This window comes from Nicotiana tabacum, chromosome 9 (assembly GCF_000715075.1).
Source record: "Nicotiana tabacum cultivar K326 chromosome 9, ASM71507v2, whole genome shotgun sequence".
Lineage (NCBI taxonomy): Eukaryota > Viridiplantae > Streptophyta > Magnoliopsida > Solanales > Solanaceae > Nicotiana > Nicotiana tabacum.
The window spans coordinates 15,353,049-15,425,137 of NC_134088.1; the positions used below are offsets into that span (position 1 = coordinate 15,353,049).

Genomic DNA, 72,089 nt, shown 5'->3' on the forward strand with positions numbered 1-72,089 from the left:
GCAATCAGGCGCCCACCTGGAAAACAAGGGAATACACTCAAGTTTCAGTAGTCAGGAGTTCACCTGGAGAAAGGGAAAACATTTCAGATTACAATTCAAGGTGGCAACAAGGGGATTCCACCGGGAGAATGCAAGTCAACAAGGCAACAAGAACCACAAGAACAAGTTTAAAGATATAGATAGGATTTTGTAATGCATAGATCATAGTCTAGTCTAGTTTTTTTTTTTTTTTTATCATGGTGTAATAAGGGGATTCAATAAGCAGTAGCAGCAGCAACAACAATAGTGAAATCACAACTTCATGGTAGTCTCAGCTACCAAACGTTCCCGAACTACACTGACCTGATTCTTTTATAGCCAAGGATATGTAGGCAACCTCGGAAGCAGGGTGCGGTCAAATCTTTCAAAACTGCTTCCCACGGAGTATTCAAACGGGCAAAAATCGCAAAGAGGGGCAGCTGTGAGCACGTGATTTTTGCCCTATATGAATTACTTCCACAAATTCAAAACAAAATAACTTCTTTCCATTTATTTGCAATGTTTGTGGATTTTGTGGCATTTTTTGATAATTGTTTGCATTTATCTGTGCATTTTAATTAATGAAAATACAAAATATGTTGCATTTGTATTTAGGATTTGAATTTGCATTTTTAAGATTAATTAGCACATTAGTTGTTTATAAAAATGGAAAAATTAAAACAATAATATATTGTGATAATTATTATTTGGGTTTAATTAGTGTTTTGATGGGGTAATTAGTTTTTAGGATTTGATTTGATTTTTGATTTAATTTTGAAAAAAAAAAAGAATTGTTGGAAAAAAAATTGATTTGAAAATTGGAAAATAAAAGAGTATATAGACATATTTGGGCCAAATTTAAGTAGACTACCCAGGCCCAAGTCGTCCCTCCCCCCCATACCCGTCCAAATTGGCCCAGACCCGCCCAATACCCGATCCGTCTCCCCAGTGAACCAAAACGACACCGTTTGGTTGTCTTCTGATCTGGACCGTCAAGGTTCTTCTAAATCCAACGGTTGGGGAGTGGGGTGGGTTTAATACATATATGTCTGAACCCTCACCCACCCCCTCATCTCTCGTCTCTCAGAACCCCCCCCCCCCCCCTTCTCTATCCTCATCGTCTTCAACCTCCAACCCTAGAGACGCCGCCCCAAATTCCAGTCGCATTCACCGGCGGCGACCACTCCAATCATCCCCATCTTAACACCCTAGAACCCCCTCACCTTCCTCTTTCCAAATTTTGACATAGTCCCCTCGAATCTCAGTAGTTCGTCTCGAATCTTAAATCGAAAACCAGACCAAAAAACCTAAATTTTCGCAAATCACCCCGAATTAACACCCCAGAACCCCCATAGTCCTCTCTTTCCCAATCTCAAACTCTTGACTCTCTAATCACCTTTAAGCTCTTCGAATGTTGAATCCGGGTTCTCCTAAAAGTTCGAAATCGTTTTGTTAAGCCTGTTCATATGCATGACCTTGGGGTCCGTTTTCTCCGCGAGTTTTGAAGTCTGGACTTGGTGAAACAAATATCGTTCTTTCGTTCTTGACAAAGAACGATGGATCAGTATTAGTTTGATCATGTCCCTGGTCTCCACTATTTTTTCAGTTCATGTTGGTAAGTTTCCTTCACTTGTTCTAGTTATTCTCATTGTTTTGCCATCTAGTCCTATTCTCTTTCTTTTGCCCCTCTCCAATCAGCTTTCTCCTGATGAAATTAGGTGAAGTTCAAGCTCTGAATTCAGGTTTTCTTTTTCTTTCATTAGTTATTTGATATTCATAATGTGTCGTGCTAGTTTTCTCTTCGATTGTGTGTATTTTGCTCATTCTGCCATGTTTATTTTTATTTAAGATGTGTTAAGCTTTTGATTGTCGTTTCAATTTTCATGTTCAATTTTAAATCTCTTTCCCTTTGTTCTGTTTTCATTCTTGAAATCTCTTTTGTTGGGTTTGAAATTCTTTTTTTTTGGGCTTCAACAGACTGGATTTGATTGTTGATTGAACCAAAGACTAGAGAGAATGGGGTTCAGTCTAATGGGTCAGCCCAGGGTCAGTTTGACCCATACCTATCTGGGCTACTTGTAAATAACAGAGGTATGGGGGTAGTTTTGGGTATTTGCTTATGGGAATCTTTGTATAACTGATTAGGAAGCTTCTTAGAAGCTGGCTTTGGGATTGTTTAGAAACTTTGAAAACTAAATAGGGATATCTAGGCAAAAATGAAAACATGAAAAGGACTAAAATGAAAATCTTATTCCCCATTGCGGCCCTATTTTCTTTCCTATAAAGGAACCTTTTCTTGCCTTAGAAGGCAGACTTGAAGAGAGACAAAAATTCTGGAAAAATTGAAACGGCTAACTCTAAAAACAATACTGAATTCTCTGCATTTCTGGTTGGAAATTGTTCAAAATTTGGTTTGTTTGCTGGATTTCTGAACTTTCCCATTAGCTAGAACCATTGAAAACAATAAATTCTTGCATTCAAGTGAAAAATGGTCTGAGTTTCTGTGATTTCAAAGCTTATTTTGGGAGCTGTTTGGTTTTGAGTCTACTGTTCCATTGAAGCTGATTCTGTTGCGATTTTCCCCTCTATTTGAGTCTGTTACTGCTACTGCTTCTGTTCTGATCTCAACTAAGTTTTCCATTCTTTTGTTTTGCCGTTTGTTACCAGGTACATATTCTTGATCTTAAACATGTAAGGACTGGCTCATGTGGTGTTTTGAAGAAAAGGAAGATTGATGATTTTTTATCAGATGTTTCCTTCTTTCTTTTCTCGCTCAGCTTGTTGGTTCAATTTTATTGTCTTAGCATGTCTAAAGTAAGGTTGTGATGTGAATGTTGAGACCTACGTTGAAATTATAATTGGACTGTTATTCAGTACTTGCTGATTTCCATTTGTTTTAATTCCCTAGGCTTTATTATTGTTAGAAGAGTTAATCGATTTTAAGTTCCCGGATGTGTTTGTAAGTTCAGATTACATAAATATTTCATAAATTACAAAATTAGTATAGTTAAGGTTGAGCATGTGTTTAAAATTTATGTATGTTCCAGTTACTAGGAATGAGGAAACTTATCATGTTAAAGTGTAATTAGCATTTTGTTGTTGGTATGAACTCGAACTCGAGTCTGATTCCTTGATTTTGGCCTTGGCGATATTTGGGCTCTTAAGTCCGGGCTTTAAGGTCTTTGGTAAAAGAAAGTATAATGTCATGGCTACTTGGGCTTGTCCCTTAAGCCTTGAAGTTTGTTGGTTAATGCTGGATTTTCTCATTGTGGGTCTAACTAAAAATGTATGTCACATAAGTTGGAAGCTTAGTTAGTAATTAAAACTCAGAATTTAATGCTAATGTAATTCCATAGTTTCATATGGTTTTTGGTTCATTGTTACTTAATTGATTTTGCATAAGCTTTAATTTTGAGAATTGGGCCTAAAAGCTAGCCCAGTTATGGCATTCAAAAACCAGAATCGGTTTGCGTACTATCTGCTCTGGAACGTCCTTGTCGTCGCCAAATTGGGCCCAAGCTTGAAGGCTTTGTAATCATGCTGCCTACTTCTTGGCTATTTGAGCCCATAACATTTCGTCAAGTTCAGCTCTTTAGCTAATTGTTATATGAGTTTGAATGGTCAATTAAGATCCATTTACATCTTCTCTTAATTAGTTAGTCTTCTTAAAAAGAATTGAGGTGAACTGTATCAGATAACACAAATGACTTATGACCCTCCAAAATTTAGTTTGAGCTCCCTTAAAAATAAATTGTGGTGTGCCATGCTGAACATAACCTCAAATTGCATGGCTTTCACTTAATTAATCTCGTTCATCCTTAGAATTCGAGGCGTGCCACTTAGATGAATTTCCATGGCCCTCGCAAAATTACAAACGTGTAGTTGCTTTAGGTGCGTCATTTTAATAATTTACCTTCCTAAACTCGAGTGCGCATTTATGTAACCCAAATCCAAATCTCAACGTTAGATAAAATGTGTTACGGACTGCGGGTGCATTTATGTGACGTGGTTCAAGACATATTTTAAATGACGTTGCAATCTTCCTTTAGAAATGAATAGAAGCGGTTAAAAAGTTAAAATTGCACATAGGATTAAACATGTTTAAAATCAGATAATTAGGCCAATAATAACAATTGAGCGACCGTGCTAGAACCACGGAACTCGGGAATACCTAACACCTTCTCACAGGTTAATAGAATTCCTTACCCGGATTTCTGGTTCGCGGACTATTAAACAGAGTTAAATTTCCTCTATTCGGGATTTAAACAGGTGACTTGGGACACCACAAATCTCCCAAGTGGCGACTCTGATTCTTAAAATAAATAAATCTTGTTTCGATTGTACTTTAATTGGAAAAACTCTCTTATACACCCTTTTACTCGGGTATAGGTAAAAAGGAGGTGTGACAATAAGCATAAAAAGAAGAAATAACACAACAGAAAATAAGAAAGAGCATGACAAACCTTTATTTTTCGAATTGTGCTGACTTATTATGTAGAGAAGATGATGAATAAGAGGAATTGAGCTTATTTTTCTGGAGAGCTGGGAAGGAAAAATTAAGCCTCCTGAAAGATTTGTGAGGCGGGGGAAGGAATTGGGCCCTTCCAAAAGTTATTGTGCCCTGCAAAAAAAGGGAGGGAGAAAAAGAGAGGGAATTTTTCCCACTTTCAGTTCTAAAAATTTAGAGTCAAATTTCTTAGTATTAAATCCTAAAAAGATGATGTCCAACATTGTCTTTTAAATATTTCTTTTTTACTATTTAAATTAAATACAAGAAAATTTAGGCAATGAAGCTAACTTATTACTAATAAAATATACTTAAACATTATTGAGATATATACTACACACAACAAAAAAAACACATCTAAACAAAATAATAAATTAAAATATAGATAAAAATCATAAAATATCATAATATTAAATTATTTAATAAAAAATCTAAAAATCCACAAATTGTATTGACTTGTAGCATTTTAAAAAAAAAACCCACAATCTGATATAATTTATGAAGGTTATAAAAAACCTTTATAATAATACCGTCACAAAAAGATAATATAGTGGGGGTTAAATTAAATGCCACAAAAATGATCTTATAGTGAGGGTTCTTATAACTCCCACAAATAAACCTACGCAGTTTAGCTTATTTTTTGTAGTGTGAGATCTATTGATGAGCCCTTCTCCTTTGAGTATGGATGCAACCATAAATACGTGGCTAACATCTTATTAACTTGAATTTTCTTATCAATGTGAATATTAATATTATATTTTATAAGATAATTCTTCTATTGACAAAAAGAAAGAAAGAACAAAAGAAACTAATATAATATTAATACTATATTTTGCAAGATAACTATATTATAAGAAGAAAAAAAATTAAGGCCCCTTATTAAAATATAGTTTTAGGCCACGACTTTTATTGAGACGCCTTTGCAATTCATAAAATATTATTTTTGGAATTTGAAAAGAAATTCTTAATATTTTTCACAGTTTCTATTAAATATGGGAGTTCGTTAAATAATTGATGGATGACAAAAAATATTCACTTTTTTTTATACATTTTCCCGGTAAAATAAACAAACGGACCCAGGGGTAGGGTTTTGCAGCGTGTTTCAATTGGGCAAGTAAAACTAGGGTTGTATTGCGGGTCGGGCCCAGTCCGGGACCGCCCTAGGCCCGTGAGACCACAGGCCTAATGGGCCAAACGGTCCGGTTCAAACGAGCCGGTCTCAAACGATCTTTAAGGCCCACTGTGGGTCGGTCCTACACAAATAGACCGCGAGCGCGGGACCATTTAGCCCGAAACCAGCAGGCGGGCCTGGACCGGTTCAACCGGGCCTAACGGGCCCAAAGGTAATTTTTTAAAAAAAAAATTAAAAAGGCCAACGGTTAGAAATTAAAAAAGTAGTCGTTGGCCCTTAATTTCAACCGTTGGGAAGTTTAAAAAACAACCATTTGGCCCCTAAACTTTGTTTTAACCCCAAACTTTTTATAATTACACTTTTTCCCTATTTTCAACCATAAATACCCCCTCATTCTTTCATTTTTACTCACAAATTCATCAATCTCTCTCTAATTTTCTTCTATAATTGCTTACTTTATTATTGCAATTTCGTGAAAAATTGTGAAGTTGGTGAATTGAAGTATTCAAGTCTTCAACGATATTCAGTTTTCAAGAAGTTGTTCGTCAATTCGGTAAACTCGTTCCAACTCTTAAGTTTTAATATTATAGTTTTGTTTATTTTATTTAGTATAATTATAATTAATATGGACTTTCTTTGAAAAAAATATTTGGTGGTAAGGGTAAGGAAAAATCTAAAATTGGTGAATCTAGTCACCAAGCTACTACTCTTCCCTCGGCTCCCCGACTCATACCTGTTATCCGTCCTCCTCCACCTGTTATTCTTGATAGTGATAACCCTTGTTTTCAATTTTTCGATAGTCAATTTTGCCATGATGTTGCACCAGGTCAATAATTAAATGAAGAAGTTATGAATGTTCTTTATACTAATCAAACTATCTTTGAAAATGTAGAGGAAAATGATGATTTAGATGAAACACAACCGGATTTAGATGATACACCTACTAGTACTGTTAATAACCCAACTGATGCCCGCCTGACCCTCCTGTAGTAACCCCTACTTTTAATAGACAACTTTCTAAATTGCTCGAAACATCTCTTGTTTGGCACTTTTTTACTCAACTAAGAGAACAAAATAAGGCTAAGTGTAAAACTTGTGGGTCTTTGATGGCTCATAAATTTACTGGAGACCATAGCGGTACGGGTAGTTTGACTAGACACATAAAGACACATCCTAGAGATAAAGCTAGATATTTACAAATGAAAGTTGCGCAAAGAGGGGACAAGTGTAGATAGTACGGTTAACCCTAGTACAGGGTCAAATCTAGTTCAACCGGGAATTAACACTGTTATCGGTGGCATTTTATATTATTATCCAAATAAAGATCGTGAAGAATTGGCAAAAATGGTTATTGTTATGTGTTTACCCTATAGTTTTCCTTCTAACCCTCATTTTATGCATTATATTAGAAGATTTTTTAATCCTACTTATAAAGAATGGCCTCGCGCAACCATAAAAAGCGATATTTATAAATATAAACATGAATATGAATAATATTTGTGCTATTTATTTACTCATATAGATTGTCGCATTGCTACTACTGATATTGGTTGAAGTGGTAATGACTGTGATTATCTAACTGTTACAAGTCATTTGATAAATAAGGACTGAGTAATGCAAAAGCACATTATTGTTTATAGAATAATTAATTCACGCCACACAGGTAAGTTTATTGCTAACACAGTTGCAGATATTTGTAGATATTTTTGCATTAGAGATAAAATTATGTCGGTTTCAATGGATAATCCTTCTAGTAACACTAACGCTATAGGCTTGCTTACAACTACACTAAATCCTGCATTTAGTAATATTCTTCATGTTAGATGTATTTGTCATATTTACCATTTAATCGCCGGTGATGGTATGAAAGTTTTAATGTAGAAATTGAAAAGGTTAAAATGGTTCTTAATTGGCTTTTTTATTCAAACCGTAGAAGAGACTTAGAGACTATTTTAAAAAATGTGATGAATTTGGCCTTAAAGAAAGAAAGGTTCCTAAAGCTTGTCCGACTAGATGGAATTACATGTATGAAAGTTTAGTTGTTGCATATGAATATAAGAACTCAATAAGCGCAACGTATAATGCTCGTGTAGGTGATGGTGATGATGCTGATGATGAGCACCTTACAAATCAAGATTGGACTAATGTTAAAATGCTTGTAGAATTTTTAGAACAATTTGATGTTGCTACAAATGAATTATCTAGCCAATATTATCCTACTATTTCTAACTGTTTAGTTTATATTGCAGCACTTGCAGATTTGTTTACACAATTTTCAGAGGGTGGGGTAATTTATCAACCTGCTATTGATTATATGAAAGCTAAGTTTAAAAAATATTTTTTTCCTTTCCTCCCTATTTTTGGTGTTGCTGCAATGTTAAATCCTACAATGAAATTAGGAGGTCCTCACTTTTGGTATTCAAAAATTTATAACGCTTTATTACTTTCAGCTGAGAAATTTGCTACACTTGGAGATGCAAAAGCCTCCATTAAAATAAATGCTCAAACAATTTATAATGCTTATCAACTTGCCTTAGATCATGCTAAGCCAAATGTTTCAACTCCTACTTTGTCTAGTTCGCAATCATCTAAAAGAACTGCGGGCCTAAAAGCCCTTAATTCTTGGACGGAGTTCAGGAGTTCTCAAGGTGATAATATTGGTGATAGTTTACAGCTAAATGAGCTTCAAGTTTATTTGTCACAGGGACTTGAATCAGAGAATCCTGACGGCTCCTTCGATGTTTTGGAATGGTGGAAGGACAAACAAAAAACCCATCCCATTCTTTCAAGGATGGCTCGAGATATTTTAAGTGTTCAAGCTTCAACAGTGGTATCGGAGAGCGCTTTCAGTCAAGCGAGACTTCAAATCGGTGATCATAGAGCGTCTATGAGGGAGAGCTAGGAAAAATCAATACTCTTCAGAGATTGGATCCGTTCGGAAAGAAGAAATTTTGGACTTGCAGAATCACAACCGGAGATAGACGAAGCTTATGAAGAAATGCTAACGGAACTTGCGCAAGATGCTGCTTTGCCCGGAAGTGGTGATGAACAAGCTTCTTTTCCACCACCACCAACAGAAATTCTTCCGGACCTTGAAGAAATTATGAGATTTGTTAGAGATAATACATAGACTAATATGTAACTTGTATTTTGGCATATCTTCCTTAGTTTTTTTCCTTTTAATGGTAGTATTAGTATCTTGTTGTGCTCATTCCATTGGGAGGAGGAAGACTAAGAAAGATATTGTCATTTTTTGTTAATGTCGTAATAATAAAAATATATAAGACATTCCCTTGAATATTTCTTTGCAATTTATTTTGTGTTTAAATTTGATATAGTATATATATTATATATCTAATACATATAAACTATATATATATATCTAATACATATAAACTACATATATATCTAATATATACTATATATATCTAATATATGTACAATTCTTCATGAATATATATATATAGCTATATATAAGCAATTTATATTAGTATATACATATATAGTTTACAAGAAATTGCTTTGGATAAAAAAAATTAAAATAAAATAGCCCGGAACGAAAAAGTCCGTTTAGGCCCGTGAGCCCCGCCCATTTAGTCCGGGACCATGTGGGCTTAGGACCACAGTGGGCCGGTTCCACCTATGGGACTAACGCCCGGCCCGTTTAGGGCCGGGCCCGGACCACAATACAGCCTTGTAAAAAGGTGGAAGAAGGATATCAAAAATCAAAATCGGAGAAGAAATGAGAGGGGGGAGGAAGAATTTGAAGAGAGCTGTTGAAGAATTTTTCACTCTTCAACAGGGCCAAAATATTATGCAGGTTGTGGATCTTCGAGGTTCCAACCTTATTCAAGTATGAAAAATCCTACTAATTTCTTCCTTTTTTTTTGCGTAGTAGTTTTGGTATTTGTATGAATTGATAACGAATTTTTAGTTTTTCTTTTTTAATTTTGAAGGTGATGGATGCGAAAGGTGAAACATCAATAGCAATATTTCCAGCTAAATTCCAGAAAAGCATGTGGATTAAAAGAGGTTTGCTTTGGTATTTCCTATCCTAATTTTGTTTGGGGATTTATTATGATTGTTGATTTCATGGCTTTATTTTTGGCATTGAAAGAATAATGTGAGTGTTTTCCTTTGCGTTTTGTATCTTTTTTACTCAATGAATAGGCAATTTTGTTGTGGTTGATGAGAGAGGAAGAGAGGAAGCTGTTGAGTCAGGTAGAAAAGTGGGATGTGTTGTTACGCAGGTACTCTATTACGAACAAGTCCGTGTGCTTCAAAAGTCACCTGTATGGTGAGACTCTATAATTCAAGCACCTATTTTTTCGCCCCTTTTTTAGTTTAATGAAAGAGGGAATATATTATTCCTTATAAATCTGTTCTTGACTGGGAAAGGAAAAGAGGGTCTTTCTGCTCGATGAGCCTATCGATGGAAATGGATAAAGTACCTCTAGCTTGTGAATTTGTAGCTCATATATTTGCTTAGGTTACGGAGATTGAAGATTGATCTCTGATGTCTGGAAACATGAAGATAATCTCCTTATTATGATTGAAGGAGTATTCTTGTTTCTTTCTTCCATGACATTGACTTAGTGTGTAGGCTGTTTAGAGGTCTTCACCATCTTGAATTTTTCTTCTTTTACGTCCACACTAGTAGTAGATTTTGACCTTTTTCAAGTTAGTCTCTTGGATGTTCGGTTACAATTTACAATATATGTTAATGAGCTTACAAGATTAAGCCTCTCAGTTACTACTCTGCTGAGTGTGTGTTTTACTGGGCATTTCGCATAGTTGGACATTTATATTTGAGTCTGTATGCTCCCCAGGTAATATATGCAAAATAGCTGCTAAATATTTGTGGACGCCGCCCCTAATAGGAACTGTTTCATCATACTGCCTCCCGACACCTCTCCAACCAGAAGATAAACCCTCTCTGTCTAAAAAAACTCTTGCTCCAATCCTCTACATATGCTGTCTGATTGTTGGTGGGAGGCTGTCACTGGATATCACATCCCTCTACCTGAATTGTTTCCATTCAGAAATTTTCTTATGATCTGGGTACCCTCTGTGCAGGCCAGAGATCTTCAAATCTACAGCAGTAGAGAGTTCAAAACAAGATACGCAATCAGATAATACCTAGATAGATGAGAATGAAGACTCAAGCGATGATGATGGACTCCCTCCATTAGAAGCCAATACTAACAGATTAAATCCATTTCAACAGGAGTCCGAGACAAAATCTGATTCAGATACTGATTCCTGATCCATGCTTTCGGACATTCATGGCACCATGAATGATACCTTCATTTTTGCAGATGAAGTTGGTTGTAAAGACATTGCTGTCTTTGAATGCTACTGATTGTAAATCTGCTTGCTATTGAATCAATGTCTCTGGTAAACTAGTTAATATGTCAAAGCCATGTCTGAGTGAGTAAACTGATGATATTCCACATTCAAATTTTCTAAAATCTATCTACTGGTATGATTTTACTAATGCTATGTTTGATGGGATATTTTTTCTATATTGAAAAAATATGCATAGCGTACTTAGTTTGGAATTAACTCGTGATTTAAGGCAAATGAGCACATAGCAAGGTCAATTAGCTTTTATGCCTTGTGTTGATAGTAATTTTGTGATGCGAGGGTTTCTAACATGTAGCAATTGCTACTTCAGATTGTAGAAACTTTCTACTATATTTAAGCGATTCACAAAAGTTGGTGAGGAGTATCATAGGCCAACACCCTAACGAACCAACTCTTTATTTTGTCTTATTTTCTTCATGACTGGTGCTTTACGTGCTTTTAGCCTGGAATCCTGGATCTTCCAAGTACTTTAATTAAAATAAATGAAATATTATGCCTTAAATGTAAGTAGCAGATTAGTACTATTTTCTTCCATAAATTAGGGCTTTAAGCAGTTCTTTTTAAATTTTTTGAGTAATTACAAGCTGGCTTTTGAGGATTTGGTATTATATGAAGGACTTATTCAACAAATTTTGTTTTAATTTGAAAAAGTTAGGGCTTACGCCTCACTACAAAAACGTGCTTCAAACGCCCAGGCGTATGCCTCGAACGCCCGGGCGTACGCCTCTTGAGGCTTTCGCCCCACACCATTGCCTCGGGACGTTTTTGGTGCTCCTCGCCCCGAAAATGCCTTTTAAAACACTGATGGTAAGCGTCATAGCTAGACCAAGAAACATTGGTTATTATGGGAATCATCGTTGATGATGTCCATCTCATTGAAGAAGTATTAGGCATGTGCCTAATAAAAGTTTCTTTGGTTTGGTAATCAACCTTGTTGACTTGGTTTGGTTAGGTAGCCAACCTTGTTGAATTAGTTTGGTTTGCTAGCCAACCTTGTTGAATTTCTTTGGTTTGGTAGCCAACTTTGTTGAATTGTGAAAAGTGTGTGTAAATTATCAAATATTGTAGGCTTTAGAGGGTGAAACTTTGGCTATAAAAGGAGAGCTTCAACTCTCATTTCTTCACACCAACAAAGAGAGAAAGAAAGAGTGAGGTTTCACAGACAAGGTATAAGAAAATAGTCTGTGAAGAAAATAGAGAGTGTGAGCGATATTGTAGTGAGGTGAAATATCAAAAGAGGGTTATTTCTTTTGAGTATTGTAGTAGTCTTTGTAGTATTTTACTCGGGCCTACAAAGTGTAAATTCCTTACTATAGTGATATCAGTTGCTCCTCTCGGGGTCGTGGTTTTTTCCCTTATTCAGAAGGGTTTTCCACGTAAAAATCTTGGTGTCATTGTTCCTCTTTTATTCTTGTTAATTACCGTATCTTGGTGCTACATTATTATTCCGCTTTATTACCGTGAATATTATTTCTGAAGGGGGTTTATTCCCAACAACTGGTCTCAGAGCACAGGTTCTGCTCGTTCACTGAAATACTATTCACTATCGGTACTACTATACTCGGTGGAAAATAAATGTACGGAGTAAAGTACGAGGTAGAAAAATTCAACGGAGATAACAGTTTCTCAACATGACAAAGAAGAATGAGAGATCTGCTCATCCAACAAGGATTACACAAGGTTCTAGATGTTGATTCCAAAAAGCCTGATACCATGAAAGCTGAGGATTGGGCTGACTTGGATGAAAGAGTTGCTAGTGCAATCAGGTTGCACTTATCAGATGATGTGGTAAATAACATCATTGATGAAGACACTGCACGTGGAATTTGGACAAGGTTGGAAAGCCTATACATGTCCAAAACGCTGACAAATAAATTGTACCTGAAGAAGCAGTTATACGCCCTACACATGAGTGAAGGTATGAATTTTTTGTCACATTTAAATGTGTTTAACGGACTAATGACACAGCTTGCCAACCTCGGAGTGAAAATCGAGGAAGAAGATAAAACCATCTTGCTATTGAACTCGTTGCCATCTTCATACGATAATTTGGCAACAACCATCCTACACGGTAAGACTACTATTGAGTTGAAAGATGTCACATCGGCTCTTCTACTCAATGAGAAGATGAGAAAGAAGCCTGAAAATCAAGGACAGGCTCTTATCACAGAAGGTAGAGGCAGGAGTTATCAAAGGAGTCCGAACAACTATGGTAGATTCGGAGCTCGTGGGAAGTCAAAGAACCGATCCAAATCAAGAGTCAGAAATTGCTACAACTGTAATCAACCAGGTCACTTCAAAAGAGATTGCCCAAATCCAAGGAAGGGCAAAGGTGAAACCAGTGGCCAGAAGAATGACGACAACACAACCGCCGTGGTGCAAAACAATGATAATGTTGTCCTCTTTATAAATGAGGAAGAGGAATACATGCACCTGTCAGGTCCAGAGTCGGAATGGGTGGTTGACACAGCGGCATCTCACCATGCCACACCGGTAAGAGATCTTTTTTGTAGATATGTAGCAGGTTATTTTGGCATAGTGAAAATGGGTAACACAAGTTACTCAAAGATTGCGGGGATTGGTGACATTTGTATCAAGACAAATGTCGGATGCACATTAGTTCTAAAGGATGTGCGGCATGTACCTGATTTGCGGATGAACTTGATCTCAGGAATTGCTTTAGACCGAGATGGATACGAGAACTATTTTGCAAATCAAAAGTGGAGACTCACTAAGGGATCATTGGTGATTGCAAAGGGAGTTGCTCGTGGCATGTTGTACTGGACAAATGCAGAAATATGCCAAGGTGAATTGAACACGGCACAAGATGAGATTTCTGTAGATTTGTGGCACAAAAAATGGGTCATATGAGCGAGAAAGGATTGCAGATTCTTGACAAGAAATGACTCATTTCTTATGCCAAAGGTACAATGGTAAAACATTGTGACTACTGTTTATTTGGTAAGCAGCATAGAGTCTCATTTCAGACATCGTCTGAAAGAAAATTGAATATGCTTGATTTTGTATATTCTGATGTTTGCGACCCAATGGAAATTGAATCAATGGGCGATAACAAATATTTTGTTACTTTTATTGATGATGCTTCACGAAAATTATGGGTTTATATTTTGAAAACCAAAGATCAGGTGTTTCAAGTTTTCCAGAAGTTTCATGCTCTAGTAGAAAAGGAGACGGGTCGAAAGCTAAAGCGCCTCCGAAGTGACAATTGAGGTGAGTACACTTCAAGGGAATTTTAAGAGTATTGTTCAAGTCATGGGATCAGACATGAAAAGACAGTTCCTGGAACCCCACAGCACAATGGCGTAGCCGAGAGGATGAACCGCACCATTGTGGAGAAGGTGAGAAGCATGCTCAGAATGGCTAAACTGCCTAAGTCATTCTGGGGTGAAGCAGTTCAGACAGCCTGTTACCTGATCAATAGGAGTCCATCAGTTCTGTTGGCGTTTGAAATCCCAGAGAGAGTTTGGACCAACAAGGAGGTGTCCTACTCGCATCTGAAGGTGTTCGGTTGCAGAGCTTTTGCACATGTACCAAAAGAGCAGAGAACAAAGCTGGATGATAAATCTGTTCCCTGCATATTTATCGGATATGGAGATGAAGAGTTCGGGTACAGACTGTGGGATCCTGTAAAGAAGAAGGTCATCAGAAGCAGAGATGTAGTCTTCCGAGAAAGTGAAGTTGGAACTGCTGCTGATATGTCAGAAAAGGCGAAGAATGGTATAATTCCTAACTTTGTTACTATTCCTTCTACTTCTAACAATCCCATAAGTGCAGAAAGTATGACCGACGAGGTTGCCGAGAAGGTGGAGCAACCTGGTGAGGTTATTGAGCAGGGGAGCAACTTGATGAAGGTGTCGAGGAAGTGGAGCACCCCACTCAGGGAGAAGAACAACCTCAACCTCTGAGGAGATCAGAGAGGCCAAAGGTAGAGTCATGCAGGTACCCTTCCATAGAGTATGTCCTCATCAGTGATGAGGGGGAGCCAGAAAGTCTTAAGGAGGTGTTGTCCCATCCAGAAAAGAACCAGTGGATGAAAGTTATGCAAGAAGAGATGGAATCTCTACAAAAAAATGGCACATACAAGCTGGTTGAACTTCCAAAGGGTAAAAGACCACTCAAATGCAAATGGGTCTTTAAACTCAAGAAAGATGGAAATGGCAAGCTGGTCATATACAAAGCTCGATTGGTGGTTAAAGGCTTCGAACAAAAGAAAGGTATTGATTTTGATGAAATTTTCTCACCTGTTGTCAAAATGACTTCTATTCGAACAATTTTGAGCTTAGCAGCTAGCCTAGATCTTGAAGTGGAGCAGTTGGATGTGAAAACTGCATTTCTTCATGGAGATTTGGAAGAGGAGATTTATATGGAGCAGCCAGAAGGATTTGAAGTAGCTGGAAAGAAACACATGGTGTGTAAATTGAATAAGAGTCTTTATGGATTGAAGCAGGCACCAAGGCAGTGGTACATGAAGTTTGACTCATTCATGAAAAGTCAAACATACCTAAAGACCTATTCTGATCCATGTGTATACTTCAAAAGATTTTCTGAGAATAACTTTATTATATTGTTGTTGTATGTGGATGACATGTTAATTGTAGGAAAAGACAAGAGGTTGATAGCAAAGTTGAAAGGAGATCTATCCAAGTCATTTGATATGAAGGACTTGGGCCCAGCACAACAAATTCTAGGGATAAAGATAGTTCGAGAGAGAACAAGTAGAAAGTTGTGGCTATCTCAGGAGAAGTACATTGAACGTGTACTAGAACGCTTCAACATGAAGAATGCTAAGCCAGTCAGCACACCTCTTGCTGGTCATCTAAAGTTGAGTAAGAAGATGTGTCCTACAACAGTGGAGGAAAAGGGAACATGGCTAAAGTTCCTTATTCTTCAGCAGTCGGAAGCTTGATGTATGCAATGGTATGTACTAGACCTGATATTGCTCACGCAGTTGGTGTTGTCAGCAGGTTTCTTGAAAATCCTGGAAAGGAACATTGGGAAGCAGTCAAGTGGATACTCAGGTACCTGAGAGGTACCACGGGAGATTGTTTGTGCTTTGGAGGATTTGATCCAATCTTGAAGGGCTATACAGATGCTGATATGGCAGGTGACATTGACAACAGAAAATCTACTACTGGATATTTGTATACATTTTCAGGGGGAGCTATATCATGGCAGTCTAAGTTGTAGAAGTGTGTTGCACTTTCAACAACTGAAGCAGAGTACATTGCCGCTACAGAAACTGGCAAGGAGATAGTATGGCTCAAACGGTTCCTTCAAGAGCTTGGATTGCATCAGAAGGAGTATGTCGTCTATTGTGATAGTCAAAGTGCAATAGACCTTAGCAAGAAATCTATGTACCATGCAAGGACCAAACACATTGATGTGAGATATTATTGGATTCGAGAAATGGTAGATAATGAATCTCTAAAAGTCTTGAAGATTTCTACAAGTGAGAATCCCGCAGATATGCTGACCAAGGTAGTACCAAGGAACAAGTTCGAGCTATGCAAAGAACTTGTCGGCATGCACTCAAACTAGAAGACAGTGCTACCTCCTCTGGATGAATAAGACTGGAGGGGGAGATTGATGATGTTCATCTCATTGAAGAAGTATTAGGCATGTGCCTAATAAAAGTTTCTTTGGTTTGGTAATCAACCTTGTTGACTTGGTTTGGTTAGGTAGCCAACCTTGTTGAATTAGTTTGGTTTGGTAGTCAACCTTGTTGAATTTCTTTGGTTTAGTAGCCAACTTTGTTGAATTGTGAAAAATGTGTGTAAATTGTCAAATATTGTAGGCTTTAGAGGGTGAAGCTTTGGCTATAAAAGGAGAGCTTCAACTCTCATTTCTTCACACCAACAAAGAGAGAAAGAAAGAGTGAGGTTTCACAGACAAGGTATAAGAAAATAGTCTGTGAAGAAAATAGAGAGTGAGCGATATTGTAGTGAGGTGAAATATCAAAAGAGGGTTATTTCTTTTGAGTATTGTAGTAGTCTTTGTAGTATTTTACTCGGGCCTACAAAGTGTAAATTTCTTACTATAGTGATATCAGTTGCTCCTCTCGGGGTCGTGGTTTTTTCCCTTATTCAGAAGAGTTTTCCACGTAAAAATCTTGGTGTCATTATTACTCTTTTATTCTTGTTAATTACCGTATCTCGGTGCTACATTATTATTCCGCTTTATTACCCTGAATATTATTTCTGAAGGGGGTTTATTCCCAACAATCGTCCCAATGTTTTGTGTATTTTTGCTCGTTATTAACAGGCTCAGGATTAGTTCAGGAGGCATTTAGAAGCCATGGGACTAACGAAGCAGGCCACTGCTCCAAAAGTCTACCCTCAATGTAGTACTAAGCGTGTTCTAACAATGGAGAGGCAATATGGAGTTCCTTTGACGGACTTAAGATTCTATTAAGCTATGTTGCACAGACTCTCCCAAATGTAGCCGCACCCGTGTCGGATCCTTAAAAAATGCACTACTTTTGGAGGATCCGACACATATCCGGCCACATTTTCGGAGAATCCGAGCAACAAAGCAATTAAGTTACTGGTTTCTAGTCCTGAGACCAGTCTTATTACTGCCCTAAATGTTTGGTAAAGACCATCGTGAGAATCATTGAAAAGAAAGAAAGTGCAAGAGAATAGTTGTCAGATCAAGGCTAGAAGGAAAAGGCACTAGAAATAGAACTTATGACCTAGCAGATATTCTGCTTAGTTAAGTGGATAATTGTTTAAATTGTCATGTAGCAAGACATCCATTTTTGCACAAAGTTCTTACTATATTACTAGTTATTTACGTTATGTTTTATATCTCTATAAATGAAATGCAGTCTTAGGAGCACCGACTTTTGCTGCAAATAGTTTTTCAACTTGTACAGCAAATCAATTTCTGACTCATTTGCTGATTGAGAAACTGCTGACTGGTTGTTGTGTCTTCTTTTTCTTAATTAAGGATTCAGAAAACTTGCGTTGTTTCTCTTTTCTGATCAAACTTTAATAGGTTATTTAGCTCTAGTTTTCCAATGAGAATGTTATTAGCACCTAGTTTGATTTATTAACCACTTGATATTATGCTGACTCTACATTAAGTTTTCCTATGGTCGGGTTGTGGGGATGCTAATTTAAGTTAAATATCGAATGGAAAAGGAACTTCCCTATTAATGGAAATATTAAAAAATTAAGGATTTTCGAGGCGAAATGGCTTCCTGGCCACTTAAACTTGTAGGACTTTTGAAAGCCGATACACAAACTTTCGTCTTTCTCATTTAAACACTCAAACTCGTGAAACCTATAACTAATAAACACCTTTGACCATTGACTATGCTTATGTAGGCGTAACTTATCTTACGTGGATATAGTGCGACAAGTCACATTCAAATGACGCGTATATCTGTTATTATTCATTAAAAAGATTGTAAAATAAAAAAAACAGAAACTATAAGGAAAATCAAAAAAGAAGAAGAAAATGGTGGTTGGGTTTATTGACTCGGCCTTATTCCGCCGGTTCCTCCAAAAAAGAGAAATCAACCATGCAACTAGACTGCCGGAATTTTTATCAATTCCTATGGGAGATAAATTGAGAGAAAAATTGAGGTCTATGAATGTTACTGGAGAAAGGATTAGATTTGAAGGCCTAGCTCCACCGGCTCCGACGACGGAGACGGCGAATTTTCCAGGGGAGACGATGGGGAGAATTACAGTGAATGATGCTAGGAAAATTTTGAGGTTTTCTCAGTTGGAGAAAGTGAGATTGAGACTTAGATATGCCGATGAACTCCATTTCGTACTCTAAATTTGTTGAGATCTGTAGTGAAGTTTGTAGCAACAAAGAACACAGGGTTTGGAGTTTGCAAAGATGTTGGACGATTCAGGCAGCGTCATCATTTTTGGTGACGTCGTTTTGCTCCGTCCCCATCAGGTAAAAGTTGCACAGCTATGGTGAAGAATAAATAAGGGAAATAGAAGAAAAAGTAGAAATTAATAAATTTATTCTAGCACATCTATGGGGTTTGTTTCCCTTGACGTGTAACAATCCCATTGGTCATTTGTTGACTGGATGGACACGTCTGTGAATGTGTAATACACGTGCATAGGGTCAAGGGTCAAATGTGTTTATTAGTTAAGGGTTTCATGAGTTTGAGTGTTCAAATGGGAAAGTCCAAAGTTTGTGTATCGGCTTTCGAAAGCCTTACAAGTTTAAGTGGTCAGCAAGCCATTTCGCCAATTTTCAATGCAGGAATTGTTGGTCGTATATCTCCAAAGACATTGGCTGCTATGGAAGTATTTCTGCAATCTATAGCAATTGAAGATCATGAGTCGATGGCATCTGATCTAATTAACATGGGTGCTACTGGAAAGGATGTGGATTCAAAGGCTTTTGCGAGCGACTTGGAGAAAATATTTTTATCAATTCAGGTAAAACATAATCTCCAGTATAAATTCTGTAGATTCTGATGAAAGTTTTAGATACTGCTGTTTGACTTGTCTGCTCTTAAGGTTCCTGTGTATACTTGTCCTCGGGTTCGGATAGGATGAATGTCTTGTTATAGAACTCTCTTTGTTAGAAATCCTAGACAAGTAAAAAGATAAGAGAGAGGAAGCTCTTCTGGGAAATAGAAGTTATTAGATTGGACTGAGTTTAATTTTCTGACCCTTATTGTTATTTCTACACAGGATTTGGATATAGAAATCATTGTTGCTGCTACAAATGCAACCGCTGTCGCTGCCAACGTAGTATTTGATGAGAGGCAGATGAATGCTCTGTTCGGGGACGTGGTAAAACAGTTTTAGCTCTGATATTAAACTATACATATTCTTTTCTATAGATGTGGCGTTGTGCTTCAAAATTATGACGTAACCAAAGTCACTATTCTGTTTGGTCTTAAGTTCACATGATTTATAAAAATCATGGAACTCCCTTATGTCTAGAACTATCAATACCCTCCTATTTTTTCTTCTTTCTCTGGTACTCAAGAATGTCCTTATACTAAGTTGATCGGATGTGAAATGAAAAGTTTATCATTTCTCCCTCACCAAATGTCAAATTAATGCAGCAAAAAAGAGTTTCATTTCTTATTCTGGAAACTTTTTTGCTGTTATTTCTCTCCTAGTCCTTGTAAAGCTTATTTTCTGATCCTTTCTCTTCAATATTTGCAGGTTAGAGTTAGTGAATCTTACGGATTGAAATTTCCTCGTGAGTTTGCACTTCTGTTGAAGCAACTTCTCTATTTTGATCGATACACCATATTGTTAGCTCCAAATATGAATATGTACCAAGATCAAAGGGTCAAGCTTGTCTCTGATAAAGACAAAGGAACATATACCAATGATAATTGTAAGTCGCACCAAGAAATTGTTGCACGTCCTGAGATTTTCTACTATACTGTATATAATACCAAACTTAGACACCAACTTTACACAATAGAGGACAAAATAACTGTATCGGTCATATTTTCTGATGTATGATGTTGGTTGATGTGGATCCCATATTTGTGAGAAGAGAAGGAAGTTTATTTACTGCCAATCTATCTTCATAGGATTGTGTAAACTACTGGTTGACATATACCCTCTATTTGGGTATGGCAGAAGATTGGCCTCCTAGGTTTTGGAACACAACTTGGCCTTCAGGTCATTAACTTGTTCCTCGAAGGCAGACTCACGCTCAGCGGCAGTTAAGTACAACATTTTGAAGTTCGACCCACTTGGCTTTAGCCTCTCTAAGGTCTTGGTGCAGCTGAACAACTTCTTGACTGGGGGCTAACTTATCTTGTTCGCTCTATTGTAATCGTGCCTCGAGCTCGCTTATTTTTTCAGATTTTGCCTCCCGCTTGGAAGCAAGTCTTTGCTCATCAAGGATCAACCTTTGCAGTCCTTCGGAAGCAAGGAAATTGGCCAATAAAAGAGAATATTAAAGTTAGGATTTCCGTTGCAACATGAAAGTAGAAAAAAGGATAGGAGGAAATTAGTATGGTACCTGTGTCGCGCTATGCATGGCATTGTTTATCAGATATTCCCCAAGAAAGGGAGCGCATTTTCTTCCGATCTTTATCCGAACCCTGCGGCTTCAAATAGTTCACAAATTTTGCCGGTTTGGATAAAAGATGACACCCTTTCGAAATCAAAAGAGTGGAACTCCTCCTCCCTCGAAGATCCGGGGAAGGGGTTGAATAATCATGCCCCAATTTCCTGTTGTCGGGGACCGAGAAGGAAAAGCATCTCTTTCTCGGTTACATGTTGCCGGTGGGGGAGATGCTGGTGTCAATGGGTGTGAAGTTGTTGGTGTAGAGGGAAGAGAATATTGAGTTAATCTTTGAAGAAATAGTTTTTCTGAAAACTTTGCACATAAAATGGTTTTATGTACGTGAGCACGAAGTGGGACTTCTAAAGCTGACGTTTTTGGTGCTCCTCGCCCCGAAAATACCTTTTAAAACACTGATGGTAAGCGTCATAGCTGATGTGAGGCCATTAATTATGCTCACTAAAGCTCAACCTATCTGTGGGGCCATCGAGTGGTACAATCAAGATCAACCCATCTGTGGCGCATTAGTGGGGGCTTTGATTATCCTAACTCGAGCTCAATCCATCTGTGGGGAAATAGAGTAGTACAATCAAACTCAACCTATCTATGCGTGTTAGCAACAGCAAGCATGGGGTCGCTAGCCTTGTTCACCGTGGCATTCATGCTTGGGGAGGTTGGCTACTTCTCCTTTTTTGAATCTGAATCTGAATACACTAGGCTAACTCACGCACACAGAACCTTGCATTTTGATAGAAAACTAATTACAAGTCAGAGTTATATGCATTTTTTTCTTCTTTCAGACGAACTAGTTACATCAATACCAAATGGCGAAACACGAAACATAATATATAGTTCAGAACTCATTATGATATAACTCCATCAAATTTTCAAAACCATAATAACTCTTCACTAACCCTAATTTGTCAATTTAAATGAAGCTAGAAATTCTTATATCCCAATTTGAAATCTACTCACAATCATCAAATTACACTTGGGTTTTGGCTCAATTAGTTCTCAAAGAATGCACAATTTTAAGCATATTTATATTTAAGAAATGTGGATCATGGAGAGGACTTACATACGTATAATGAATGTAAAGGCTAGTTCAACCATTAAAACTCATACGGTATAACTTCATCAAATTTTTAAAACCATAATAACCCTTCGCTAACCCTAACTTTTGACAATTTCAATGAAGCTAGAAATTCTAATGATCCCAATTTTTTCGCATGATTTTAAGCATATTATATTTAAGAAATGTGGATCAAACTAAGTAGTGATTCATCTTAATTATCTATCTATCTATATCTATATTATTATAAAAGTACAAATAATTTAGGCTAAATGTTGAACGACTAAAAAATATCCTTAAAACATTGATCGACTTTTATAACCTTAAATATTTGTATAATTTAAGAATATAATTGTAAATAACCTAAGGCTAAAATTCTTTTCCTATTTAAATTGCACATACGTCGAGCAACAAGAAAAAAGTGTTAAGGTGTCATACTCCAATCCAAATTAATTTTGGAATCATGTTCCCGCACCAAGCCGCTGCTACCCTCCTCTCCGATATTTTACAACCAAAAGAAAACACCAAGAAAAAATCGCAATGTCATAGTTTATTTCAAATCCTAATTATCAGTTAATCATCATTGCATAAATTTAAATATTTTTTAAAGGGTTAAAGAGTTGATCAATATCTCAATATAATTATACTTGATTTTTAATCATATGAATCACTCATATATAAGAAGCTAAATTAAAAAAATAATCCTCCTACCATTATAATAAGATAGAGATACACACATAAATACATTAAAGTTGTGCTCTTAGTACCTAAATAAGAGAAGATGAGAGGAATAGTATGAGCAACTAGATCGTTGTTATATAATCATTTAAAATGAGACAAAAAAATTTATGAGACCCCACCTTTGATGAGTATAATAATTTCTTTTCCTTTATAATTTATGTGGAACTTTTGTGGACCAATAAGCTATCACACGTGCCTTTCTCATCAGAGCTTGATTTCTCAAGCCAAAAAATGACTGATATTTTTAAAACTATATTTAGTAAATATTTTCAATACGTTTTATATTTATAATAGCAATAAATAAATTATATGATCGATCAAATCCCTAATGTTAGATTATTTGTCATCACATATTTTTCAAATGGGCAAGAAGAATAAAGGAATATATACCAAGACATCATGTTTAAAGGGGTATTAAGTGGATACGATCTAATAACATTTCTTGAACCTCATAAAATAAATTTAACGCAATTAAAAATAGTATTACATAATATTGATGTTTGTGATAATTGTCTAAGGATAACATGCAAAGCACGTTCATAGAGACTAGTTATTATAAAAGTATGAATAAAATATTGGAATACAAAAATAACCTTTTATTATTAAGCATAATAACTCACAGTAGAAGGACATAATCGAAATTCTAAATATTAGCCTTGTAATCCTATTAGTTTTAGGACATAATACTACATATTATGAATCCTACATGATTACCTTTAGCTGATTTATATTAAGATTCATTCTCTTTAGACTTTACACATAATGCAAAAATCTCTCCTCTTTTCCCTTCCTCTCGCGCTACAAAGAGAGTTGTTCAATGTAAACTTTTCCATTGGAGCATTACTTAATTAGCTCTAGACCCTGAAGCTACTTTCTTTTTCTGAAGTAAATGCCAGGTATGCGTTTTAGCGGAAAATAATTTTCTGAGTAGTGATCAACATACCAATTACAATCAATCCTGGATCATTTAGGCCTTGACACTGTGTACAAACACTGAGATGCATGTAAAAAGTCTATTTTGAAAGAAAAAATCTAAAGAACAAGATAACTTCATCAACCATTAGTTTGTAATGCCATGAATGGGCGAAAAAGGATAAATTATAAAGCATGAATAAAATGACGGATTACAAAAATAACCTTTTAATATTAAGCATACTAACGCACAGTAAAAGGACATAATCGGAATTCTAGACATTAGCCTTGTAATCCTATTAGTTTAGGACATAATACTACACGTTAGGAATCCTACATGATTACCTTTAGTAATCCTATTAGTATAATTATTTTCGAGCATATAGATATATAATACTACATGTTAGCATGTAAACCTAATACCCTTAGGAACATGTTAGATTTTCTATTAGTATAATTACTTTCGGGATATGGGTATATTTTTAGACATGTAATTCTATTGTTTTTAGGATATATTTCTCAAAAAATTCCTATTACTAATTTAGTATAAAAACTTATTATACTGTCCAAATCCATTTAGACTATATTTATTATAAAAGCACGAATATAATATTGATAGACTAACATAGCCCTAAAATATTAAACAGAAGAACTTATAAGAAAAGGACATAACTGTAATAACTAATTTTTTTGGACTACAATAACTTCTATGCTAATATTTTTAATATTTAAGATTTTAAAATTAATACAATCTTGTCTATTAAATTCTTATTAAAAATATGCAGGAAGGTTTAATAAAATCAATTTCATAAGAATCTTCCATATTGACTTTACCACTCTATAATATTCAATACAAAAAAAAAGTAATACTAAACGGACTGCATAAAACATTAAAATTGAGAAAAAAATCCCCACGATAATATATTAATTATATTATATTTAAAATGCGTTTCTACTCAAATAATTTTTTTTATTATTAGTTTTTCGTGTAATATAGGAAAATATACCCAATTATTAAAGAAAACTAAGAAAAATTTTAAGAACGCAAATGTGGTAGAAAAGAAAGAAAAAAGTTGATAAAAGCCACTACCACTAATGATTCTACAAACATAAAGATCTAAAAATGGAATATCATATTGATCTTTTTACTCTTTGAAAATAAATTTTTTGGTGGATAAATTTATGATTATGGTTAAATATTCAAACATGAGATAGAACTAATATTAAGAATCTTTTTCAACAGAAAATAAATTATATTTTGTATTAAAATCAAATAATCAATCTTTCAATTAATTATTTAGCAAGAGAAACTAATTAAATTATTTTTTAAATTCAAAATTATTTTTCAAGTTAAACAAAATCTTATGGTACATTAATTTATTTCATAAAGAGAGTGTTAGAGATTAAAAAAAATAGATCACAGAGTAAAAAAGATTACTATAATATTAAGAAGGTCATACAAGTGTTTGAAGAAGCACAAATAAAGCTAAATCCTGGACAAGAATAAGCTTTTAAGATTATATTATAAAAAGTTGACTCTGGTATAGAGAATTATCCTTTGTAGATGCCTCCAGCGGAATCGAAATAATATTTATATGTTATGCATTACTTGCAAATGTCAGATCAAGAGACATGATATTGTTAGCAATAAGAACAAGTGGTGTACCAGTAATGATTTTATTATGAGGTCGTACAATTCACTTTAGATTTGATATACCTTTTGAAATAATTGAAATAACTATCACAAATATATCAAAGCAGAGCAATAGTGCTAAATTTAAAAGGAAACCAGCTAAGCATCAAACAATCGAAATAATCGCCCAGAGTTTTAGAGATATATTGGATATCGATGAACTGTTTGGTGGAAAAGTAATAGTTTGGGAGGTGATTTCTGTCAAGCACGATCAGTAGTTCTAAAATTAACCAAAACAGAAACTGTAAAAGCTAACTTGCCAAAGTTATGCTTATGATGTCAAATGAAAAATATTCAAATGACAAGAAATATAAAAGTAAGAACAGATCCAACATTCAGTAACTTCTTGCTTCGTGTCGGAAACGAAGAAGAGCATCCAATAAAGATGATTTGGTTCTGATACAAAAAAAACACCGTTTATAAAGAAGTGTTCGATAAGATATCATTACATTAGATATATTTAAACTACAATACATAATTATCTACTTAACAGAACTGATCATTTGTGTTAGTTCTGTTGATGTCCTTTTATTTTGAATTCACGTATTATGCTAATGTAAGAATATTTTTCGGCATTTAGATGATTGTTGTAGTATTATATATATATATATAATTTCTCTCATAAATTAAATTTTATTATTCATTCATAAATAAATATTTAAACCATCATATGCTATTATTAACGTGCAATGCACATTTATAGATACTAGTGGACTTAAAAAAATGAAGGGTCGAAATCAAAAAAAGTTGTAAGTAAAAACTTTTTATTCATTTACTTTTGTTGACAACCGGTGTGGGAATACCAAAATTATTTTGGTCCCACATCGGTTGTTTTGTACGCCTCACTCCTGTTGCTAGTAAAAAAACATGATAAAAATCAAAAAGAGAATAAAGGAATTGTAGAAACAAACAAAAAAAGATAGAGAAAAAAGTAATATTGATGACGGATAATTTGGGAAATATAAAATTTAGGATAAGGATATTTTTATCTAAAAAATTAATTTCTACTTTTATTTTTTTGGAAGAAGCTAAAATTCGCTAAATAATTAAAAAAAAAAACTGCTTCTTGCTACGGCTCAAAAAGCATTTCTCTATCTTGACCAAATAACTCAAATTACTAAAAGAAGTGCTTTTTTTAATCAAAAAAAAAAAGTTTTAACCTCATAGGTCAAAGAGACTCTAAACCAATGGGGAAAATTTGATAGGTTGTTGCAAGTCTCGAACAAACAACACATTTTAACAATCGCCAAAAAGAAAAATCAATGACTTAGAAGTAAGAATACCTTTGTTGCTTTTTTTTTTTTTTGACACCAACACTTTTTTAACCAAACTTGAGTTGAACATCTCAATCGAATTACTTACAACTTCCAAAAATAGATTTCTTAATTTTCCTTTCCTAAGTACATTAATTGTGTAAAAAAGGAAGGAAAAAAAATGAACCATTTTATCTCTAACAATAGATGTAGACATGCAGTACTCGGAAACTGAAAGAAACCCATATCTCTTGTTTTCATTTCTCTTAAATATGTACAAAAATTGAGAACAAGCGGCTCCAGATACAACATTCCAACTTCTTATGTGCCAAGTAATAAGATTGATGAGAATAAGTCATTGCCAACATAGTAAAAACAAGTATTTTTTCCCTACATATATATGCCTATAGGAATAATTACTACTACTACATGTTATTTTGTTTATTTACACAGCAAACCAGTTGTCCATCTATATCCGTGATACCCATTACTGATCAGGGCGGTATCGTGCTAGATTCCTAAGGGCTTTGGCTTGAAGCTTCTTGATTTCACATGCGGTCACACCACAAAATTCCAGGTACAGAGAGCGTAAATTCTTAAGAGGCTTCAGGTACTGCAAGCCATCGTTCGTGATACTAGAGTTTGAGACGTTTAAAGAGACCAACGATGTCAATCCTGCATTTCCAAACGAGATGTTAGCCAACGAAGTAGGAAAAACTGTGATTCAAATCCAGAATACAAAAGACAAACACCGCGTTGTCTCTTCTTCTCTAGCTCAGTGTTTGCCGATAGAGTTACCCAATACACGCATGTACCAGATCGACTAGTCGACATGCACACAAACCAATGCTACAACAACAACTACCCAGTATAATCCCACAAGTGGGGTGTGGAGAGTACAGTACATACGCAGCCTTACTCCTACCTTGTGCAGGTAGAAATGGTGTTCCTGATAGACCCTCGGCTCCATGCAAGTATGCAAATCACAACAGTATAGAAAAGTAATGCAATAGTGCAAAAGTCTGAAAAGCAGTAACAGCAAGAAAGTAGAACAACCAAAACACAAGTGACATCAGGTAGCAATAGAATTTTAAGAAACCAACCATGCACTCCTATGTTTCCACTCTAGTGTATCGTACAAGTACTCTATTCCTTTCTTAAGCCCTCCAATAGAGAGGGCACGTGTGGAGGCACGGACCACCGCTAAGTTCACTATTAATCTAATTTTTCAGGAAGAGTTCACCATTGTGGTCAGGGGCGGAGCTAGCATAGGTCTTGCGGGTTCGACCGAACCCAGTAACTTTTATCCAAACCATGTATTTGCCTTAAGATATCCATTGAATATGTATAAATTGTTAATTTAGAACCCAATAACATAAACGTGCTAGAATCCCGAACCCATAAGGGTTAAATACTGGCTTCGCCTCTGATTGTGGTAGCATGGTACAATAGTATGTCAAGAGAAAGTTAACATATTAAGAATTCTATCTTCTTTATTAATTGTATATGAAGTGTTAAATTGTCATTGTTAGCTCCGAATAAATAATCCACAGTAGCAGTTTTGACAAACATTTTGAACTGCTGGAAGTGTTCATGGACCGTATGAAATAGATATTCACAAAAGTACCTGATAGATATTCCAAGGCTGTATTTGTTAGCTTCAGGTTTTGTGACAAGTTCAGAAACATCAGAGAAGACAGATCCTTCATGTTCTTGACGCCAGCATCCGTCAATCGCCCGCCACACAGGTCAAGAGAACGGAGATTCTTGAAATCTGATGACACATGCACACACTTTGAGAATTTGGAAATAAAAGAAAATTTGCAAACACCATTGCGCCCGAATACTAATGCAGCAGAGCTATCAAGATTGTTTTGCTTCACACGTTAATAATGTAAGTAAGCTCATGTTGTAAATAGTAAGTAAAATCAAAAAGCAATTAATAGCTGAATCACTTTTCATCAGATCAACCAAAAGAAGAATTAACAACTTACATGACAGATACTTTGTCCCCGAATCCGTGATCTGGGCACCAAAAAGATCGAGGTGAGTCAATCCAGTTAAACCTGCTTCGATACAACAGAAGAAGTTACACGTTAAAGCTTATAGCCCACACCTGAAAAGAATGACGCGAATTGCTCCTACATAGTATAGAACGATTGATACTTCGATAAGGCGAGAGATATCTCAAAAGCAAACCAATAAATGCACTAGAAGAAGAGACGAAATTAAGCAGGTCAAGTTTCAACAACAATGAAAGTTGCCCCTTAAAGGGGAAAACAATCAAAGAAAAATATAACGCCGAACTGAAGGAATAACACAAAAACCAACGTGAATGGTAATTGTAAGGCTTTATATTTTTGTCATTACTACGAAGCGTCAACATAACTAATCACTGCACTAAATGTTGGCTCTGTTTATGACGAAGATGATTTACAATTGTTAAGACTATAAAGGATGGTCTATTGTGATAATTTGTAAGGCAACTGCATACTTGTCGGTCTGATGGCTTCTTAACATGCACATCTAAAAACGTCTCTTAAGAAAACAGAACAAATAAAAACTGTTCTTTACGTCAAAGAAGTCGTTACCGGAACACGTTCTGGTGCTTCAGTTCTCTACATACAGATGCCAATCATTATTCTCCTTCTTAGTCTTAGTATGTCAACCTTCTATACTAGCAAATTTATCTAATAAGTTCATCAAACACACACGCACGCGCGCACACACGTCTCTAATAAGTAAGAACATAACATCGTAAATATTATAATATTAAAAAAGCAAGGACAAAGTAACACAAATAGATAGACATGCACGAAGTCTATGCCGAACAGGAAGAGGAAAAACCACGGGTTCAAAGATATATTAATGAAGATGGACCAAACATCTTAAGATAATATCAGCGTGAGTAGATTTCTGGAAACCGCAGTTCAGATAAAGCAACTAGAAATTTTAAGGCTTACCGGTGAGAACTGCTAGGCCCGAGTCAGTAATCTGACGAGTATCAAGGTTAAGCGACCTAAGAGATGTCAATCCAGATAACATTTTCAAACTGTTGTCAGTTACCGATGTGAATGAGAGATTGAGATCCTCCAACTTTGTCAACCCTAAAACATATGAATCACTCAAATCAGTACATCATAATTTGTACAGGATATTAAATAAGTGGGCATCAAATTAAAGGCTGCATTGTTTTTCCAAGTCAAAAAGGTGAAGTAGTGTATATCAAAAGCCATTAGCTAATGTGGTGCCAAAAGCTCTATAATATAGTAGAAAAGTTGTTTCTAAGTAGAGATAAACAGTCCGACCAGAGAGTTGCAGAATTCCATCGCTTCCAACTTCAGTATCAGACAGCTCCAAAGATTTCAAGTTTGCGAGTCCTGAAAAAGACAGAGGCTTACACCTATAAGATAAAGAGAATTCTCTTCTCTCCGGGTCGAGGAACGTAACAGAAAGGGAAATGGGCGACACTACAGCATAATGCTGCAAAGACAAGACGGGAGGGGAAATAAACTATGGTTACATATACCAGCTAAATGAGCAAGACCGTCATTGCTAATCCTACAAGAATCCAAGTAGAGGCCTTCCAATTTTGTCAGCCCTGCAATGTAGGTAAACACTAAATGAAATAAATAACCAGAAATTATTCTAGAAAGATTAAACGGATAGAAGTAACCGAACCACCTGAACCGAAAACTCAAAATTTTCACTCTGAGGGGTCAGGTAAAAGAACATCAGTTCTCCCTATTCTGAAAGCATCTCAAAACTCCAAACAATGCAACCATTCCATGAGACAAATATACACTCTAAATATACCAGCAGTTCGTTTAACAACGACGACAACAACAACAAACCCAGTGTAATCCCACAAGTGGGGTCTGAAGAGGGTAGTATGTGCGCAGACCTTACCTTTACCAGGGGTTCATTTAACTCAAAAACAATAAAGTTTCAGCGTGAGCATTAAGTAAAGAGGATGGTCATATTATTGCCAAATATTCAAGCTTTGATCCCATATTGGAATAGTCAACACTCAACATGATCAGTTGGATAACAGCAAAACTATCCTTTATTATACTATAGCATGAAAGCAAAGAGGTAGAGATTAAACTAATTAGAGAGAAAAAGCTGAAATGTCATGTACCCTCAAAAGAAGGGAACCAAAGAAGAGATTACTTACCTTTTAAATGTTCCAAACATTTATCCGTGATATTGTTAAATCCCAGATTCAACTCTTTCAAATTGCTGAGTGCTGCAGATGTAAAACAGTTGGTTAAAGATGCAGAATGGTTTTGCTTTAGTCAGTTCTATATGGAAAATAACAAATTTCTTCCACTCACTGGAAAACTTCTCGCATCCAACATCTGTTAGATGACATCTATTAAGATTTAGCGATTGCAGTGAAGTGATAGCTGCATTACGATAGAAGGAACTATCAGAAACTATGAAGAAAAACTCCAAGAATAAATACTATAATTATCACCCTCGCAAAGTATTTATAGACTATAGTTACTGGTATGCCAGAAACTTCTATGAATGCAATTACTAACCAATCTACATACAAAATTCTCTTGAATTACACAACCTTACAACCAAATATCACGCACCATTCATCACAGGAAATTGGTATTTACCAAAAATATTGGACTACGAGATTCAAGCAAAACCTAAATTAGAAAGTCTAAATGGACAAGCAAAGAATGTATCCTTATAAAATTATTGGCGAAGGCATTCTTTGATTTGAAGTTTGATTAGAATGTCAAATGTACAGAGTTAGTCCAGCAAGCCTTTGTCTGAGCTTTTCCACCTTTGGTTAATTGCCATTCTGTGCCTATATAACGGTAGCAATCCCTCGGACGAAATAAAACATCTACCTGTTTAGGAGTCAATTCTAGGTACACATTTAAGTATTCTGGTCAGGGTCTGTTTTGTCCTAACCAAAGAGTGTTCTCCTATAAGAAGGAATACAGCTGCAGATCCGGATCATACATTTTCATAAACGGCTTCGAAATCATATACAAGCACTAGGCAAATCCCCTTCTTTTTTCCCTTCCATCTCTAATAAGTATATGCGACAATGACTCTTCTATATTGGCAACTTTGTATCTGTCTTGATAGAAGATAAACACTAGTATATGTTTTGCTCATTAAACAAGTCCAAGAAAATGAGTTTATTTGAGAAATCACTTGAATTCAAGCTTGTTTTTCCACTATCCGACTTGTTTACTTTATCTTCAATAAGTTTTCTGAGAAAATTTTCAATCCGCGCATTCACTATCCTGCCTATTTACTTCATCACTAAACTAAGCCTAATAAATGAACGCTGAAACAAGCACAATGAAAACAGACCTGTGAGGTAATCCAAACATAGAGCACTAACATCAGACCCTTCCAAATTTAGCACGACGAGTTTGTACAAATCTGTAAAACCAGTAGGAATGTAATAATATCAGAAACAGATTAGATCTTAATCACAGAAAAAAAAAAAGACTCTATGAAAAGCAGCCAAAGAACTAGGTGGAAAATCCATGAAAGGGATTACAAAGCCAGACTCCTTTCACAGTTCCGGCATTCATTACCTAAAGAAGACCACACAAATGGCAAAACCAAATCTACAATTTATCCAAACCAATTATGCGGCAATGAGGAATAGACGCCTATATCGAGGTGCCTAGATCTCCTTTAGGTTGCCGTTTATGCTTATAACACTCAACCATCCCTTTTTTACTAACCTTAGGAAAGAAAAAAGACAGATTTATTACTTCTATAAACATGCAAAGGGATCCAGTCAAATTAGAATAGAATTAGTACATCAATTTTAAAGAATCAAATTGTGATCGAATGTCTATGGTTGTGCCAATACTGCTACAGATCTCTAACTGCAACTGCTAATATAACATAGATAGCCACAAAATAAGGTGTAGTACTAGTTGGTCTTTACATACTTAGGCATTTGCAGTTTATCAGAGTCCAAAAGGCTAAAACTGCGCAATAAAAGAATTAATAAATAAAGATATCATCTAACAAATGAAAACACATCTTCACATGTTTTGACACAAATATCCGGTGTAGTAAAACTGGCGCAACTAGAAAATGTGGAATAAGCTTGAGACTGGTTTTCATTCAAAACACAAGAAAAGCATCATATGACCAACAAATACCATCATAGGACATTGCGAAAGCTTATAACAATACAAATGCAAGTGATACCTCTCAAATAAGACACTCCACCATTTGTTATGTTGTCACATGAAATCTGAAGTTCCTTCAAACTCACAAGCCCTGAAGTACATTACGTGAAAACAGGCAAAGAGTTAAGTAGCAAACTCTACAAAACAAGCTCGGTAACATTTATGAAGATTTTAAAGCACATTCATCAAGAATACCTGCAAGAGACTTCAAGTCTGAATCTATGATACATTTGCATCCTCTTATACTGAGAGATTCAAGATTTTTTAAACCTGAAAGTTAAAAGACGCAACTATCTTGACATGAAGACCAATTGAAAGCATACATAGTCAAAGAAAACAAGTACATTATTAATTCGTAAATAATGTCTTCTAAAAAAGTTCAGTAGCCCTCTTATATGACCAGTGACAGATCCTCTTTTCCACCAACTCCTCCTTCGAACAAAGAAAATACCAGTATTGGCTACCTCCAGTTTTAAACCATTTACTCTAGCACACAATTATTCTGGCTACACTAATCAACGGTTACTTCTCAGCGTGCATGAAATATATTTTAAAGAAAGGTAGATTTTGTGATATAAAACATGGGATACGTGTTTTAGCTGCTCTATCAAGTTATCCGTGTTTTTGATAGTAAGTTTGAAATGATAACTGCATGTCTGCTTCAAACTTCCAGGTGTGAAATTAAAGTCGATTTAAGAAGAGTAAGAAAAGAAGACCATGAGAAAGCATGATGCAAGAAACGTTTAATTACTAAAAAAGAGAGGCAATAAATATGTGTCGCGAAGCTTGAAGAGAAAAGGTAACGTTGCTTGCGTTCTTGCTCAACTTGTAATTCTAATGAGCTGAAGGTCATTATTCTCCTATCCAATTCTTCCATTCTCATCCGACCTCTCTTTTTGTCCTTTAAATCATTGCTAATTCTAGTCTTTAGAAGAAAATGGAACATTTGACGGTATCCTTATGATATAAGTATAACCCTCTCATCCCGTCCAAGAATTTCTGTGTTGTAGATAGGACCTTCGCATCACAAGCTCGATTATTCAAGTACATCAACTGGTTGGAGCTACATGGATAAATGGTGGCACACAACCAAATAAAAAAGAACATATGCTATGCATTCTTATCTAAGGACTGGAAAGATAACAATGGCCAAACCTTAAAAGGTGATACAATGCTATAGAGAAATAATGGAAAACGACCGACCTTCAAGATGAACAAAACCTCCATGAATTAGAGGACATCTCTCAATATCCAACTTGGCCAGTTTCATTAAGCCGGATAGACTTTTCATTGCTTCAGCAGTAAGCGCAAAGCATTTTCTAAATCCCAAATATTTCAAATTTGAAAAACCTGAAAGCAAAAATATAAGGGATTGTCATCACCAGAAATTCTAGTAGACAGAGTGGGGAGGATAGAGCGATTGATTGATAGAAGCAGCAGTTAACAAGTAACTACCCCATGTCGATGACAAATAACACTAGAAAGCAAATAGTGATTTCAATTACAAATCCTTCTACATTAATTCTGAGGTCGGCAAAGCTATAACGGACACAAACACAACAATACTAGATACAGAAGGAATAAAAACAATTCTATCCCCTTCACAAAAGGCAATCCTTATATGTCGAATAGCAAAGAACATCATAGATAAGTATGTGATATATCATCAGAGAGAGTAGCAATAAATACCAGTGATGTGCTTTATGCCACCGTCGGAAATTTTGTCACAGTAATCCAAACCTAAAGCTTGGAGGTTTGAGCAATTCCTTAGGAGGCTTAAACCAATATCTGTAACCTCAGTACCAGAGATATATGCGGACAGTAACGATGATCCTTGTGAAGAGATGACATCCATCCAATTATCTTTTACTCGTGTATATTCTCCCATGCACATATCCTATCAACAAAAAATAAACCATTGAACGAAAATAAGCATTGAACAATCCTAGACTAAACCAAAAATTTAACATTTCAAGCTTTCAGTACAAGCCGGGACTTTACGTGCAGAGCGCAATCTCTGAAAGCCTCAATACAGTTATCGGAAAGACTACATGAGTCCACTAGATGGTTAAAAATCAACTGGCTTACGTCACTCGGGAGCATTGAAAATGAATGGTATTTGTCAATGTCCTGTTAATACAAACAACATAAGATTTCATCAACACAAGTACTCAACCATAAAATCCCTCAAAGGGACATGTAACCGAGAGAATGAATAAATCACCTCACATATTTTATGAATGCACAATTCCATGAGGGACGGACAACTGCTTCGTCGAAATTGACAACATCCAGCAGGAAGAAAAAGGTAAGGCTCTATCCATTTTGAGCTCCCAAATTTGAAGTATCTACTAGAGAAACCTCTTCTAGTTGCATTCTCATCAGCATAATGGTCACTTTTACATGAACAAACACTCCCCATAATCAAGGAATTCCCTTGAGAAGAGATGCTCGTTATCATTAAAATTTTCCTAAAGATGGTACTATGACCAGAAGCGGATGCAACCTTACAGCACCGGGTTCATCTGACCTGGTATTTTCGATGCGGTATATAAATTTATGTGTAAGAATTCACTACAAGTTGTAAGTATGAACTAATAACTTTAAAAATATAATAGGTTCAACACTAAAAACCTTAGATTTTGAACTTGTAAAGTTTAAATTTTGGATCCGCCAGTAACTATGACTCGGTTAAGCAAAGAGTAATCCCATATTTCTGGAAGCAATTTTGCATAAGCATTCAAGAGCAGTCCTGGGAAACATGGACATAAAACATCAAAATTCCACATATTGATACTTTAATATAAGGATGAAATTAACATTGTGAAGGAATGCTATTGAAAAAACAAAACTATCAATACAAACTGGCATGCCAATAAGGCAGAAAAAGTTCTATCATTTCAAGACAATGAAAAAAGAAACAAGCATAACAGAAAATCTAGGGAGAAAACCAAAGAGAGAATGAATAATAACTCAAAAGAGAAGAGTACATGTACATAAATATTTATAGGTAACTAAAGGCAATAAAATAATTAAAATATATCATTAATATAGATCCTAAACTTAGGAGGGAAGTAAATATCTTATAAAATATTCCTAAATGAAAATGAAAATAAATATTTCTACCACTAATGTTGATTCTAAAATTCTAAGTTAGAAGGAACACAATTACTATGAAATATCTCTAAACATATTTTAACACTTATCAACCTAAAGAGAATTTCAAAAACACAACCAAAACTAATCCATTATTAGCCATATATAAAAGAAGAGGAAACAATAATCATTCCCCTTAGATTAATTAACAACTATACAATAAGAACATGTAAAATATATATATATATATATCTTCTCCTCAATTATTTGCACAAGTTTTCAAGATTTTCTGAACTTCTCCTAACAAATACACTATGCAGAAAACAACCTTAAAATTCCACAAAATATGTTTTTCCTTTGTTTCTACTACTAAAAAAGCAGCATGATACACAAAACACCTTGCATTCACGCAGGGTCCGTGAAGAACCTCACTCTAGGAGTGAGATGTAGCCAGCCTACCCAAATGCAAGTATTAGTAATTGTTTCTACGGCTCGAACCCAAGTAGAGTATTTGCTTAATTCTACGGCTCAAACCCAAGTATTAATAGTTGCTTCTAAGGCTCGAGGCTCAAAGCCATGTATTAATAGTTGCTTCTACGGCGCGAACCCGTTACTTATTTGTTTCTGCTACTCAAGAACACAAAATACATGTAAAGTTTGAAACTTGAAAGCAAAATAAATGAAGGGCGGAAAAGAAGGAAACTTAAAGAAACATCATAATATAAAAAATGAATAAGAAACATAAATGCATGCGAAGAGAAACAAAATACACACTCAAACAGTTACATTAGCAAATTTTCAGTGTGTATTTTCAACTAAATTTTCATACCTCAAAGAGCAAAATTTTAAGTACTCCAAAAATAAGATAGAGCAAATTTCATATGATTTTGAGAGAGGATAAATACAAAGATGAGAATTTGATGGGAACAATGAGAGTAAAAAGAGGCAGAAAGGAGCCAAGGAAGGTGGCAAGAATAGGGGAACTATGTGTGTATGTGCCACCTGTCCATATTTTTTGTTTGAAAATGTGGCATTTTGATGAGTCATTTATATGACGTTGATTAATACTAGATTAGGAGATAAGAAATAACCTTTTTTATTTTGTGTGATAAAAAAATGATGTCATGTCGTTATTATTCCTAGTACTGTGTTGTTTGTGCCTTTTTCATTTTCATATATTTGTTATTGTGGTGTCGTATGATTTATCACCGTATCGTTATAATAACATATCGTTATACTCAAAGATTAACTTTTATATATATAAATACTTTAAATTACTTTTATACATGGTAATATTTGAGTTATTGTATCTGCTGGCTTATTTTGTAGGTTATAATTTAGGTTTTCACATAGGAGACCTGAAATTGATTCTTTTCATCAGCAACTTCATCAGTTAGAGTTCGTGGCATCGAACTTATCTAGCGCGGTTTATATCTCATGTATGATTTACAAGCTATTGCTAGTGAGAAGGTAACCTAGTGCACACCCAAAAGCGTAGCGACCGCAAATTTCCCAAGAAATTTTCCAAAAAATATATATATTAATACATCGTAATTAAGTCAAATTAAAGTAAGAATATGTATTAATTAATTATAATTTAATGGTAAGCGCAATAGTGAAGGCATATGATGTATACATTATATGATTTAAACATCAAATGTTAATAAATTTTAAGTTACGTCTAATAATGTCATTGTCAGTGGATAAAGTTAAACTTGTATGTTCAAATTAAAGAAATATTGGTTTAAAAGGGGAGGAGATGGATACGTCGATATAATAACAACAATAACAAATTCAGTGTAATCTTGCAAAGTAGAGTTTTGGACGCAGATCTTACCTCTTTTTTGTGAAGATAAAATGACTGTTTCCGATAAATCCTTGGCTCGATAAGTAGATAATACAATTTTAAATTAAGTTTTACAGAAAAGATCACAACTCTACTTGACATCACTTGGGTGCAAGAATTATATCTCATCAAAAGTTATCATCTTTGTTGGAGTATATCTTTTTGGCGTATAACTTTGTGGACCCACCTTATCTCAAAAGAATTTTTGAAAAAGATTGAACTATTTTATTATTCAGTAGAAAAAGGAGGGCGCCATAGGATTTGTAACAGGGCTAAATAAAAGTTGATGATTGACATCAGTAACAGAATAAAGATTATTATCATTAAGTAACTTAATTAGCAGAAGGTTGAAGAACTTATCATGGATTTGGATTCTATTTCATGATCTCTTTTGGATAAAGTTCTTTTATTTGGATATATCATTAGATAAATGACTTTTGTACAAGGTAAAATTTATGCGCATTCGATATTTATATAAATTATAATAATTTATTATAGTTAGGTAATAAATTGAAATAAGAATATGCATTAATAATTATTTATGTTTTAGTAATTATAACGTATGTGAATTATATGTCATGTATTCAGTGAGTTGGTGTAAACATTTGGTCCGAATCAAAAGAGATTTTTCATTTACCATATCAAAATATTGACTACTGTGAATAACGAATTATGCTTATGCATCATTTTGGCATCTATGATGCTTATAAAAAAAATATAAAAAAAAATTAAAAAAATTGATGCTTATAAAAGAAAAAAGTCATTAATTGACAATTGAGATTAAGTTCACACTCAGATACGGTTATTTGGGTGGTGTTTAAGTGGATTCACCTCCAACTAAAAGTTGTATTCTTCTTTTACTATTTTTTCCAATTTGGTATTATATAAAAATATAGAGTTGGAATAATTAGATCCTATTTTAGCATCTAATATCGCTTTGAAAATAATTTCTATTGGTTGTAGTATGGATTATGGACTAAGCATTAGCTCCATTATGGAACTTATTCTTCGAATAATTCATGTCCTGTCCTCCTTTTTGCATAGTAATCTCCTTGTCACTTCATATTTCTACATAGTAATTCTATCTATTGTAACAAATCTGTGGGCAAAATTCTCCTTTTTGTAAAAAATTATTGGGGGAACAAATTCCCCGTGGAATATCCATTTTACTTTGCGTGAACAAATTTCACGTTCAAAACATTTTTTTCATACACACAACTCTTTAAATTACCTCCATATAATTGGCATATACTACTTGAACATTCCATCGTTAATACTGTATGGGGTCGATTGACTGGGAAACAAATTATCTAATAATTAGTTATCTCTAAATTAGCTATCCTAGAATCATTATTCCACCCTCCCATAGAGATAAAAATAACACTATAATCCTGGGAATTGGGATAACTAATCCCGAAATTATAGATACCGCGATTTTATCCCAACAAAACGTGGGATATACTCATCTCAAATTTAATTCCGAAATTAATTATCCCATATCTCTCGTACCAAAAGAGCCCTAAATGTTACTCCTTCCATTTAGAAAATAATGACATTATTACTATTCGAGAAGTCAATAGTATCGTAAATTTTTCACAATGAAAAAAATAAGATCTAACTATATAAATCCTCATTGTCCATATCACTTGGTGTAAACTCATCCTCATATTGAAAAGGAAAAAAAAAAAAATCATCTTTCGTTCAAGAATTTGTTTTTCGCAAACCAACATTTCAATATTAATTACTAAGAGCTGCAAATTCAGTAGCATTTATGCTTCTGCAAAAGAATTACAACTTTGTACAAAGTACTATCAACTGAAGAGGTTGCATAGCATAATGGAGGATTTACTAGACAGAAGTGAGTTACTTGCACCAAGATGAAAGAGGAAAAAATAGTAAACCAATTGAATAACTCAAGCTGTAAATCACTGTGCTTATAAACAATCAAAAAAAGGTCAAAAAGGAGGGGATTCTAAACCCATGAGCTGTGGCACTAGTTATGAAGATATTGCAGTGCGCGCAGCATTTCTTCCTAAGCCAACACCCAAACCAACCGGTACCGAATCAGTTTTGCTCTTCACATTATGAGAACAATGAGCAGAATGAACATGACCCTGGTGTGAGTTCTGGTTATTGTTCATATTGATAACATGATGACCATTTCCATTTATCTGATTAGAATGGCTGCCACCATTTTGCAGACTTGAACTGCGAGGAATTTGCATCATTCCAATCCCCTCGGACTCAACCGATTCCTCAATGTACTCGACATCTTCGTTGTAACCATTTATCAAGAAATCTGAACAGTTCTTCTTACAACCATGATCATATGGATTCCGGAATCGACCACCTGGTCCTCTAAGGTAACTGTAACGCATCATATTGGCCATTTCATTTGTTGTAATGTTGTGTGAAATCTGTTGCATAAGGAAAAAAGAAAGGTCAAGATACATTTAACATGTTTTTACCTTAGCAGGAGAGCAAGAAAGAGTTTTCAACGCACAAACAAGTTTAACAGTTTACATTCGTGCTGTCACGTGTTGCTGACACTCAAAATAAAGCAGACAGACAAACTTATCAGGCTTCCCAGAGACGTCACTCTAAATGATGTGAAGGAACCAGCAACAGTCGGATTGAGGAAATAAAATCAGAAAGGTTGAAAATAAGATGACAATGAGCATCCCTGGTGAAACTATAAGCATGTTCTTGACGTCCGCAATAAGATATTCAAATGAACTTTTTGATCATGCAATGATCATTCATATACATAAATTCTCTCTCTTCCGGAACACGTATCTGGTAAAAAAACAAATTGAAAATCACAGGATGTGTGCTAGTGGCCCTATATTCCAGAACAGCTGACACAAAGTGTGTAAATCTGTGGCAGAACCCAGGAAATGAATGTGTGTTTCGTCTTGTATGTTCCCACAATAATAATTATATCTTTGCCGGCATATGATACATGTTTGAAACATATAATTTCACGGAGTACGGTAGTAGGATGAGGAGCTTATGATAATTAACAGGAAAACAAAGAAGCATACCTGCGAAGCTTGTACCCCAGTTAAGACTGCCACACCAACGAAGAGGAAAAAGTCCGCAAACAAGAATGCTAAAGCACCAATATGGTGAGTTCCAGCATGATTTAACCAAGCCCCAAAAGAAGACGGAGCTGCTGGATCAGTCAAGACTCCTGATATCTCAAAAGGCATGTATTTAGCAGATTACAAACTGAAGAAAGGAACAAATATTTCCTGATGAACAAATATTTTTTGAGGTACAGGAAAGAGTCTTACTTGTAAGAGTAACTGCACCAGTCAATACCATTGCCAATACTTCGAGAACAAGAAAGGTGAAGAAGTCCCACTTGTTTTTCTGGAAAAAAATGTGGAAAGTAATTCTTCAGAAGACAAAAATAAGAGGTAGTAGGCAAACATAAAAGCCAAAGACATACTGAAGTATCAGAGAAACCGTGAATCAAGGCATATAGCATACTATAACCATCACCCAGTGAGGTAACCGCTATATTATACATATACCTAAGCATCACAATTCAGTTGTGATTTATCTCAAATGTACAGGTTGACCAGAGAAAAGGACACAAAAGAAGCCGGAATCTATTACCTTGCCTATGCAATTAGACACCCAAGGACAATGATGGTCAAACTGTTCCACACAGCGATCACAGGTTGAACAGTGCTTTGCACGAAGAGGACGAACAATCTAGCAAAAGGAAAACAATAATGTACATAAGCCCCCGCACAGATGAGACTCTAAAAATAAAAGTATGAACAATAAGATACAGACATACCTTGCAAGTGGAACAAAGCTGAGACCAATTCCCAGCAAGCAAAGCAGGATGATTTATCTCCATTTTCAGCAGAGGTTCCTGAGATGTGACAAGGAAATGATACATAACTCGTGAAATATAGTGTGTGAAAAAAAGGAAAATTGCAATAAAAACAATAATAGGAAGGCCTTGGAACAAGATTATGTAAGCCTCCTAAATAAAAAACACTTGAGTATTATTTTGGAAGGCCTCTTTTCACTATTAATTCTGATTTTCTTCCAATTTTTCGGGGGTAGGACTGCAGGGTTGGAACTTACATCATCTTTGGTATTTTGTGAATCATGTTGACTCCTGCTGATGTAACCTGGATCTTTTCTGTGACCAAAAAATCAAGATGGATTCAAATTCAACAAGTACAAGTAAGTTAAACACATTGCAAATTTTGACATCAGCAATGATAGTGGTTCTAAGAAATCCACCTAAAGAAGGCAAAACGAAAGAAAAGCATTTTTTGAAAACCTCATGTACATTCTTATCTTCATATATAACGGAAGAGCATGAATATTACCTGCTGCACCGATAAAACATAACTAGTCCAACTGTAGCAAGGAGGACTCCTGACCATGCAAATAGGGCGCCAGCAGCAGTTAATCTTGGCAGCGTTGAAGCTGAATCAAAGAGAAAATTACAGGACATTCAATCTTTACCATAGTAAAACCAATGAGACAAAGTTGATTGCAAACAAGAGGATCAGATGAAGTACCCGTGATTACTGCATGAATGTAAGTGGTAAGTAGAAGAAATATTGTACAACAAAGAACAGGAGCAAGTCCAAGCTTAGAAAGTTTGCCAAGTCGGGTACTTCCATCACAGCGTTTGTCATACAACCGCCTCGCGTTTCCCTGCAAAAACCATTTAGTATTCTACAAGAACGGAATAATACACAAAATGCTGCATTTCAGAAAAAGATAAAGACACATTGTGATGTAACAAACGCTGATTTCACTGGACTTTGAAGTTGGATACCAACTCATAAACAACCTACTATAAAGTTAAAGACATCGAAATTAAGCAACACCTACAAGGAAAAAAGCAACTTGTCTATGATTCTTGTCAGAAGCAAGCTGAGCAGGTGTAAGGCCTGTGTTATCTGTCACTGTCAGGTCTTCCTTCTTCCCAGCCTGCACCAACACCGTACATGCTTCTAGGTTACCCCTAATAGCAGCCCAATGAAGTGGCGTACAACCTATAGTAGAATGAAATGTAAGAAAACCTCTGAGTTCAAGCAATAGATAAAAACAAAAGAGTAGAAGGAAAAGATTTGGTTTACCCTCTTTATCCTGCCGCCCACGATATGCATCAAGAAAGAGTAAAAGACGTATACAGTCAGCAAAACCCTTGTATGCAGCCCTAAATTTCCAGGAAAAGAATTAACAAGTAAATAAGTAAGTTATCAAATAAGCCAAAATAAAAGAGTGCAAGTGTAAACCCACTACTCAGTTCATGAATAAAATAACCAAAAAGATGACCAGCTAAGTAACAGACAATATTTACCAAAAGGAACAGAGGAGGCTGGTTCGAAAGAAGCATCAAAAGCAAGTATCACCAAAAATATTTCCATCTCTCAATGAATAAGTGACTAAACCCAAAGAAACTTTTCCTATCTAATGGTAATGTGTATATCATTAATTTACAGAAAAAACAGATTAGGAAAGTGAACTTCCAATCCATGTATACCATAAAAAAACATGTAGTATGAAAGGATAAAGATTGTTAAAGAAAGCAATAAAAGAGAATCTCTGTCCAAATTCAATTGCTGACTATTTCATGCTCGTACGTTTAGCTACTCTCCTCTCTATATTCAGTTTTCCACAAAAAAATTGATTATGAAATCCATATTAAATATGGAAAAGGTCCAAAAATATCCTTAAACTATTCGAAATAGCTCAAAAATATCTTCTGTTTGTTTTTTGTGCCAAAAATATCCCTGCCGTCTATGTTTTGGCCCAAAAATGCTCCTAAACTATTAGTTTTGCCATTGAAGCTGACATGGCAGTCCAACTAGGTTAGAATTGCTTACATGGTCGTCCACCTAAGCAATCCATATGTAAAAATTATTTTTTCAGAAATTTTTAATAAAATACAAAATCAACATTTATTCTGAAAAAAGTAAAAAAAAATCGAAAAAAAATATTTATTTCGGAATTTTTTAATTAAAATACAAAATCAACACTTATTCCGACAAAAGTAAAAAAATTACGAAAAAATTATTCTTGATTGGGGTTTAAGATTTGATTAAAAAACTCCATTGTTCTCTTTTGTGAATTTATGATTATAGATATCGAGAATTCATATAACCGACCCCAACTTGTTTAGGATTAAGAAACCGACATCTTTGTTGTTGTACAAATAAAGTTTTAATTTTTTTTCTTGTAAACGTTGTGTGTTAATTTTTTTTTTTTGGAGCTAAAGAATGGGGTTGAAATTATACAAGGATAATGTTCCAAGACATAACTACGTTATTGCTGGATTCAAAAGCATTCAAAGACATAACTCCGAAATTCATAAAAGAGAACAATGGAGTTTTTTTAATCAAATCATAAACCCCAATCAAGAATAATCTTTTCGTAAATTTTTTACTTTTTTCGGAATATGTGTTGATTTTGTATTTTAAATTAAAAAGTTCCGAAATAAATATTTTTTTCGAAATTTTTGACTTTTTTCAGAATAAATGTTGATTTTATATTTTATTAAGAAATTCTGGAAAAATAAAATTTTCGAAAAAATAATTTTCACATATTGATTGCTTAGGTGGACGACCATGTAAGCAATTCTAACCGAGTTGGACTGCCATGTCAGTTTTAATGTCAAAACTAACTGTTGAGCGACATTTTTGGGCCAAAACATAGACGGCAGGGATATTTTTGGCACCAAAAACAAACGAGGGATATTTTTGAGCTATTTCGAATAGTTCAAGGATATTTTTGGACCTTTTCCGTATTAAATATTCCTTCGTATATTCCAATACCAGAGCAAGGGTTGGGATTTCTTACTTTTTCTACATTATCAGAGTTTCTCTTTATTCTTTCACTAAGCATCACAGTTTCATATGCCAGATCAAGGGTTGAGATTTCTTACTTTTTCTACATTAGAGTTTCTCCTTATTCTTTAACTAAGCATCACATTGTCAGATTTTATACGAATTTCTCCTGAAAGTTATCTCTAAAAACAAAATGACATCAAGAACCAAAGAAAGGCCATTGCATGCTTCTAACACCTCAAGATTGTTATTCAGGAAAAAAGTATACAAATGTTGTTCGCAGAACTACCAGTGTAAAGGGCTTCTTCCATCACTATCAGGTACATCAGGATCAGCATTCCACTTTGTAACAATGTAATATAAAAAAGCTGTCTGGCCATATTGTGCGGCAACATGCGTCGCCTGCAGTTGAATTCATTGCATGAGTAATAGGCAAATTTAGATACTAAGATCTTAGTCAATTTGTAGTTATTAAATAAGTACAAGAGCTGTGGGAGGACGACGAGGAATTATAGTCGAAAAAGAATATCAAGAAAAACAGGGTGCCCTTTCAAACACTTCGACAGTAAGATTATCTACTGATGAAGTGCTTCAGAAAAAAAGAGAAAGAAAAAAGGGAATGAGGTGAAATGGTGTAAAAATGTTGCAGTTGATATAACTTGTAAGATGCGGTCCATCTATGTTCATCTTTGAAGCCTGAACCTATCCATGTAAGAAGTGATAGAAGTCCTTAATGAGATTACAAAAATATCATTAATAATTCCTATGTTCCACAACTTTGTCCTACTTTCTTTTTAGGCTGTACCTGATTGTTGTTAACTCTCCTTAAACGGAAAGCTCAAACACATTACTCCCAGGACATTGGTTCAGCAGTGACAATGCAGCACATGATGTGTTGGTTAGGCACAGTTCACGGGTTCCAACCCTGTCGTGGACAAAGCCTGTTATTTAAGTTGGAAAATGGTGGAAGACGGGGCAATCTCCCTGAAGTTTCAAACATGTGCGCCAACTGGAGTCTTGCGACTCTTGCCAGAAGCCCAATGAGAATTTCTTCGAGAAAAATCCCACAAAAGTCTTCAAGGCCCCAATTCTGTCCCTAACTTGGGAATGCTTCACCAAGGTACTAAGTTGAATGTCTCAACGAAAACATCCATCGAAGCTTTCTTGATCAAACAAAAATAACAACCTAAGTCTTTTTTTAAAAAAGTAAAAAAGGTGAATCTCAAGGTCCATGAGCTCTATAAGGTGGCACTAAACAGCAAAGCAATAAATTATTTGTTAAGAAACCTTAGGGACAAATATGTTGGTGATTAAAGACATAAACAAAATCTTAATATAAGAAAACTAGTTTTTCTAATGAGTAATACAAGAAAGTATATCTCAATAGAGACTTAAAACTTATATCTTTACACATAAATTTAAAATTTAGTATGCCTTCTTATCTTGATTAAAAAAGTTTTTGCTTCATTATCTTTCACTTAATGGCAGGCTTCACAAGAAGAGAGCTCAAGTTATCAGCTGCCTTACTTTGGTGTCAGAGCCTCAAACAATGTGGAATAGCCTCTGGACAGTTTAGTGACAATAGTCCAGTTTTATGCAAAACTTTGCAATGGTTCAAAAACTTGAACTTGCAAGCACTCTAGTTCTAATATCTATAACTTACCTATCATGGGAGATTGAGTACCCTTAATGAGATTCAGAATGAGAGATTGTACAAAGATGTTAGAGTAAAAATGCAGCGTAGTATTTACGAAAACTTGATCTTTGGGTTGGCATTTTTTAATTCCATCTGGAGAATGATTAGTGCTCAAATCACACAAGGCATAACTCTTGGGAAGCTAATGTGTTTGCTGGATAATTAATAAGCTTGCTGCAGTAGCCACGGTCTACTTATTTTGAATGACGGCAACAACACAAAAATTAGCCAACAGCTTCAATATATATATATATATATATATGTGCCCAAAAAATCATTCTATCACGCCACTGGATCTACAAATAGAAAGAACTGGGAGTACTATACTTCTTGCAGCAGGACTTTTCCTGACTTATCAGGACTCTGTTTCTGCTGCAGAATAACCTTTATGTTTGATAGTGGTTTGTGTGGCTATTATCTGATTCTTTCTACTGTGAAACTTGTAAGATATCTTTGATGAATAGAACTTCCTCTATTCGTCAAGATTCCAGCAAAATTACTGCGACTCTGACCTTTTTTTTGACAAGTAAACGCATTCTGATGTTATCAAACCATGTTTCTTCAAGCTTGCACAATCCCTAAATATTGCAAACTGTTTACATTGGAGCTTCCACGATAACCATTCTTTACTCTGCTTATCTTCTTCCAACTACCTTGCCAGCTTCCAATTCTTGTTTCCATTGTTATATTTGTGACGTTCTCAACCTTTGATGACTACCCTCATTGCCATGTCAACTTTTTTTGCACTCTGATTTGATACACGAATTGCGCATAGGTCTAAGTCGCCATAACTTATATGTTTAACCTAGTTAACGATCCACATTAAATGCCACTTTATAAGAGCTCGTAAAACACCTTCCCCAATAAAATGTAGGAGAAAAGGGGATCATAGTCAACCCTGTTCACTTAGAGAGACAGTCGTTACACCAAAGCCAATGCCAGGAAAGCTCTAGTACATATCATGGATTGGGTGGTCTCACTGTGTCCAAGGCTTGATCCAACACCATAATATCAGGTGCACAGATGTACAGGTCTAACCGCCTAACTACTTTCTTTTATAAGTAGTTAGCTGGTTAGACCGTACACCTGATATTATGGCATTGGATCAAGCATTGGTTTAACTGGCTAAACACTAAAGTCTCAAGTCCAGGGAGAACAATATAGTTGACCCAAAGTTCACACACTGCCTTCTTTTTCTAAGAGATGAACTCCTCCTTCAAAACCAATGTGGAATAAGTAGGGTGTCCGTATATCCAGTCTTCCAGCAGGGACATTTAGATTTACCGGAAAGAATTATGCAACTGGCCCTAGCAATTTTACGCAGAGTGGAACCACTTTGGAGTTTAGGGACAATTTCTATATGTATTCTCCGTGATCCATATAGGGCATGGGCCCAAATAGTTATCATTTTTTATTCAGGCAAGATTCCACTTTCCTTGCATCCTTGTCACCACATCTAAATCCTAAATTTATGTTGTCTAGCAAAACCCAGATTACATACGCAGCAACATGAGGATGAGCTCAGCTCATGATGCCCTAGATGGAGTATCAAGAATTAAATGGAGATTGGATGGATTCGACCTCAGAGATTTCAGCAGCAAAAGAAACATAAAACTGGTACAAGTAAAGCAATGATTACTGAGAACATACAAGCAAAAGCATACCTGATAGCCATACATATCAGCTGCATTTACACGAGCACCCTCTTGGAGTAAGAGCTCGGCAACCTGCACAGCACCTCGAACAGAACTCCAGTGCAATGCTGTTTGCCCCGTATGATCTGCCGCATTTACATCTCCTCCATGCTGCCAATTGCAACACCACCACTAGCCATCAGTTCCCAACCAACCAAAACACACACACATATACAGCATAGCAATCATCATACAGTCGACAGTTCCTTGTTATAGCACAATAAATAGACACTAACTAGTCAATACTCCTGCTCACCACCTCTTTCAAGAAAATTGGAGGAAAATTGAAATCCACAAAATTGCTAAACAACATAACATGGTCGGACAAGTGCATGCAAACACCCAATATGGATTATGAACTTTTTTTCAAACTACTTAGGAAAAGTTACTAATATTACCAAATTCCTGTGTTAGAATTACATAAACCTGATAGAGCGAAATGGATTCATATAGCTGATACAATTAGTTTGGAATTGAGGGCAGTTGAATGATTGGTTAATACTTTATCAAAATAACGAGTTCTACTGTGTAATAGCTTAATAGGGTAGTTAGTTATCAATGCTAAATTTCTTTCTCTTTTTTTTTTTTTTTTTGTCCTTTTGTTTTCTTGTTTAATTCAACTCTTTGCTTAACCACAATGCTCAACTTTCATAAACTAAAGACACAATCCTTTTTCTTAAAACGCGATGTTCAGGCAAGCTTGCACTTCTAAACTAATCTATCAAATACCTACAACTTCCGTACCAGCAAACGAAATCGGTAACTTTGCTAATCAAGACTTGGATAGATGGAACAGTTCACCTAGTAATGCTGACTCGAGGTGTCATTCCATCTATCGACCACTAAGCCAGCCCCTCAGTGGCAACTAAAGACACAATATTTATGGCATACTTTTTAAATAAATCTCAAATTTCAAGAATCAAAATAATAAGTTTTATAGTGTAATAGAGTACTCCTTCCTTTTTAGTCCGTGCCAAAAAGAATCCTTATTTGAAAACAATTTACCTTTATGCAATGATTTATAGTCACACAATATATATATGCCTTATTTTACACAAGTTCAAAAGTCTCCTCTCTTTTTTTAAACTTATTGCCTAGTCAAATGGGTTCACACAAATTGAAACGGAGGGAGTAAGTTTTATAGTGTAATAGAGTACTCCTCTGTTCCAATTTTGTGCAATACTCTTTCCTTTTTAGTTTGTTCCAGAAAAAACTATACTTTTTTATATTTAGAAACAATTTTAACTTTAAAGTTCTCATTCTCTCCCCTTAATGAGATGATCTATAGCCAAACAAGTATCGCTGGCTTGTTTTAGATCAAAATTTCAAAAATCTTTGAATCTTTCTTAAATTCTATGCCCAGTCAAACAAATTGGGACAGGAGTGTATTAACTAATTAAGTGCCAATTTTTTTCTTTTTAAACCAATTCAACTTTTTGGTTACCCACAAACTACACAATCTTTATATCTTAATTTAAACAAAACCTCTGATTCAATCTAACGCTCCAAGAATTACAAATGGGCCAAATTTCAAACCTCAATGATATATTGAGCAGCTGCAGTCCGATTATTAAGAGCGGCCCATTGAAGGGCATAGTAACCGAGCCCATCAGGCTCAGATACAGAACAACCCTCGCTTTCCACCAATCTCTGAAGCTTTTCCATATCCCCATACGCCGCCGCCGTATACACATCGTTCCTCAAACTCTCATCCTCAACGCCTCCACCTCCGCCGCCGTTAACCGCCGCCGTGGATGTTGATTCGACGTTAATTGATTCCGCCTCCTCCACTACCTCGATCTCCGATGCCATTTTTCAATATTACCCAGAAAATGAAAAATTGTTTATTATTTTTTTAATTTAGGAAAGATTCAAATTCAAAAGAGGATGAATCAATTGAGAGTTGTATGAATTTGACTACGAAAATTCAATATTATATGGATATATTGTTGTACGTGGGAATGAATGGGGTGGAATTCTAGGGTTTTTCTGTGAAGGAGGGAGGGTTGGGTTGACTCGGTATTGAGGAAACGGCGAATCACCAGAAGCCAAAAACTCTACACTGGCGATGAAAATGGATATCTAATTTCTTTAACTTTTCAATCTTTCATTTGTAGTAATTTTTAAGGCATTTATATCTATTTGACTTTTTCTTCCAAATTTCTATCTTAGTAAAAATAAGAGAACTGATAATTTCATGAGATCAAAATATATTTTCACTTATTTCTATTTGATTTATTTCTTTTTCTTGAAATTTTCATTTATTTCTGATGGCCTCTAACAAAACAAAAAAAAAAGACAGGACTAGTTAACAGTTATGGATCTCATATATATAGAATTAGTATTATTTTCATCGTCGTTTAATTGAAATATATAAGATGATTGATACTTTGATTACTTTTTATTGCAAAAAATATATTTATATTTTTCTATAGTTTGATTATTAAAGCACAAAACTTTTTGAATATGAACCTACTTCTATTTATTTTGATTTCCTTCTTACGAAAATAAATTCAAGACGAAGTTTCGATTAAAACATACTCCTATATGTATTCAATATTCCATACTAGAAGTTTTATGCTTTACTGTGATATATAGGCTGCAACCTATATGTCAATCAGAAATAATTTTACTGTTACTCTAAGATTTTTCTTCACTAAACGAGTATTATGCATCAGAATTGAATAAAAGAAAATTATTCGATTTAATTATATGAATTATGGAGTTTATAATTAAAATATAGCAAAGAGTCTTTGGTGAATATTTTTTTAGACCTATACCAGTTGAGCTGTTAAAATGGGTCAGCCCAAGCCTTGTGAACTTTTAATTTTGGTGGGCTAGGACAGGCCGGTCGGCCATATGAGTGGGCCTTAAAATGGTCAGCCCAACTCAGCCCTAAAAGGGACGCAGATTCGGACAGGCCGGCCCTTTAATTATTTTTTTTAAGAAAAAAAATTCTTTAAATCCTTAAATATTTTTCATGATATAGTCGATTAATCATGTAAACAACTTATGTTTGCTTAGAGCGTACAAAAAGCTTGATATTTGACGAGGAATCTCGTAATTGAAATGCAAATTCTCTATATCTCTAGCTTTCTTTTTTAAAGTTACATGAATATTTTCTTAATACTTTTCTTTCATTTTCCTCAAATTCAGGGATTGCTTCGATAAGTTTATATGCTGAGGTTTTTAAATTTAGGATTAACATTATTTGCTGATTTCATCATTATAATCCATAAACTTTTTAAAATTTCTGAAATTTGCTATTGGTCAATTTTTTTGGTTGTGTATTTAAAATTGATCTTTTTCTATATTGAAGAGCAGTTTAAATATTAATAATACATTATAGTAATCCAAACTGATCATTGGCCACTTAGAGTAATATTTTCTTTTGAAAAAAGATTATTATTGACCACCTAAAACTTCTCGACTTCGTTATTAATTAAGCAAAAGAAAAACTAGTTTTGTCATATTATATGCATGTCAAAGATCTAATTCTAGTTGATATGGAAGACTAAATGAGCGATCTAGGGTTGGGGAATGGAGATTATAGTTAATAATTTTTTTAGTTTTTACTTTTTTAAATATTAAATATTTAATAGTTAATTAATTTTTGGCTCACGGGCAGACCCAGGCCCAACCTCGGTCAAGCCTCAAGGGCCATCGGGATATCTTGGGCCGGACTTATAAGCCTCAATTTTAAATGGGCTCAAAATTTTTTAGCCCAATCCTACTCAAGTAGCGGATTGGATTGGGCTAGACTCACGGGCCGAGCCCATTTTTACGGCTCTACCTACCAGATAAATTTTCTCATTATTTCTTTGTATTCATTCTATTCTCTCGCTATCACTTAATGCGATAGAGCTTCCCAAGTTGCTTATCCTTAAATTCAGGATTATATTCAATAATATGTTAGTTGAATAGTTTGATATCTATGGTTACCAAAGCTAATCAAACTTAAAAATATCTTGTATTTTTTAATAAATTGATTAGCTCAATTAGCTTCCCTTTTTCTTATCTCATTAAGGAGTCGTTTGGTAGGGTGCATAAGAATAATGTTGAATATGGTGTATTAATAATGCTGGTATTAGTAATGCTTGCATTAGTTATGCTGGTATTAGTTATGCTGACATATTTTTTATCCATTGTTTGGTTTGATGTATTAAAGCATTGCACAATTTCTAAAAGAATTGTTTGTTTACAAAATGCCCTCAAAACTAGTTCACACTCTAACTTTTTAAAAGAAATATATGTTGAGAAATATTTTTATATGAAAAAGTTTACAAAAAATTATTTGATTTGTCTACTATTGTAAAATAAAATTAAATATTTATTTATAAAAAAAGAAAATATGCTAAGTATTTATTTATTTACTAGGGATATAATTTTATTTCTCACTATTTGGATTATTTTGAACTTGCATTAATATACTAACTAGCATATTTTAATCAAACATAAATTTTGAAGGACAATTTTGTCTTTAACTAAGCTAATGCATGCATTAAAACTCATTGCATTGCTAATACCATTGTTTTCTATGCATTAGTTATGCATAGGATAATACCAAATAGGATGTATAGCTAATGCTTGCATAACTAATGCGTAGGTTCAAAATGTGTGCCAAATAATGTATTATTAATACACAAAACTAATGCATGCATTATTTTATCTAATGCATCCTACCAAACGACCCCTAAGTCATTTACTTATTTTTCTCTTTCTCATTCTCACATTTATTATTTGATTACCTAATAATTTTAAAAGTTAGGCACATTGACGTCTGCTTGTCTAAAAATGCTAACACCTTGTCTGGATGGTTGTTATGTATTGTTTCATAATATACTGGTAAAATAATGTATCGTTTTGACATATGCAATATTTGGATAGATAGTATTATTTTATGTCGTTTCATGATGTCATGCACCAATAAAATTAAAAATAAACTTGTAGTATTATAAAGAAAAGTAAGGTACAAGATAGAATTATTATATAAAAAGGTAGGGTAAATGACAAAATAAGATTATATAATAATATGAAAGAGCAAGATGAGAAAAAAATAAAGGAACGACCGACCACACCAAATCGAGCGTTCCATAAAGTGACACTTCTCGACGTTACGTAAGGACAAATTTAATGATACAATATAATAAATTTAAATAATAATCAAAACAAACATTATAGTTAAAGCAATAATACGATACAAATACAATATGTAACAATCATTCAAACAAACTGGTTGAACAATGTATTTTCTCTAGATTTTCTGCCTTTTACCTTATAAAAATAACTTTTGCTTTTGTTTATGTCACTAATAATCTGCCACAATAATTTGCCACACCATTTATAACATATAGAGATGAAGCAAAAGCTAATTTCCTTTTTATAAAACATTCTAAGTGATAGTTTTCGGTCAAACAAAATCTCTAATTGGTTTAAAAGGGTTTTTTTTCCTTTCAATTGTGTGACTGAAAATGAAGCAATTGCTTGATCAATTTGCAAAAACTATAAAAAATGTTTGACGAAGACACCCTATATTTGCTTGTAACAAGGACTAGGCCTTCACAAATAAGACCACTTGCGTGAAATCATTAATGTTGCTTAAATAAACTACCACTTGCGTGAAATCATTAGTTCACATTATTTAACAAATAGTTACTGCCAAATAGCTCTGCTGACCAGTCTCTCTATAAATATGTGCTCTTCAATTATGAGGGATAAGGAATAATTAATTTAGGGATTAAATGTGAGATGAATTTATCATATGTTTGATTGAGATAAAATCACAGTATAATTAATCCAAAAATTAATTATTCTGGGATTGTAATATTAATTTTATCTATATGGAACAATGAGATAACTAATCCTGTGATAATCTATTTCCCAATCAAGCAACTCCTAATGTGAATCTTCGGCCGGTTATTTTATAAAATTTATATTATACTGATAGAAACTAAGAGTCCACCAAAATATATAGAAAACCAGGTTCTCTATCAGTTCTCACAGTAAGCAACAGACTATAAAACCAAAAAGTATAGGGAACCGGCTTCTATATCTGTTCCCACAGTAAATAGGTAGCAAATAAAGAACACATAAAATTTACGTGGAAAACTCCTTGCTCGAGAGATTAAAAACCACGACCTACCCTAGTAGGATTTTCAACTCCACTAAACCGAGCAAACTTCAGATTATAACCTACTGCAATCTAGGAAGTAAACTCGTAATCCCTCACTCCTTACAATAACTCTATTGTAAGCCCTTTGCAATAACTCTATTACAAAGCAACAAACCTTGACTAACTTTAGTCAAGAAACTAAACCAAACTGTGGTTTAAATCTGTCCTACAAAGACACTTCTTGAAAATAGTGTAGAATTACAAATAAAGAACAAAATAACAAAGAATCATCAAAACTAAGGACTTAAGATATCTTCAATATTTGGATCTGGTCCTTGAAGTTGCAGCAACTTTGTTCTTGAAAGAGGTGGTGGCTCGCACTTGAGAGAATATGATTTTAGGATTTGCAAGTGTTGGAGAGATGAAATCCCTTACCTCATGTTGATAATATTTGTGTGTGATGTTATCAAGGATGATGCAATAAAGTGTCCTTTAATTTGACCTTAGCAAGCTACAATTGTGTTGTTGTACTGCTGTCAGACAGTACAGTGCAACAGCCTGCCAGACGGTACAGTTCATAAGCTTTTACAACTGTTGAGTTGACTACGCAACGACCAGGGGAACTGATCCCTATTTGTTCCCTCTGTTGTTCCCTTATCTGATTTCATTGAGAATTGAACCAGACATCTAACTAGTTACTCTGAACGCAAGGGAACTAATTGTATATGGTTCCTTATCTGGTTCGCTCATGAAGTTTGTCAAATCATCAAAATAAAAGACGCTTAACTTATCAATTTCTCCCTTTTTTATGATGACAAACTTAGAATTGATATTTCCCATGAGAACCAGATCTCCACATTGTTCCACCTGCAAATCAGCCATATTCCCCATTGAGAATCAGACCAAAGGAACTGATCACAACCAGTGGTAGCAAAATGGTTGAAAGAAAACTGTTAACCACCCATATTATCCACTAAAAATGGGTTGGATAATGAACTTTTCAAAAACGGGTCAATTATGGATAAAAATCATATTATCTATTTAGAAAATGGTTAACTAATGAATAACCAATGAGTTTAACTTTTACATTTGTAAAGCCTCAAACTGGGGTTCCTCTAGTTTGAGACACTAGGAATTCTCCCAAAGTGATCATATTCAAGAAGTCATGAATAATATGGTCCATATTATCACCCGGTTAATCCATTTTTTATCCGTATTAAATATGGGTTGGGTAAGATAATCTATCCATTTTTTCATTATTCATTTTCGACCAGAACCATATTCGGCCCGACTCGCCCGTTTGCCACTCCTAATCACAACTGGTTCCTCGAGACTGGTTGGCAAATCATCAAAACAGAAAATAGCATAACTTATTAATTTTTTTCTTTTTGATGATGATAAACCCAAAATTGATGTTTAGATTCCTCACATGTTCCCGTGCGGATCAGACCTATAATCAACATGTTATCAGCAACGTTCTCCCTAGGAAGTAGATCTATCTTTGATGCACAACACAATATATCAATTCGATTTTGTCCCCCCCTGTTGACACCTATGTATCTTCCCCCTTTTAGCATCATTGAAAAGAATAATAGAAGAAGCACAACCAAAAAGAAGTTCAACAACATTAACTCATGCCACTTGGGTAACACAACATAAATAATAACAAGAACAACAAGTGAATGTCATTGCACAGAATAGAGTGATTGCCCATATTGAAAGAAGCCCCATAATCGATTCGGTTAGGTTCGGTCGATTTAGTTGGTTTTTAAAGATCCATTGACCCACGTTTATAATAAACTAGTCTTAGGGCACGCGCGTTGCGCGTGTACTCTATCTCAATGAATGTAGAACTTTAAAAAATAAGTAAATATTATATTAAACTTTTTATTTGAGTTATAAAATAAATGTTAACAAAAATGTAATCTTCAAAAAATGATTATTGTTGATCCTATTTAGCAATCTCAATAAAATAAGAATTTCCTTCGTATAAGTTCTTAATCATCTCATTCAAAGACACTGATGAAAGACAGTCTCTTTTTTTCTCACGACCAAAATGAAATTGTTTTATTTCCTAAATCTATAATAAGTACAATAGAAACTATTTTTAATAGATTAGAACTGAATAAATTGCTATTGCACACATATTAGATTCAACTGTTATACTTTGATTAATCTATTTTTTCTTCATCTTAAACAAAGCTTTCTTTATTTATCCAAATACATAACTATGCATCTGAATAATTCTTTTTTATGAAAATAAGAGCTTAAGATTGTAATGAAATTACTTGTTTTTAGTGGATTCTAAAATGACTATGTTAAGCTATGAGCGAAATTATAGAGTTTATATTTAAATAAAAAAAACTAATCTTCACGCGAGTTATTAGTTACACCATAACCTATTCGTAGTATTAGTTACTCACTTAGACTTTGCTATTTGGTAACTGATATCCCGTGGACATTTACATGGCAAAGAACGTGGACATACTCTGCTTTAAGCAAGTGAGAGTGAGAAAAAAAATCTTTTTTTATATAGGATATTTCTCGTTATTGTCACATAGTCATATACGATAGTTTATTTATTAGAATTGTATATTTCTTGTTGCTTCATCTTAATATACAATGCATACCTTGTCCCAATTTTGTATTTTATAATTTTTATTTGGATATAATGGCTGATTGGTGTATTTTTTTCAGAGTTAAATTTGTAAAAAAAAGCTTAGCTAGAACTCCACCATTTTAGCCAAATCAATTTTTTTTATAAAAATAATAGAGTACTTGTCACAACCCGGAGTTCCCACCTTCGGGAGTCGTAATGGCGCCTACTCGTAGAAGCTAGGCAAGCCATGAACTTATAAATCATTAGCTCTTTTGTTTTAATCATTTTTACATCTTATACTCACAAGGAAATAAACAGTTAAATAATAGCGGAATATGAGATTAAACGGAAGTCTTAAATAAATATAAAAATCAGAATGTTTCGAAAGTCAATACATGCTTCTACCAAGAACCTAGTGTCACAACATCCACGGACTACTAAGAGTACTAAATACAACCGTTTGAAAAAAATATAACACTGTTTGTCTCGAATACTTGAGATAACAGAATACATAATAAGATAGAGGAGACGTCGGGCCTGCGGACGCCTGCAAGGCTACCTCGGTGTCTCGGTGGACTGAAGGCTGGCTCTCGAGATACTGCTGCCGGTCAAGTGCCAGTCCGATATCTGCACAAAGTGCAGAGTGTAGTATCAGCACAACCGACTCCATATGCTGGTAAGTGTCTGGCCTAACATCGGCGAGGTAGTGACAAGGCTAAGACCAAACTCCAGATAAACCTGTGCAGTTATATAATATACAACAGAAATATAAATAGGTAATAACAGTTTTAAGGGTGGGGGGAACATGCTTTGGGGAAACATATCAATTCTATCAGAAACTTAATAAAGTATGAAAGAACACTCGATGTCTACAATCAATACGATAACAATACTGTTGTGTAACCCGATCCAGTATAATATCTGTTGCGGCGTGCAACCCGATCCAATATAATATCTATTGCGGCGTGCAATCCGATACACATATATAACTGTTGCGGCGTGCAACCCGATCCAATATATAACTGTTGCGGTGTGCAACCCGATCCACATATATAACTGTTGCGGCGTGCAACCCGATCCAATATAATATCTGTTGATGTTGCGTCAAGCAACCCGTTCCAAATATACAGTCAACAATAATTATAATTAACCATCCCGACAAGGGATCAACAGTAGACTACATTATCCCGGTAAGGGAACTCAACAGTACAAATATACACGTCCCGGCAAGGGAGAAACAGCCATAACTAAACTATAACTCAACTAGTTTCAACATCTAACTACCTCAACTATAACTAAACTTGTTACAACACCTAACTACCCAGCTATAACCAAATTTGTTACCACACCTAACATGAAGAATCATCAACCTAAATGTCCGTAATATCAATTTAGAACACAATGCAAGGGAACCTCAACTCAACAATAGCCCTGCAAGGGGTAACATAACGGTCTCTTCTCTTTCTCACTTTTACTTCACAATTCACTTCACAACTCAAGCCAATGCTCTAGAGTTTCGATTATTACTTATACTTTCACAATTCGTTATACAACCGGAGCCAACGCTCCTCAATGTTCATAGGTCACAATTCTTTCCACAAGTTTACACTACAAATAGAAATCTTCACCAAGGCATGAATAATACAACGAGATCATGAAAATCACAAGCTAAAACTCACGGTCATGCTTGACACCAACATATAAATACTCGTCACCATGCCTATACGTCGTACTCGACAAGAAACAAATAGCAAATAAGACACAACTCCTAATCCCTCAAGCTAGGGTTAGACCAAACACTTACCTCGATGCCTCAAACACAACTCAAGCTTCAATTATAGCTTTACCCCTTGATTCCACCGCCAATTCGCTCGTATCTAGTAACAAATTACTTAATTACATCAATAAACGCTAAATGAATCAACCCCAATGCATGAAAATGAGTTTTCCAAAGTTTTACCCAAAAGTCAAAATCACCCCCGGGCCCACGTGGTCGAAACCCGAGGTTCGGACCAAAACCCGATTACCCATTCCCCTATGAATCCAAATATATAATTTGTTTTGAAATCGGACCTCAAATTGAGGTCCAAATCCCCAATTTTAGAAAAACCTAGGTTCTACCCAAAACACCCAATTTCTCCCATGAAAATCTTTGATTTGAAGTTGAAATCATATTAAAAGATGTTAAGGAGTGAAGAAAGTAAGTTAGAAATCATTTACCAACGTTTTGGAGAAGAAAGGTTGTTTGAAAAATCGCCTCTTATGTTTTTGGGGTTTTGAAAAGTGAAAAATAACTGAAATTACCGTTTATTCAGTAGACCGCGGCCGCACAGCCTCCACCGCAGACCGCACAAAGGCGAGCGCGGCCGCGCTGGCCTCCCTAAAGACCTGCAGTTCAGCATCCTGTGCGGACCGCACAAAGGCAACTACGGCCGCACAGCCTCCATCGCGGACCGCACAAAGGCGACCGCGGCCGCGCTGGCCCCTCCGCGGTCGCACGCGATTTCCCGCAGACCGCACTAGAGAGTTCAGAGACTGCAACTTCCTGAACCTGCAATATCTGACTTTCTAAGCCTAAGGCATCCCGGGACCTACTCGAAACTCACCCGATCCCTCAAAACTACAACCCAAGTATACACACAGCCTCAAAAATATCCTACGGACATATTCGTGTAATCAAATTACCAAAATAACATCACTAGCATCGAATTAAACCTCGAGATCAATAAAATTTCTCAAAACACTTTTAAATATCAAATTTCTCAATTAAGGTCCGGATCGCGTCAAACGACGTCCGCTTTTAACCACATTTCATAGGAATGACTCAAGTCATATATAAAACCTGTACCGGGCGCCGGAACCAAAATACGGGCCCGATACTATTGCTTTCTAATCAGTTTTCATTTCAAATTTCCTTAAACAATTTCTGAAAATAATTTCACTTAAAAAAATTATTTCTCAGGCTTGGGACCTCGGAATTCGATTTCGGGCATATGCCCAAGTCCTATATTTTACTACGGACCCTCTAGGACCATCAAATCACAGGTCTAGGTCCGTTTATCCGAAAAGTTGACCGAAGTCAAATTAGCTCATTCTATAATCAAGACTTATCGTTTTTCACAGATTATCATATTTAAGCTTTCCGGTCACGCGCTCGGACTGCACACACAAATCGAGGTAACTCTAAATGAGGTTTTCAAGAACTGGAGACACAGAAATAAACTGAAAGCAAGTGATGACCCTTTGGGTCGTCACATTCTCCACCTCTAAAACAATCATTCGTTCTCGAACGGACAGAAGAAGGAAGTACCTGAGTTGGGGAAAAGATGAGGATAACGGCTACGTATATCGGACTCAGACTCCCAGGTCGATGACTCAGGAGGCTGACCTCTGCACTGAATACGAACAAAAGGAAAACTCTTCGACCTCAACTAACGAACCTGCCGATCTATAATAGCTACTAGCTCCTCCTCATAAGACAAGTCCTTGTCCAACTGGACAATGCTGAAATCTAACACGTGGGATGGATCGCCGTGATATTTCATAAGCATGGACACATGAAACACTGGATGCACAACTGACAGGCTCGGCGGCAATGCAAGTCTATAAGCCACCTCTCCCACTCGATCAAGAATCTCAAACGGACCGATGAATCTAGGGCTAAGCTTGCCCTTCTTCCCAAATCTCATCACGCCCTTCATAGGCGGCATCAGAGCAATACCCGTTCTCCAACCATAAAAGCCACATCTCGAACCTTGCGGTCTGCATAACTCTTTTACCTGGACTGAGCTGTACGAAGCCTATCCTGAATAATCCTGACCTTGTCCAAAGCCTCCTGAACCAGATCCGTACCCAACAATCGAGCCTCCCCCGACTCAAACCATCCAATCGGAGATCGACACCGCCTACCATTTAAAGCCTCATAAGGAGCCATCTGGATACTTGACTGGTAACTGTTGTTGTAGGCAAACTCTGCTAAAGGCAAAAACTGATCCTACGTGCCTCCAAAGTCAATGACACAAGCTCGAAGCATATCCTCCAAAATCTGAATAGTCCGCTCGGACTGCCCGTCCGTCTGAGGATAAAATGTTGTGCTCAACTCAACCTGCGTACCCAACCCTCACTGAACTGCTCTCCAGAAACGCGAGGTAAACTGCGTACCTCAGTCCGAAATGATAGACACGGGCACACCATGAAGACGAACAATCTCCCGGATATAGATCTCAACTAACCTCTCGGATGAATAGGAGACTGCCACATGAATGAAATACGCTGACTTGGTCATCCTATCAACAATGGCCCATACTGCGTTGAACTTCTTCCGAGTCTGCGGGAGTCCAGTAACGAAGTCCATAGTGATCCGCTCACACTTCCACTCGGGAAGCTCAATCCTCTGAAGTAACCCACCAGGCCTCTGATGCTCGTACTTGACCTGCTGACAATTCAAACAACGAGCCACATATGCTACGATATCCTTCTTCATTCTCCGCCACCAATAATGCTGCCGTAAATCCTGATACATCTTTGCGATGCCCGAATGGATAGAGTACTGGGAGCTATGGGCCTCCTCTAAAATCAACTCCCGAAGCTCATCCACATTTGGCACTCACACTGGACCCTGCAATCTCAAAACTCCATCATCATCTAGGGTAACCTGCTTGGCACCTCCGCACCGCATCGTGTCTCTAAGGACACACAAATGTGGATCATCATACTGTCGATCACGGATATGCTCCAATAAAGAAGAACGAGTAACCGTGCAAGCTAATAACCGACTAGGCTCAGAAATATCCAACCTCACGAACTGATTGGCCAAGGCCTGAACATCCAAAGCAAACGGCCTCTCACCAACAGGAATATAAACAAGACTGCCCATACTGGCTGACTTCCTACTCAAGGCATTGGCCACCACATTAGCCTTTCCCGGATGATATAAGATGGTGATATCATAATCTTTTAACAACTCCAACCACCTCATCTGCCTCAAATTCAACTCCTTTTGTTTGAACAAATACTGAAAACTCTTGTGATCTGTGAACACCTCACATGCCACGCCATACAAATAATGCATCAAAATCTTCAACGCGTGAACAATGGTTTCCAACTCCAAATCATGAACCAGATAGTTCTTCTCATGAATCTTCAATTTCCGCGAAGCATAGGCAATGACCTTGCCATCCTGCATCAACACTGCACCAAGTCCAATGCGAGACGCATCGCAATAAATTGTGTAAGGCCCTGAACCTGTGGGCAAAGCCAACACCGGTGCAGTAGTCAGAGCTATCTTAAGTTTCTGGAAGCTAGCCTCACACTTATCCGACCATCTGAACTGGGTACCCTTCTGGGTCAACCTGGTCATCGGGGCTGCAATGGATAAAAACCCCTCCACGAACCGACGATAGTAGCCTGCCAACCCTAAGAAACTCCGAATCTCTGTAGCTGATGCTGGTCTAGGCTAGTTCTTGACTGCCTCAATCTTCTTCGGATCAACTTGAATACTCTATGCTGACACAACATGACCCAGAAATGCAACTGAACTCAACCGGAACTCACACTTCGAGAACTTAGCATATAATTGACTATCCCTCAGAGTCCAAAGAACCACTCTGAGATGTTGCTCGTGCTCCTCCTGACTGCGGGAATATATCAAAATGTCATTAATGAAGACTATCACGAACGAGTCCAAATAAAGCCTGAACACTCGGTTCATTAAATCCATAAAAGTTGCGGGGGCATTTGTTAGCCCGAATGATATAACCAAGAACTCATAATGCCCGTACCAAGTGCGGAAAGCTGTCTTAAGGACATCGGATGCCCTAATCCTTAGATGATGGTAGTTAGATCTTAAATCAATCTTTGAAAATACCTTGGCACCCTGAAGCTGATTAAACAGATCATCAATCCTTGGCAATGGATACTTATTCTTGATTGTAACCTTGTTCAACTGTCGGTAATCAATACACATTCTCATCGACCCATCCTTCTTCTTAACAAACAAAACCGGCGCACCCCAAGGCGAAACACTAGGCCTAATGAAACCCTTCTCAAGCAAGTCTTGCAACTGTTCCTTCAACTCTTTCAACTCAGGCGGGGCCATACGATACAACGGGATAGAAATGGGCTGAGTGCACGAAGCCAAATCAATGCAAAAATCAATATCCCTGTCAGGTGGCATACCCGTCAAGTCTGAAGGGAATACCTTAGGATACTCACGAACAATGGACACCGAATCAATAGAGGGAACCTCATCACTAGAATTATGAACACATGCCAAATAGGCCAAACACCCATTCTCGACCATGCGTCGAGCCTTCACATAAGAGATAACACTATGGGTAGAATGACTAGGAGTCCCTCTCCACTCTAAACGAGGAATACCCGGTAAAGCTAAGGTCACAATCTTGGCAAGACAGTCCAAGATAGCATGGCAAGGTGATAACCAGCCCATTCCCAATATAATATCGAAATCGACCATGTTTAGAAGCAACAAATCCATACGAGTCTCAAGACCCCCAATCACCACAATACAAGAACGATGGACTCGATCAACTACAATAGAATCACCCACTGGTGTAGATACATAAACGGGAACACTCAATAATCACTAGGCATAACCAGATACGGTGCAAAATAAGATAACACATACGAGTAGGTGGACCCTGGATCAAATAACACTGAAGCATCTCTATCACAAACCAGAATAGTACCTGTGATAACCGTATCTGAAGCCTCAGCCTCAGGCCTGGCTAGAAGAGCATAACATCGGGGTTGGGCCCACTGCCCTAGGCTCCATCTCTGGGATGGCCTGCAGCTGGCTGGCCTCCACCTCTAGTAGCCTGAGCTCCACTTCTAAATCCTCTACCTCCACCTCTAGCACCTCTACCCCCACCTCTAGCTGGCTGGGCGGGCTGTGGAACACCTGGTGCCTAAACCATAGTATGGGGACCCTGCTGCTACGACTGAATACACACCAACCTCGGATAAGTCCTCCTGATATGACCATACTCACCATACTCAAAACATCCACCTGAGTGTTGTGGTTGAGGAAACTGAGACTGACCCGAATGACCACCCCAAAAACTCTGAAGTGGCGGTGCATTGTAGGACTGCTGATCAGAATACCGCATCTGCGGACCACGACTACCTGAAGCGCTGTGAGAGACCTGAAGAGTTGACTGAAAGGGTCTAGGAGGATGGCCTCTACCATATGAATCCCTGCCTCCAAACGAGGCACCACTAAATCTACCTGAATGACGGGGCCTCTTATCCAACCTATGACCACCTCCCTACGACAAGACCATCTCCACTATACGGGCCATATTGGTTGCCTCCTGAAAAGTGATCTCACTCCCAGCCTCCCTAGCCATTTGAAGGAGAATCGGTTGAATAAGACCATCAATAAACCTCCTCACCCTCTCTCTCGGTAGGAAGTATGAAAAGAGCATGACAAGCTAAGTCGATGAACCTGGTCTCATACTGGGTAACCGTCATGGAACCCTGTTGGAGGCGCTCAAACTGCCTCCGATAAGCCTCTTGCTGAGTAATAGGGAGAAACTTCTCCAGAAATAGCTTTGTGAACTGCTCCCAAGTCAAGGCTGGCGATCCAGCTGGTCTAGCTAAGCAATAATCCCTCCACCAAGTCTTGGCGGATCCATGATCATTGCCGACTCGACACTACACTATGGTAGGAAGAGCGGACCACAATAGCTTTTACCCGAATAGAGGCCCGGGATCGAATTTCCACAGGGAACTAGTAGTAGAGTTGTATTTTCTGTCTAGCCTAGAGTTGCGGTTGTGCTTCTAATGTCACTTCAAACATTTTTTGAGTTTTTGTATTTATAACCACTATTATAAAACTAAGGATTAAAGCTAAATTATGCTAGGAGAATATTGCTAAGTTGTAATTAATGGGAAGAAGAGCACTAGGGTCGTAGCATCACCTAGGTGGCTAATTGACGGGTAGATGTTACTAGGGATAGACTGATATATTTGGGGATTATGCTGAAACCGTTACACAATTGCATCCACTCTCACACCTCTCAGTAGAGAGAGTGATTTTGCCCAATTGACTCTCTCGAGACTAATTGGATAAGCCAATGAGACCAAGCAACTAGGGTTCAAGTAGGGTGATTACTCTCTCGAGATTTAACCCGTTAATTGGGACTACCATTTCTCATGGGTCCATCCCAATTTCTTGTTGAGTCAATTTTGGGGTCATAGACTCTCTTTATCAAGAAGAGTTAAACCTACTAAGCTTGAATCAGCGTTTGCAACCACCAATTCTTGAATAAAAACATAAAATCAACCCAAATAACAAACATCCAATATCAATCTAACCATAGATGGCAACACCCATCAATTACCCACACTAGGGTTGAGCCACAACCCAAGCTAATGGGTTTAGCTACACATAATTAAAGAAGAAACTGAAGAAATAGATGAATAACTAAACATATTAATTAATTACTAAGAAGAAACTACAATAATCTATTGTTAATGGGAAGAAAAATATGCCAAAAATGGCTACAACACCAAGCGCAGCTTTCGTCTCCAGTTCCCAAATAAAAACCGATACCTAATAATAGTAAAATGTTCTATTTATACTAAGCTGGAAAAACTAGACAAAAATACCCCTGCGGGGCCAGTGCGGGCCGCATTGGCTCTTGGACTTCAATTGTTTGATAACTTGAACTAGGGGACGCGGACTGTGTGGAAGTATACCGCGGCCACGATGGCAATTGGCGCGGTTCGCATAGTCGTGACCGCGGACCGCGTGACCAAAAGTTCCCTTCTCTGAACCTTATGAACGCGGACCGCACAAAGCAGGAGTGCGGCAGCGAAGCTTCACCACGGACCGCAAAAATCTTACCACAGCCGCGTGACTTTAAGTCTGAATATGTCATGTCTCTAAACCTCCTAGTGCAGCCGCGGTCACTGTTACACGGTTCGCACTAAGCCCTTTTTTCTTTAATTCTCTTGGTCTTTGATACTTGAGCAGGTTTCACTCCTTTTTGAGCTGATCTTTGATATTTCGTCACTTTGTCGATCAAACCTGCAATCAAGCACAACTTGTGAGCATTTTGGGACTATTTTGTATCAATTTATACTCAAAGCATAGGCAAGTAGGGGCATAAACACGTAAAAATCTTAAGTTATCAACTCCCCCAAACTTAAGCCTTTGCTTGTCCTCAAGCAAACAAAATAAAACTCACCCCTTAAAGGAACGTCCAAGTAATTCCAGCTATCCTGAAATAACCTCAACAAGCATCAATTGGGACTAACAATTGCCCTCAATACGAATGCATCATTAACACATTTAAAACTTTGAAAACTATGGATCAAGTGTGACACAAGAGCATCAAGAGTTGACACATTTCATCAAAGAGCTTTTTACTTACTTTGGTCATTGTGGAACCCAAACTCCCACATCCTCAACTCTCCCTAAGTGAACCTCACCTTTTAAGTATTGACACACAAACCGAGGTTAATGGAATTTCGCTCATCTCTCTCAAGAAGAAGGTTACAAGTCCGGCTCTAAGTACCATATGCTTGCCCCTTATGTAAGTATCCACTAATGTAAGCTCCGTTCAACTCGAGATCAAATAGAGATTTTGTGGAGTCATTGTGAAGGCTTTTAGGTAAGGGTAGGACATATTTTTATTCAAGTGGGTTCAATCTTCCCTTAAGCACTTCTTTTGATTCATTTTGGCACAACTCTCTTGACTCTTTTGAGTATTTCACTTCTTTACAAGGGGTTAGAGAGACACATTGTCACTCTTTTTTATACAATTCAAAACATTTCTCCTTTTCTACTTTTTCCACACACCTTTTTCACTTTTGTTTTCCTTGAGTCCCTTTTTTATTCTTGTTCACATTGGACTTTCTTTTTGTTTTTTTCTTTTCTTGCTTTTTCATTGCCTTCCTTTTCTTTTGCTTTTATACCTTTTTACCACTTTGCTTCCTTTCTTGTTTCTCCCTCCAAACTTAGATATTTGCCATTACTCAAGGGAAAATTTGGGTGCCAAGAGAGGGTAATCATTTAGAACGGGTATAGGCTTGTAGCATTGATTCTTGAAATAAAAAGGTTTAAGGCTCAAAAGGGTTAACTAGGGATCATCTCATTGGTAGGCTATGGAATTGTTCAACTTAACATTTGGATCAAGGAGAGCCTATAATCACTTCTCAAGTCAAATTTCACCTAGGATTTCGCCTCAACAAACATTCAGGGCAAGTTCTAGACTATTGGCTCGAGACTTGGACTCACATTTCGATTCCTCACCACACACGCTAGGGGATTGTTAAAGACATCGAGTCGAGGGCCCACCACGACCTTAGTTACGATTCAAGCACACAATGGTTCGAAAAAACCACATGATGATTGTTTGGTCAACGCAAGAGTCTCAAAGCCACAACTTTCACCATCTTGAACACAACATTATGTCTTTGACCATGGGATCAAAGGCAAATGTGCTAGGCCCAAGTGAAGCTTTGCTTGAGGTACCTTTAACTACAACTATCAAAAACAAAAGAAAAATTAAAAAAACAGATTCAAACCCTTAAAAAGGTAGTCACGCCATCTATCATTGGGAAGAGCCACCCGGTTCGCACAATACTTCACCCTTGGAAAGAACCGTGGCATTAAGAAAACCAAGGGCTTATTGGAGGCGTCAAAAACAAAATAAGAGGATACGAGCCTAACTACAAAGCTAAAAACGATTTTTTTTGCGAAAATAGAAAATAGAATGAATATGTACAATAGGGGAGTAGAATATACAACGGGATGAATACATACAGAAATGTAAAGTTATATACAGCCCGAAATAAAGAAAAAAAATCAACAAAAACATAAACTAAGAATCTATATATACAGTCATCCAGATAAAAGTAGGGCGCACCCCCACGAATAAAAGCTGGCATTGTCCTCAATGCCAACTATCAAATAAGCATCAAAAATAAAGTAAAGGATATAAGAGCTCCCTAGGCTTGGTCCGTCTGCATGGGATCATCAGTGGTCCCCAAGTCCTCTGTATGTACGGGAACCTCAGACTGGTTCCCGATCTCCTGCTGCTCAGCTACTGGGATTGGGGCCTGCTCCTGGACCGGCTGGATGATAGGTGCATCACTGGAGGGGGTCTCCCGTGGGTCTGCTAGCTCAATAACTGCACCAACTGAACTGGGGAGCTTCCTTTTCTTCCTTGGAGGCCTGGGTGCCTGCTCCTGCTCCTGCTGTGGCTGTGGCACTGGTGCTGCTACTAGGACTGGATCCCCCAATAGCAAGTCTAAAGGCATCTGGTCTGCCAATAGCTTATCCACATCAGTCCTTAGCACTCTCACCGACTCCTTGGAAGCCCTTGACTTCCTCATTTTCTTGTGCTCCTTGGTAAGCTCCCTCAAAGCCTTGCCATGTGAATCCACCACCTTAGTCAAGGCGTCCTGAGTCCTCATAATCTTCTCCTAATTGTCCAGGAGCTTCTTTAGTGTATCCTCAATGGACTAAGGAATTTGAGCAGTGGAAGGTGCTGAGTGGGCCTCAACTGTAGCAGACAATGTAGACAACTTGGATGTCGCAGCTGACATCCAGTTGTTCAAACTGGCTAGTGTCCAGCTCAACTGATGGGCCGTGAAAGGATGAGTCCGGGAAGTAGGAACCCCTGGGCCAGCTGAAGTACTGGGGCTAGTAGAAGATGAGGGTCTTGGAGGCAAGTCATCAACAGTGGTGGCAACATGCATGGTGGAAGGATCTGTGGAGGGCTCAACAGAAGACTTTACCGCAACTGGCTCCTCAGACTGGCCAGCTGGGGTAGAAGCAGGCGGCTTGTAATTTTTGTCCTTGGGATTGTCTGACCCCTTCAAACTGTACTAGGAGAACGGAGCCACAGGTTTGACCTTGACATTAAACGGTCTCTTCTCCACCTCTACGTCCCTGAAATACATAGTGAGGGTGCTGGAAAAAGGGTAGTTCCGATCATACTCAACCCCCACTGCAGAAATGGTGCGGGACATCACATTACCCACGTTGATAGGATAGCCTGCCATAATAGAAGCAATAAGAACTGCCCGGGCAAGTGGAATAGTCTGATCATGGGTGGTCGGGTCGAGCCGATTGCACACAAAGGTCAACCACCCTCTAGCCTCGAAGTTGAAAGTTCTCTGAAGTATTTTGGCCCCTGCTTGTAACCACTCTGGAACCGTACCCGGGATTGCCAGGTATGAAGCTAACCACGGATGAACCTCCTCGCCTATTGCTAACTTTTCATTGTAAAGGGACTCATCTTCATCAATGAACCCCAAGTATTCATTCAGTGCCCTCCCGGTGAATACCATATTTTTGTTTCTCACCTTGGTCACCTTAGTGCCCTTCAAGATGTGGGCTACATTGCTGTAAAATTCTTTGACCATATGCTCATTCACCTTCAAACAATTGTCTTTAAAGAACTCCCAACCCACTCGAGCCTAAAACTGTCTATGCACATTGGGGTGTAGGGGTAGAAGGTCTTTATCAATGAAGCTTCTCTCAAGAATCAACTTCCGTGACAGCCACCATTCCCTAAACTTGTGGAACGCCACCTGGCTGACAAATCGATCTTCCCAAACTTCAAGTTTTCTAGTTCATTCGACACCCCCAACCTGGGGCACACCACTATCCGGTACCTCATTATTACTATTAGTCCCACCTTCTACACTCTCCCCAGATACTGAAACTGTGGGGGAGGTAGAGTATTCATCGTTGCCTGCTGCTGAGCCATCAGATGACTCAGAAGGTACACGTTGTGGGGCTTGGGTAGTATGTGAAGCTGGGACTACAAGAGCTGGCCCTGAGTCAGAAGAGAGGTTTTGAGAGGGTACGTACTCACTCCTCGAATGGTCATCTATAACAACTTGTTTCCTTGTTTTCAGTTTAGGTCGAGAAGTGAGTTTAACTTGTTTCCCTTTTCCTCCCTGGGAGGAGTCACCTCGACCGGGCTGTTTGGCACCTATTCCTTGTTGTTTTACCATTGTCTGCAAGCAAACGCATCTAACATTGTTAGTTGAAGCACATGCAGTGAAACAGGTGAATGAATTAAAGTTGCAGACAACAAACAAAATTGTTGCAGACACTGCTGTAGAACCAGTCACCGCGGCCCGCGCACAAAGGAGCACGGCCGCGTTGGGGGTATCGCGGACCGTGCAAAGGCTACCGCGGTCCGCGTTGATCAAGTACCAACTAAAGTCCTTCTCTGAATCTAAGCACCGCGGTCCACGTAAAATGTGTTACAACCCATATCCACACGCGTTAGTTCATGCCATATATTAGTTAACATAAATCCAAGAAGGAATTACCTTTGAGATGATAAGAAGTTAATCCTATTGGTCTTAAGTGATACAAGGGTGTATAAGGGTGATTAACAAGTATTAGAAGTTAAACGAATCAAGGATGTTGTGACTCGTATTTTCAGGTAAACCTAGAGGTTCTTAATACACTCAAGAGGTCATGTATTAAGGTATTTGAGTCATATAATATCCGTATCATAAGTCTTGAAGTCAAACGAGTTATGAAACAAAAGTCGACAAATGTTGTCGCAACTTAGGTTCATAATTTTACTTAAATATTAGGTCAAATGTTTCTAAGCTTTTCTCCTAATTTACAAGGAATTACGGGGTGATCTACCCACCAAATTAAAGATTTATGAGTCTAGTTTCCAACGCATTAAACCGTTTGTCAGTACGATCTCAGAGTATAGAGATATTCATATTTTTGCAAGCCTATGCAGATTGGTAGATGACAAGTAGGCATCACCTACTTGCCAAAATGATAAGACAAAATTAAAAGACCTAAGTCGGCCAAGAGAGGACTTTTAAGGGGTTATGAACTCAGTTATTTCATCCATATTTCAGACCCTCAAAACCAAAGTTAACCCCTGCAACTCCTCCCCAAAAATCCCACACAAACCCTAATCGATTTTCCCTCTCTTTCAAGTTCTATTTGAAGGTAAAACCTAGAGTTTGAAGAACCAAGGGAAGGTCTAAGTTATCCAACAAGTAAGGTAAGTTACTGCCATATTTCATATATTTTTCTCTGCTGTGAATTCATGGTAATTCGTTCTATACATGTAAGAACTCACGGGATGGTGATCGGAAGCCGTGAGTTTGGGTTATTCACTTGTAGCGGACTGTTTTGTGGACCGTTTGTGTTGCTGTTGGGCTGCGTGTTTTACTAATGTTTTGTGGAGTTTTGGAGGTGGAAGGGTGTGGAGAAACAAAATGTATATTTAGGGTTGTGGGCTGATAGTTATTCGTAATATTTCCGGGTCGTTTGACACGACTACGGTGGCCATCATATGTATGATGTAATTAGGTTGTGCGTGGACTATTTTGGGAGGCTCAATATGTTTATTATTGATGTTGTTTGGGCTGTTTGGTGATTGTTTTGAATGGTGTGAAGTCATATATATAGGGGAGGTGCTGTCCGTTTCAGCGTAAAATAGGTTGTGGTCAATACATAATAGTTATGACGCTTAAATGATAACGATAGTATCGTTTCTCTTATTGTAGACTAAGGAGTTGTAACAATTGCATAGCTTGCGATTAGGGCAGTATATACAAGGTATGTGAGGCTATCCCTTTTCTTCTTTTGCACGACTCCGATTGTACATAATGTAATGAACGAGCTTCCAAAGATACTCTACTCTTAGAAGCTAGCAGTACTTACGTTGCTTTCCCTCTTATGGAACGATTGATGTTAATGTTGCTTCTCTTATTCTTATGTTATCAATGTTGTTGGTACTTCCTGATTCTTATAAGGTTCATAGTGAAGAGTTAGTCCTAATAACATGTACAGAGGATACCGACCTTACGTCACTCCGAAAGGTTTAGAATGTGATTCCATGAGTCGAGCATGCATTATATATATGTATCTATTTTACTCTACCTAGCCGCGCTATAGTCGGATGGGTTTGTGCAACCACTGATCAGTTGGGTTTTACCGAGCTCCACGTGGCCGGGTACGATTCTATCGAGCCTTATGATGGCCGAGTACATTTTTTTACCGAGCCTATTACAGCTGGGTACGATATGATGATGATGATGCCCACAGAGGAGTATGTTTTAAAAGTTTATGTATACATACATATGTATCATGCATTTCATGTCAGTAGCCCTCAGAGGTACTCAGATGTTCCATGTTGTATATTCTCTATCCCTGCTTACATTACTGTTCGTATTTATGGTTCCCTGCCTTACATACTCAGTACTTTATTCGTACTGACGTCTTTTTATTTGTGGACGTTGCATGTCGTGCTGCAGGCCCTGATAGACAGGC

General features: G+C 36.6%; 3 protein-coding genes and 1 pseudogene across 8 annotated transcripts; 2 read left to right on the forward strand and 2 right to left on the reverse strand.

Moving 5' to 3' along the window:
- The first annotated feature begins 9,228 nt into the window (after positions 1 to 9,228).
- On the forward strand, positions 9,229 to 11,154 carry LOC107792060 (uncharacterized; annotated as a pseudogene).
- Positions 11,155 to 18,513: 7,359 nt separating this feature from the next.
- Positions 18,514 to 20,506, forward strand: LOC107779803 (putative aarF domain-containing protein kinase At5g05200, chloroplastic). Its single transcript, XM_016600296.2, has 3 exons — positions 18,514 to 19,456; positions 19,715 to 19,816; positions 20,198 to 20,506. Exons 1-3 carry the CDS (start codon positions 19,148 to 19,150, stop codon positions 20,504 to 20,506), a joined length of 720 nt encoding a protein of 239 aa, XP_016455782.1. The 5' UTR covers positions 18,514 to 19,147.
- A 6,456-nt stretch (positions 20,507 to 26,962) lies between these two features.
- LOC107779812 (uncharacterized) lies at positions 26,963 to 37,991 on the reverse strand. 6 transcript variants are annotated; one of them, XM_075221476.1, is made up of 17 exons: positions 37,852 to 37,988; positions 35,553 to 35,670; positions 35,143 to 35,448; positions 34,920 to 35,048; positions 34,608 to 34,815; positions 34,122 to 34,268; positions 33,114 to 33,188; positions 32,938 to 33,009; positions 32,077 to 32,148; positions 31,068 to 31,139; positions 30,908 to 30,979; positions 30,260 to 30,331; positions 30,039 to 30,110; positions 29,694 to 29,837; positions 28,725 to 28,796; positions 28,358 to 28,504; positions 26,963 to 27,405 (listed from the first exon to the last, which is right to left on the reverse strand). In XM_075221476.1, exons 3-17 carry the CDS (start codon positions 35,377 to 35,379, stop codon positions 27,218 to 27,220), a joined length of 1,779 nt encoding a protein of 592 aa, XP_075077577.1. In that variant the 5' UTR covers positions 35,380 to 35,448; positions 35,553 to 35,670; positions 37,852 to 37,988; the 3' UTR covers positions 26,963 to 27,217. The 6 variants fall into 6 exon arrangements, with proteins under 6 accessions (XP_075077577.1, XP_016455800.1, XP_016455808.1 ...); XM_016600314.2 differs by having other exon boundaries at positions 28,725 to 28,799; XM_016600322.2 differs by lacking the exon at positions 37,852 to 37,988 and adding an exon at positions 36,844 to 37,035.
- Positions 37,992 to 39,568: 1,577 nt separating this feature from the next.
- Positions 39,569 to 50,213, reverse strand: LOC107779848 (protein S-acyltransferase 24). Its single transcript, XM_016600348.2, has 13 exons — positions 49,617 to 50,213; positions 48,051 to 48,191; positions 44,980 to 45,092; positions 42,981 to 43,060; positions 42,733 to 42,896; positions 42,414 to 42,552; positions 42,219 to 42,318; positions 41,968 to 42,025; positions 41,672 to 41,749; positions 41,485 to 41,583; positions 41,157 to 41,235; positions 40,905 to 41,053; positions 39,569 to 40,277 (listed from the first exon to the last, which is right to left on the reverse strand). The coding sequence occupies exons 1-13, from the start codon at positions 49,890 to 49,892 to the stop codon at positions 39,858 to 39,860; spliced, it is 1,896 nt and encodes a 631-aa protein (XP_016455834.1). The 5' UTR covers positions 49,893 to 50,213; the 3' UTR covers positions 39,569 to 39,857.
- Between the last annotated feature and the right edge of the window lie 21,876 nt (positions 50,214 to 72,089).

Coding starts and splice junctions, on each gene's coding strand:
- LOC107779803 (XM_016600296.2), top strand. CDS start 19,148: ATGTGTTTATTAGTTAAGGGTTTCATGAGTTTGAGTGTTCAAATGGGA. Junction 19,457..19,714: donor AAATATTTTTATCAATTCAG/GTAAAACATAAT, acceptor ATTTCTACACAG/GATTTGGATATAGAAATCAT. Junction 19,817..20,197: donor ATGCTCTGTTCGGGGACGTG/GTAAAACAGTTT, acceptor CAATATTTGCAG/GTTAGAGTTAGTGAATCTTA.
- LOC107779812 (XM_016600314.2), bottom strand. CDS start 35,379: ATGATAACGAGCATCTCTTCTCAAGGGAATTCCTTGATTATGGGGAGT. Junction 34,816..34,919: donor TCAGAGATTGCGCTCTGCAC/GTAAAGTCCCGG, acceptor TTTTGTTGATAG/GATATGTGCATGGGAGAATA. Junction 31,140..32,076: donor ATGTTTGGATTACCTCACAG/GTCTGTTTTCAT, acceptor ATCGTAATGCAG/CTATCACTTCACTGCAATCG.
- LOC107779848 (XM_016600348.2), bottom strand. CDS start 49,892: ATGGCATCGGAGATCGAGGTAGTGGAGGAGGCGGAATCAATTAACGTC. Junction 41,054..41,156: donor TGGTGCAGTTACTCTTACAA/GTAAGACTCTTT, acceptor TTGAGATATCAG/GAGTCTTGACTGATCCAGCA. Junction 40,278..40,904: donor CTGGGGTACAAGCTTCGCAG/GTATGCTTCTTT, acceptor CTTATGCAACAG/ATTTCACACAACATTACAAC.